At 42.5% G+C, this 72,089-nt stretch overlaps 2 protein-coding genes and 2 long non-coding RNA genes across 4 annotated transcripts; 2 read left to right on the forward strand and 2 right to left on the reverse strand.

Moving 5' to 3' along the window:
• Positions 1 to 21,778: 21,778 nt before the first annotated feature.
• On the reverse strand, positions 21,779 to 26,321 carry LOC146567789 (uncharacterized). The gene is made up of 4 exons (XR_014893718.1): positions 24,898 to 26,321; positions 24,392 to 24,547; positions 23,847 to 23,939; positions 21,779 to 23,557 (listed from the first exon to the last, which is right to left on the reverse strand). It is a non-coding gene; the product is annotated as an uncharacterized LOC146567789 (long non-coding RNA).
• A 10,655-nt stretch (positions 26,322 to 36,976) lies between these two features.
• On the forward strand, positions 36,977 to 43,498 carry LOC146567790 (uncharacterized). Its single transcript, XM_085285700.1, has 14 exons — positions 36,977 to 37,114; positions 37,646 to 37,851; positions 37,999 to 38,142; positions 38,993 to 39,131; positions 39,211 to 39,874; positions 40,218 to 40,359; positions 40,484 to 40,627; positions 40,710 to 40,772; positions 41,013 to 41,071; positions 41,377 to 41,567; positions 41,654 to 42,054; positions 42,328 to 42,427; positions 42,611 to 42,806; positions 42,899 to 43,498. Exons 1-14 carry the CDS (start codon positions 36,992 to 36,994, stop codon positions 43,039 to 43,041), a joined length of 2,715 nt encoding a protein of 904 aa, XP_085141826.1. The 5' UTR covers positions 36,977 to 36,991; the 3' UTR covers positions 43,042 to 43,498.
• Positions 43,499 to 44,601: 1,103 nt separating this feature from the next.
• Positions 44,602 to 57,700, forward strand: LOC146567791 (ribonuclease inhibitor-like). The gene is made up of 7 exons (XM_085285783.1): positions 44,602 to 44,658; positions 48,699 to 48,879; positions 53,268 to 53,441; positions 54,077 to 54,253; positions 54,939 to 55,106; positions 55,926 to 56,099; positions 57,099 to 57,700. Exons 2-7 carry the CDS (start codon positions 48,758 to 48,760, stop codon positions 57,103 to 57,105), a joined length of 822 nt encoding a protein of 273 aa, XP_085141909.1. The 5' UTR covers positions 44,602 to 44,658; positions 48,699 to 48,757; the 3' UTR covers positions 57,106 to 57,700.
• A 9,083-nt stretch (positions 57,701 to 66,783) lies between these two features.
• On the reverse strand, positions 66,784 to 68,402 carry LOC146567792 (uncharacterized). The gene is made up of 3 exons (XR_014893720.1): positions 68,203 to 68,402; positions 67,884 to 67,979; positions 66,784 to 67,435 (listed from the first exon to the last, which is right to left on the reverse strand). It is a non-coding gene; the product is annotated as an uncharacterized LOC146567792 (long non-coding RNA).
• Positions 68,403 to 72,089: the final 3,687 nt, after the last annotated feature.

Consider the following 72,089-nt stretch of genomic DNA (forward strand, 5'->3'; position numbering starts at 1 on the left):
ATGCTAACCTATTACTAGCAGGGACTCTGTGTATATGTCCTTCACTGTCCACTTTTAAATCACGTCTTAAAACCCATTTCTATTCTTTGGCCTTTATCCTCAGTGAGACTTACAGGGAGTGCAGAATTATTAGGCAAGTTGTATTTTTGAGGAATAATTTTATTATTGAACAACAACCATGTTCTCAATGAACCCAAAAAACTCATTAATATCAAAGCTGAATGTTTGTGGAAGTAGTTTTTAGTTTGTTTTTAGTTTTAGCTATTTTAGGGGGATATCTGTGTGTGCAGGTGACTATTACTGTGCATAATTATTAGGCAACTTAACAAAAAACAAATATATACCCCCTCCCTTTCCAAACGCCTTCGATGCTTGTGCCCTACCGGGGAAGATGGCAATTGACTGGACCAGCGCAGACATGCTGCAGGACCGGATGCGCTGTCTACACCGGCTCTCTCTTACCCTTTACCCGCCCCTGTTGCTTGTCTTGTGTTTCTATGGTGTATTGATAGTCATGTGCTTTTTGTGCTGAGGTGTTTTTTCTGTTATCAAACTGTTCTCCCACTAGGAGCTCAGTCTGAGTGGAGTTTTTTTTCTCCTCCTCTTACCTCATGTTATGTATTTTCGTTGTTTTTTTCCTATCAGCCTACCTTTCTGACATGTCTCCCCAATATGATGTTTGTGTAAAGTTGGTCAGAAGGTTCCTTTGTAAGTGCGCATTCGCCATTAGAGTGCTGCCTGCTGTAACCCTAATTTCCTTCGGGATTAATAAAGTATTCTGATTCTGATTCTGATTTCAATTATTTATTTTTACCAGTGACACCAATATAACATCTCCACATTCACAAATATACATTTCTGACATTCAAAAACAAAACAAAAACAAATCAGCGACCAATATAGCCACCTTTCTTTGCAAGGACACTCAGAAGCCTGCCATCCATGGATTCTGTCAGTGTTTTGATCTGTTCACCATCAACATTGCGTGCAGCAGCAACCACAGCCTCCCAGACACTGTTCAGAGAGGTGTACTGTTGTCCCTCCTTGTAAATCTCACATTTGATGATGGACCACAGGTTCTCAATGGGGTTCAGATCAGGTGAACAAGGAGGCCATGTCATTAGTTTTTCTTCTTTTATACCCTTTCTTGCCAGCCACGCTGTGGAGTACTTGGACGCGTGTGATGGAGCATTGTCCTGCATGAAAATCATGTTTTTCTTGAAGGATGCAGACTTCTTCCTGTACCACTGCTTGAAGAAGGTGTCTTCCAGAAACTGGCAGTAGGACTGGGAGTTGAGCTTGACTCCATCCTCAACCCGAAAAGGTCCCACAAGCTCATCTTTGATGATACCAGCCCAAACCAGTACTCCACCTCCACCTTGCTGGCGTCTGAGTGGGACTGGAGCTCTCTGCCCTTTACCAATCCAGCCACGGGCCCATCCATCTGGCCCATCAAGACTCCCTCTCATTTCATCAGTCCATAAAACCTTAGAAAAACCAGTCTTGAGATATTTCTTGGCCCAGTCTTGACGTTTCAGCTTGTGTGTCTTGTTCAGTGGTGGTCGTCTTTCAGCCTTTCTTACCTTGGCCATGTCTCTGAGTATTGCACACCTTGTGCTTTTGGGCACTCCAGTGATGTTGCAGCTCTGAAATATGGCCAAACTGGTGGCAAGTGGCATCTTGGCAGCTGCACGCTTGACTTTTCTCAGTTCATGGGCAGTTATTTTGCGCCTTGGTTTTTCCACACGCTTCTTGCGACCCTGTTGACTATTTTGAATGAAACGCTCGATTGTTCGATGATCACGCTTCAGAAGCTTTGCAATTTTGAGACTGCTGCATCCCTCTGCAAGATATCTCACTATTTTTGACTTTTCTGAGCCTGTCAAGTCCTTCTTTCGACCCATTTTGCCAAAGGAAAGGACGTTGCCTAATAATTATGCACACCTGATATAGGGTGTTGATGTCATTAGACCACACCCCTTCTCATTACAGAGATGCACATCACCTAATATGCTTAATTGGTAGTAGGCTTTCGAGCCTATACAGCTTGGAGTAAGACAACATGCATGAAGAGGATGATGTGGACAAAATACTCATTTGCCTAATAATTCTGCACTCCCTGTAGTTTCTCTTTTAATTGAATTAGTTATTTAATAAATTATTTTACTTTTCTTTTATTTGGTTTTTATTTATATCTCATGTAATTTTATTTTATAGTTCCAGTGTGCAGCACTTTGTGTCAGCTGTGGTTGTTTTAAAGTGCTTTATAAATAAAGGTGAAGATGATGATGTAAGGAGGCTCTGTCACCTGCCTCTCAATGTTCATTGACGGTTGAATTGCGTCTGTTGTTGCTCGCTGTTTGGTCGGCTTTATGTGAACAGGTGCTTTGATGTGGTATGTATGTGGTGCCTGTTGCACAGAAGTTGTGGATGTTTTGCTTAATCTGACTTGGTTGTCTACTTAAAGGCCTTTTGCTGTGGCATCTCCTGTTGCTGTTGGGCTGGGAAACTTACCACTCCCTTCCTGGCATGCACAATACAATAGAAGAGGTATGTATCGCGTTGTTCGCAGTATTGTTAGCTTTGGGCCTAAACTATTCTGACGTGGGCTCTTTGCAGGGTAGAAATCACTGGCATGTGATGCTGGGTCGGGAAAAGCTCATCTCATGTCTAAGTAGAGCAGCCTAGCAGGCCAGCTATGTATAAGCTGCCCTTGTCCTATTTGCCGCTCTGCAGGATACAATGCTGCTTTGCTTTTGTTTTATTTCTTTTCATGTTATTTTTTGTTTGTTCCTCGTTGTGGTGTTTTATTTGATAGATTGATGTTTATTTGATGAAGCACTGTTTAATGTTTGTAATTTTTTTTGTTCTGAATGGTTGCTTGATTAGTTGGTAAAGGATATTGTTTGTGTAGAATTTAAAGTATAAGTTAATCCTTTTTTGTGCGTGTACAACACTTCTGAGTTCATCCCCTTTGCTTTTGTTTGTGTCCAGCACGAGAGCTGACGGTGGTGGAGGGTCTTTTGGGTGACTGTTCCTCTGTGTGTGGTTGTTTCCAGGTTCTCTTTACAATTGCATGTGTTGCCTCCCTAAGATGATGACCAGAGGGGCAACTGGTTTCCTGTTCAACAACGTGTGGCGCTGTGATAAAGAATAGGAAAAGGGACACACGTTGAGCTGATGTCAGTTTCACAACAGGAAGGTTTATTCTTCACAACAGCTTAGAACAGCTTCAGGTATTACCATACTAACTGCAAAGAAATGGCCTTGTGTTTCAGTCCAGTTCACCATACATGGCCACAGTTCCCTGAGCTAGAGACTGTATAAATCTCTCAATACAACTTTGACAAAACATAAACAAAATATTGCTTAAATCCATTGATAATATCAGATCTACAATGTATCACAATAAACACATTTGTTTTACAAAGATAAACAAAACACAATAGTGTACTCTGTACTTCATTTTTAACTACATTTACAAACATCATGTCTTTGACATAAAACAAACATATTCACTGTTCTTATACAACCTACAACTATCTAGAGTGCAATGCTCCTTTAACAGCGTTCACTACTACTGTGCAGCCAGCAGTGATCAAACAGTTTCCTTATAACACTCTATAAATGTCTTTGTATTAAACCACAAACTTGTTCTTGTAACCACAACATCAACCAGAAGAATAAAACATAGTATGAAGCCCATTTATCAGAGTGCATAATACATTAAGAGTTCACAGTCCAGAAGTCTCCCACAGGTCAGATTAGCTTCCCCACACACACTCAGTATTCCACATTAGCCAAGTCCGCTAGCATTAGCATCACTTAGCCTGCAGCCTTAACCCACAATTCAGACACAACTCAGAATGAATCCATTTCTTTAGCGAGTTGCGCTCATTACCCACATAAACAACATGGTCCGTTTGTAAGGTCTGCAGTATACATTCATTAAAATGCATTTACTAACCTGTGATAAAGAATAGGAAAAGGGACACACGTTGAGCTGATGTCAGTGTCACAACAGGAAGGTTTATTCTTCCTCTGTGCCCCAAAACGCTACTCGATACCACTGCGCGTAATGCGCCCTCTAGCGGCTAGATGTAGAATAGCATTTTAAATGACAGGTACAAAAATACAATCACAACAAAACACAACAACAACTGGGCTGTTTTCCCCAGTTTAATTCTGATACTAGATTTTACTAGAAAGCTATTTTAAACTCTCTACACTCTCCCCCACTTAAAAGAATGTCTCCTGACATTTGTTTCTTCATGTGTGGACCCATCAGTGTATGAGTGTGCAGTCATTGTGGTAGTACGGCTGAGAATAGATGGGGTGAAAGAATGATGGGACGCTGTGTGTCCACATCCAGGGTTGGCTAGCTGAAAGGGTGTTCATATCTGCCCTCCAGTGACAGTATGATGGCTGACCCAGTGCATTGTACGTGAGTCTTTCTGCTGGTCTCCCCCTCCTCTGTGATCTCCTTACAAAGTCATTTTCTCTATTTTCTCCATCCATTTCCTCCATGTCTTTTTCTGCTAACTCCTCGGTCTCCACAACATCTTGTTCTCCCCCATATTCTGGCCTGTCAAGAGGACAGAACTCTCTTGCTGCTGCACGTAGCTTGGGCTGACTTTGAGAATCCTGCTTTGGAATGACAGTTTCCTGTTGCTGAGGGTGCTCCTGTTGAATAGCAGGTCCTTGTTGTTGAGTGTTCACGAGTCTGTAGCATGGAATCTTCCTCCGGAGGTCATGGTGGTAGGTATAACTATCTTCCTCATCCGAGCTACTGGTCGCCGTTTCGTTGACATCTCTTTCAGGTTGTCTTTGCCTTTTTGCTTTTGTCTTTTCTTCCACAGGAAGTTCTTCCTCAAAAGGTAAGTCGTTTACTGGTAGTAGGAGGTTTCTATGAAGAACCCGCATGGCTTTACTACCTCTCTCTGGCTGTACCTTATAGACGGGTCCATCTCCCAATCTCTCCACCACGCGATGTACTACCTTCTCCCAATAGGCGCGCAGTTTTCCTGGCCCTCCTCTCTCTGACAAACTTTTCACCAGTACTCTGTCACCTGGCTGGAGAGTGATACCTCTTACATGTCTGTCATACTGCTTTTTGCTTTTGGCTGAGGACTGTCGGCTATTATTTGCAGCTATTTGGTAAGTGACTCGCATCCTCTCGGCCCACTTTTGGACAAACGTTTGGTGGTTTTGTGCCTCAGTGTCTTTCCCTTGGTGAAAAAGTAGGTCAACTGGTAGCCGTGGAGCCCTGCCATACAAGAGAAAAAATGGAGAGTACCTGTTGCGTCATGTCTTGTGCAATTATAGGCATGCACGATCTGCGGCAGGTGATCTTTCCATTCACTCTTTTTCTCTTCTTGTAGGGTGCGCAGCATTTGGAGAAGTGTGCGATTTAATCGCTCCACTGGATTGCACTGAGGATGATAAGGAGTGGTGCGTGAGTGTGCAATTCCTGATAGTTGTTGCAGTCTTTGGAACAGGCTGTTTTCAAACTCACGTCCTTGGTCGTGATGCAACTTCTCTGGATACCCAAAGCGAGGAATAAAGTCCTGAAATATCTTTTCAGCAGCTGTCTTTCCTGATTTGTTTCTCGTTGGGTATGCCTGCGCAAAGCGCGTGAAGTGATCAACGAGGACAAGGATATACTCATATCCTCCTTTGCTTGGCTCCAAGTGCAAATAGTCAATAGAGACCAACTCAAAAGGTGCACTGGTGGTGAGGGATCCCATTGGAGCTCTCTGCTGGATGTTGGGGTGCTTCTGTTTAATACACTGGCATTTTTTTGTCACGTATTCTTCCACATCTTGCTGCATGTACGGCCAATAGAACCGTTCTCGGGCCAGATGGATCACCTTTTCAGAACCTACATGCCCCATGTCGTCATGTAAGCTTTTCAGTACCACTGATTTGAGCTGTTCAGGGAGGACAAGTTGTCGGTTTTGGTTTGTTTTTCGGTACAGTAGTCCATTTTCTACTTCTAACTTGCTCCACTCATAGAGCAGTCTCCTTGTCTGTTTAGACATTGTTTTTTTTTTCTTTTTCATTTGGAGTCCAAGCTCTCAGTTTCAAAGACATAACTTCTTTAATAGCTGGATCTGCTTTTTGTGCAGCTCTAATATCTCTGGGAATGATGCCTGAAACGCTATTGTGTGGTACAGCATTTCCATCATCACCATTTAGTTGCAATGCAGCCACCCAGGGAACATCATCGTTTTGTACCATTTTTGTCCCCTGCCACACAGCAGAGACCACCTCCGGTGACACTGTCTCTGTATGGTCACTCATCTGCTGCTGCAGGTTCACGGGATACCTGGACAACATATCGGCATCAGCGTTCCTCTTTCCTGGTCTATACTTAATGTCAAAATGGAAATCCGCCAACTCCCCAACCCATCTGTGACCCACAGCATTTAGTCTTGCTGAACTCAGGATGTAGGTCAAGGGGTTATTATCGGTATAGACTGTGAAAGTTGGTGCATAATACAGGTAATCCCGGAACTTGTCGCAAATAGCCCATTTAAGTGCCAGGAACTCAAGTTTGCCCGAGTGCAGATGATAGTTCCTCTCTGCAGGTGTTAAGGTCCTGGAGCCGTACCCAATAACACGCAGTTTGTTGTGTTGGCGTTGGTATAATACAGCTCCCAGACCTTCATTTGAGGCGTCCGTGTGTAACACAAATGGAAGATCAAAATCTGGGTAGGCCAGGATGGGGGGGTTTGTCAACATGTCCACCAACCTGGACACCACGTTCTGATGTTCAGTAGTCCAAGTGACAGGTGAGCGAGAGGGAAGTTGCCCCTTGTTCCCTTTGGTCGCTGGACTTTTTCCCTTAACAGTCTGAGGCTTGATGGCATGACCTGTCTCAGCTGGGCTTTGGAGAATTTCAAACAAGGGCCTTGCCAGTCGTGAAAAGTCTTGGAAAAAGGATCGGTAGTAGCTGAGAAATCCAAGCAATGTCCTCTCCAACTGTGCGAGGCTTCTTGTCTTTCAGGGCTAGAACTGCTTCCAAATCCTTTGGATCAATCTGAATCCCTTCTCCTGACACCACTCGCCCGATGTACCAAATTTGTCTCTTAAAGAGCTCACATTTGGCTGGGCGAAGCTTAATGCCGTGTTGTCGCATCCGGTGGAACACTTGTCTTAGATGGTCTACATGTTCGTCAAACGTTTTGGAATAGCAAAGGACATCATCCAAATACGGTACGCAACACTCGTCTCTGATGCCATCTAACACTCCCTCCATGCACCTCTGAAAGGCAGCTGGTGCATTTGTCAGTCCAAAGGGTATTCGTACCCATTCGTAGAGTCCCCAGGGTGTGCTAAAGGCAGTTAGATGTCTTGACTCCTCACTCACAAACCCTTGATGGTACGCACTCCCTTGGTCCAAGATGGAGAACCATGAATTGCCTCCTAGGCTGTCCAACAAATCCTGGATCCGTGGGAGTGGATGGCGATCTGGGACGGTTTTGTGGTTAAGCTCACGGAAGTCAACACACAGGCGAAGACTGTTGTCTTTTTTTCGCACACACACTGTCACGGCGGGGTGCGCCGATGTGCGTGGAAACAGGACCCAAAAGCAGATGACGACGAGGAGTAGTAAGGTTTCAACAGAAAGGTGATGCTTTATTAAGATGATGGCAGGGATAAACCAGGAAACCAAAACAAACTGGCAAAACACTAAGAAACAAAACACTAAAGGTACTAAGATCAAAAACTATAACTATGACTGTGGTGAAAACAAGCAAAGACAGAAACTAAGACTAAGGTCAAAATAACCAACGACCCGACAATGGCATGAAGAAAACAAAAGGCTTAAATACAGACATGAGGTGATCAGGGGAAGTGGAGACATATGGGGAAACAGCTGACAGACATAAACCTAATGACAGGACCAGGAGAGGAAAGCTAAATACAATTAACAAAGAACACATGACATTGTCAGAATAAAACAGGAAATACTAAAACTAAACATGACAACACAACTTAACAGACCTAATACGTGATGAATAAATACCAAACCCCAAAACATAGAAAACCCAGGAACAATAACCAATAACTGCCTAAACTAAAGGCAAAATAGGAAATGACACAAAAACTAATAACATATCAAAAAACAAGAAAAATACAAAGAAAACTCAGAGTGCTGGGTCGGAGACCCAGCCTGTGACAGAGCCCACCCCTTAAGGGCGGATTCCAGACGCCCGAAAACACCCAGAAAACCAACACAAAAACAAAACCACAACAACCCACCCAGGGCGGGCGGAGGGGGACCAGGAAGGAGGGCCAGAAACAAAACAAAAAAACAAAAAACAAAACACCAGAAGCACACAGGCCAAAAACAACAAGGGCACAAGAGTCCGAGACCCAGCTTCAGGAGGGCGACCATGAACCCGGCAGAACAGGAGCGAATGGCGAAGCGGTTCAGGCGGCCGCCAGGAGGTCGACAGCAAAACACAAGAAAGTTCAAAAGTTCAGGAGGCCGACCAGGAGGCCAACGGTCCAGCAGTCCAAAATCCAAGAGTTCCGGGGGCCGACCCGGAGGTCGAGAGCACAGCAGGCCAGAGATCAAAAGTTCAGGAGGCCGACCAGGAGGCCAACGGTCCAGCAGTCCAAAATCCAAGAGTTCCGGGGGCCGACCCGGAGGTCGAGAGCACAGCAGGCCAGAGATCAAAAGTTCAGGGGGCCGACCCGGAGGCCAACGGTCCAGTAGTCCATAGTCCATGAGCTCAGGGGGCCGACCTGGAGGTCGAGAGCACAGCAGGTCACAGGTCAAAGATACAGTGGGCCGACCCAGACGGCAATGATGTCCAGCAGACGGCCCAGAAAGCGGCCGGCGATCCCGAGGGACAAAACGAGGCTTGGGCGACAGCAACACAACCGCAGAACCAGGCGAGGCCGACACAGAAACAGAGGCCGAAGCTGGACCAGGCGGAGACGAAGCAGGAACAAAAGCCGAGGCTGGAACTGACGACAGCGAAACAGGAGTCGAGGCCGAAGCCGGACCAGGCGAAACACAGGCTGAAGCCGGACCAGACGAACCAGAAGCAGAAGCCGAGGCTGGACCAGGTGACAGCGAAGCAGGAGCAGGACCAGGCGAGGCAGAAGCAGAGGCCGGACCAGTCGAGGCAGAAGCAGAGGCCGGACCAGTCGAGGCAGAAGCAGAGGCCGGACCAGGCGAGGCAGCAACAGAGGCCGGACCAGGCGAGGCAGAAGCAGAGGCCGGACCAGGCAAGGCAGCAACAGAGGCCGGACCAGGCGAGGCAGCAACAGAGGCCGGACCAGGCGAGGCAGAAGCAGAGGCCGGACCAGGCGAGGCAGCGACAGAGGCCGGACTAGGTGAGGCAAAAGCAGAGGCCGGACCAGGCGAGGCAGCAGCAGAGGCCGGACCAGGTGACGGCGAAGCAGGAGCAGGACCAGGCGAGGCAGAAGCAGAGGCCGGAACAGGCAAGGCAGCAGCAGAGGCTGGACCAGGAGAGACAGCAGCAGAGGCTGGACCAGGCGAGGCAGCAGCAGAGGCTGGACCAGGCGAGGCAGAAACAGAGACTGGAACAGGCAAGGCAGTAGCAGAGGTTGGACCAGGCGAAGCAGAAGCCGAGGCTGGACCAGGCGAGGCCGAAGCAGAGGCTGGACCAGGCGAAGCAGAAGCAGAGGCTGGACCAGGCGAAGCAGAAGCTGAGGCTGAAGCTGAACCAGGCGAAGCACAGGCTGAAGCTGGACCAGGCGAAGCAGAAGCTGAGGCTGAAGCTGGACCAGGCGAAGCACAGGCTGAAGCTGGACCAGGCGAAGCAGAAGCCGAGACTGAAGCTGAACCAGGCGAAGCAGAAGCTGAGGCTGAAGCTGGACCAGGCGAAGCAGAAGCAGAAGCCGAGGCTGAGGCTGAACCAGGTGAAGCACAGGCTGAAGCTGAACCAGGCAAAGCACAGGTTGAAGCTGAACCAGGCGAAGCAGAAGCCGAGGCTGAAACTGAACCAGGCGAAACAGAAGCTGAGACTGAAACTGAACCAGCCGAAACAGAAGCTGAGGCTGAAGTTGGACCAGGCGAAGCACAGGCTGAAGCTGAACCAGGCGAAGCTGAGGCTGAGGCTGGAACAGGCAAAACAGAAGCTGAGGCTGAGGCTGGAACAGGCGAAGCAGAAGCAGAACCAGGTGACAGTGAGGCAGCCGCAGGTGGTGGCTGGACGGGCTCCTCGGGCCCCCCAGCTGACGTGGCAGGAGGCTGTGTAAGTTGCAGCAACACACAGTCCATAGTGGGTGAAATGAGTTTGTATGAGTTCTCAGACTGAGGTGTGGCAGAACCAGGCGAGGCGTCGTCCTCAGGCTGAGGCGCAGAAGCAGCAAGCGGTAGCGCAGCATGTGGTGGTCCTGCAGGCGGCGGCACGAGAGCCGCAGGTGGTGGCGCTGCAGCCACAGGTGGTGAAGCAGAAGATGGCCAGACGGGCTCCTTGGGCCCGCCAGCTGACGAGGTGTGAAACTGGACGGGCTCCTCAGGCCCTCCAGCTGACGAGGCATGAGGCTGACCAGGCTCCTCGGGCCCTCCAGCTGACGTGGCGTGAGGCTGGACGGGCTCCTCGGGCCCACCAGCTGACGAGGCGTGAGGCTGGACGGGCTCCTCGGGCCCTCCAGCTGGCGAGGCGTAAGGCTGGACGGGCTCCTCGGGCCCTCCAGCTGACAAGGCATGAGGCTGAACGGGCTCCTCGGGCCCTCCAGCTGACGAAGCGTGAGGCTGGACGGGCTCCTCGGGCCCTCCAGCTGACGAGACGTAAGGCTGGACGGGCTCCTCGGGCCCTCCAGCTGACGAGGCGTGAGGCTGAACGGGCTCCTCGGGCCCTCCAGCTGGCGAGACGTAAAGCTGGACGGGCTCCTCGGGCCCTCCAGCTGACGAGGCATGAGGCTGAACGGGCTCCTCGGGCCCTCCAGCTGACAAAGCGTGAGGCTGGACGGGCTCCTCGGGCCCTCCAGCTGACGAGACGTAAGGCTGGACGGGCTCCTCGGGCCCTCCAGCTGACGAGGCGTGAGGCTGAACGGGCTCCTCGGGCCCTCCAGCTGACGAGGCGTGAGGCTGGACGGGCTCCTCGGGCCCTTCAGCTGACGAGGCGTGAGGCTGGACGGGCTCCTCGGGCCCTCCAGCTGATGAAACATGAAGCTGGCTGGGTTCTCCCGAACCTCCAGCAGACGAGACGTGAGGCCGGACGGGCTCCCCGGGCCCTCCAGCTGACACTGAAATAGGCTGCACAAGCTGCACCTCCGTCTCCGGCTCCAACACGGCCTGGTTAGCAGTCCCACAGCAGCTTAGCTGAGCCTGATGGCTAGCATTTCCAGTGAAAACAGTCTCATCATAGCCGGGCTCATAACCCGGAAAGGCAGTGTCCGTTCCAATTATCTCCGGAGAAAAAACATGAGGAGCCAAGATATAGTCACTCACTTTTGTTCGTGGTGTGGAGCGCCGATGGCGCGCACGCCGCTTTTTCTTGAGAGTGGAAGACAGCGGTGCAATAGGTGGAAGTCCCTGGTAACTCCGAGGTCCCCCGAGAGCCAGTCGAGTACCCCGGAAAAAGGGCTCGTGCTCCGGAATGAGCCATGGCTTCCACCGGAGCTCCTCCTCCAATAGAGCGCAGTATATCGACTGACGCTCGTCGTGATCTAAATCAATGGTGTCCAGCGCTTCCTCGCGCTGGACCGTGGCAGGAGTATGGCGAGACTGTGATAAGGGCGTGGAAACTGGTGAGCTGAGAGGTGGTGACGCTGCGGCGAATCTCAGCGAACCGACACGAACACACTCGGGTTCCGGAGGCAGCAATGGAGATGACTGATTGTGGGGTTGTTGTGACTGGTAGGTGCTGGAAGCCATTTCCTGATTCGACAGTTCCTGGGCCCGCAGCATCTCTTTTACCCTTGTAAAAGCATCCACTATAGCCGGTGAGTCCGGGAGCTGAAGGAGGCGGGGATCCCTCTCCATAATAGCTTCAGCAACGTTGACCATCACACGCTTGCTCTTCAAATCGGGCGCTGTAAAGATGCGGTCGAGGATTGCTTGGATCCGAGCCGTCTCCTCCAGACACTCGGTGAGAGCTGAATCCGCTGGGTCCATGACTGTCGGGTCGTTCTGTCACGGCGGGGTGCGCCGATGTGCGTGGAAACAGGACCCAAAAGCAGATGACGACGAGGAGTAGTAAGGTTTCAACAGAAAGGTGATGCTTTATTAAGATGACGGCAGGGATAAACCAGGAAACCAAAACAAACTGGCAAAACACTAAGAAACAAAACACTAAAGGTACTAAGATCAAAAACTATAACTATGACTGTGGTGAAAACAAGCAAAGACAGAAACTAAGACTAAGGTCAAAATAACCAACGACCCGACAATGGCATGAAGAAAACAAAAGGCTTAAATACAGACATGAGGTGATCAGGGGAAGTGGAGACATATGGGGAAACAGCTGACAGACATAAACCTAATGACAGGACCAGGAGAGGAAAGCCAAATACAATTAACAAAGAACACATGACATTGTCAGAATAAAACAGGAAATACTAAAACTAAACATGACAACACAACTTAACAGACCTAATACGTGATGAATAAATACCAAACCCCAAAACATAGAAAACCCAGGAACAATAACCAATAACTGCCTAAACTAAAGGCAAAATAGGAAATGACACAAAAACTAATAACATATCAAAAAACAAGAAAAATACAAAGAAAACTCAGAGTGCTGGGTCGGAGACCCAGCCTGTGACACACACTACAGGTGAGGAATGGGCAGAAACAGACTTCCTAATCCACCCCCTGTTTAGGAGATTTTGGATATACTCCTTCACCTCCTTAAACAGTGGCCGTGGAATGGAATTGTAGCTTTTTTGAACTGGAGTGTCATCAATTGTATTGATTTTGAGCTGTAAGCCAGGGACACACCCAATGTCTCCTTCTTCACGAGCAAACACGTCTGATTCCTCATAAAGCATTTGCCGTACCGTGCTCTGGTCAGGCTCCCGCAGGTGATCTAAATCCACATTTGGATGCCATCTTTCCTCCACACTGCAAGCCTGACGATTTTCCTTCCCATTACTTTGTTTTTCACTGGTCGGACTTGTTTGGGTAGCGCACAGAAGGGTGTCATTGTGTGGTTCTCCAGACCCCTGCATAGTTGGATGGATGTTTACAGGTGTGCCTTCAATAATTTCTTCAATGAATCCTAAGACTGCTTTTGGAGGTAAAAAAACATCATGCCTTGTTGAATTCTGGATTGGTATTCTCACTATTTTTGAGGCACCAGCCGGCACTTCAACGAGCGCAGGAAATAACTCCAACCCATCTGGCAAGTGACAGTCTACATTCGGCTCAAACAACATGACTCCTCCTCCAGGAAAAGCTCTCATGCGGCATTTCACCTGACAGATCTGACTGCGGGGGATCGTGAGTCCCTTCTTTCCAACTCTTAATACTGGACATCCTGACTCTTCCAGAGGTTGCTTTGTGTGAACCACCGAAACAAGACTTTCAGCATTACTCTTCTGAATTCTCAGGGCTTCTGAAAGGAGACTCACTAAGTTGCCGTCATCTCTTTGATCACCATTCCCTGCAATCATCTCTTGTATCACATTAAAGCCTAGTAGCGGGCTGCTCAACCCTCCTCGACTTACTAGCATGGGAACATGAATAGCAACTGAGCCATGTCTGCTACTTGTGATCTCAAGACAAACTTCTATCCACCCTTCAAACGGCACATCTGTCCCATTAGCTGCAGTGACTTTGAGTGGGTGATCTGAGAGTAGGCTTTCCAGTGGCCTAATTGTCACATTTGGCAAGGCTTTTTGCACCCAAGACTTCTCCACAATGCTTACTTGGGCCCCACTATCCAACAACATTTGAAGTTTGACCCCATCTAGATAACAAGTTACCATACACCTGCCCCCAATCAGCTGGGCAACACGCTCCCTTTTGGACACTTGACATGATTTGGAGGTCTTGGTTGAAAATGGAATTTTCTCTTTGGGGTGCAGCTTCTCTGGGATTGGGGACTCTGCATTCTCCAAGGTCACTGGTGGTCCCTCCCCAGCAACCTCACCCGGTTTCCCGACAGAGTTACCTTTTGTAAGCAGCCAATAGCTCTGTGTCCCTCTTTTCCACATCGGAAGCAGTGTGAGCAGGTGTCATTTCCTTGGGATACACATTGGTGACATTTCCCTTTAACTTCAGGCTTGGCTGACTGTTTTATGTGTGGCAAAGGGTTGTAGGTGTTTTCTGTTGCCACATTCACTACCGGTGTGATGGCTTTCTCCAAACTTTTGGCCAAAGATGACACTTGGGCTGTTAACTCCTGTATAGCACTGCGATTGGCCTGCACCTCTGCCTGTACTTGAATGGCATTCTGTTTGTCACTGTCCAGCTGGGCTGTATTGATACTGATTGCTTTTTGTTTGCATACCTGTCCCAACCTGGTTTTCCTCTCAGTGTCCTCCCTCAGTGATCTTGTGATCACGTCGAGTATAAAGTCATCAGTCACATTCATGTCTGAAATATGTGGTTGAAGATCTCGTCTGATGTGTGAGCATTTTTCGTTCATCCCCTGGTAAAGCGAATGAAGAAACACTCCCTGCACCAGTTTGCTATCATACTGGAAGTCTGTACCTTGTTTAGAAGCAAACATTATACGCTGCTTGACCCCCATTAGTCTATACATGAACTGTTGTGGGTTTTCTTTGTCATGTTGCTTTGCGTTACTTAGTTCCTGGAACAATTCAGTACTGCTCTTATCCCTAAGGTGTGCTTTAAGGAACCTTTTTAACTCAGCAAGGGTCAGGGTGTCTTTGGTCATGAGCATGTCTTTAAAGGTACCAGGCTTAATTATCTTGAGCACCGTTCTTAAGACCTCAGCTTCTGAGAACCCCTCAGCCAGACCTTCATCAATTTGTTTACATAGACAGTTAAAACTCAAATCAGAAGCTGAGTCTGAGATTTGACCACCATGTATCTTAAATTCTCTATGTGGTAACAATGCAGCAACATCTGTCAGTTTTACTAAACCAGTTACAGGATCAGCAATCACTGATGTTGGGATACTCTTTTTCACTACTGATGCTACTACTGCTGGTTCAGTCTCTGATACAGAAACAGCATCCCCTTCATCAGATGCTTGACCAAAAGCAGTTACCTGGGGTGCTTGCAGGTCATCAATGAGGTCACGAAATGCAAGCAGACGAGACATGCCCTGATCTTCGAGGCTCTTCAGTCGTTTACTTCTCAGAAAGTCAACAATAAAGTCAAAGAGCTGATGTCAGTTTCACAACAGGAAGGTTTATTCTTCCTCTGTGCCCCAAAACGCTACTCGATACCACTGCGCGTAATGCGCCCTCTAGCGGCTGGATGTAGAATAGCATTTTAAATGACAGGTACAAAAATACAATCACAACAAAACACAACAACAACTGGGCTGTTTTCCCCAGTTTAATTCTGATACTAGATTTGACTAGAAAGCTATTTTCAACTCTCTACACATGCATGTTCATAAGTGTCTGAGGTCATCTATTTATCTTAAGTAATATAAATGCTGCAGCATCGTGTCTGTGAAGGTTCTCAGTCATCCAGGTCATCATAGTCTAAGGAGCTTGCAAAGAAAAGCGTCTGGACTTCTTTAAGTTGCTTGAAGATGTTTCACCTCTCATCCGAGAAGCTTCTTCAGTTCTAAGGTCAAATGGTGGAGAGTCCCAGATATAAGCCTAGTGGGAGTGACCCCCCACAGAGGGACAAAAGGACCCCCTGATGATCCTCTACCTAATCACATGAGCCAAGGCAAAATGCGTGTGGGTCACAATCACGCCATCGGCCAGAGGGGCCGATGGCAGCCTGGCTTCTGTCAGTCTGCCCCAGGGCAGCTGTGGCTACAACTGTAGCTGCCTCCACCAGTGTGTGAGTGTGAGAGTGAATGAATAGTGGCATTGTAAAGTGCTTTGGGTGCCTTGAAAAGCGCTATATAAATCTAATTATTATTATTATTATTATTATTATTATTATTATTATTATTATTATTATCAGCCAGGGATTCAGGTGCGCTCCTTGTGAAACATTAGCCCCACCCTATCATGTGATTTCCTGAGGTCAGATGGACCATTGTGTGAGTGGGCGTTAAGGCGTCTGGGAAGGGATCTCAAAACTGGATTATAGATGGCAGACAGTTGGTGTCATAAGCATTCCTCGCTTATGGACTGGACATACACACACCCACAACCACCTACACACACAATGGACAACTGTACCCTCAAACACACAATAATAACATGGACTGAACCAGCACTCACAACCACTAGCACTTTATATACCTCTGTAGAAATTATCCACATATCTCACTTATCTTAACTGCACTACTGTATAGCTCTGTGTAAATAATCATTCTGTACATACGATAGTTTTTAATTCTACAACTGTTTACAACTTGCATAGTTCCCATTTCTGTATAGCTGTATATCTCAGATTCTGTAAAGTTATTTATTTCATATTCTGTATAGTTTTTCATATTTATATCCTGTTCATATCCTGTACATAGCTTGTACTCACTACAGCCTGTACATACTTATAGTTATAGCATTTTCACAACATACTTCATACTGTGTACACTATAACATACCATAATAGACCCATTTCTGTAATATACTTACATATCTATATTATTGCTAAGGTGAGCCAAGGCATGAAAATGCGTGTGGGTCACACACAACAGGACCCTCTCCACACGCTCCCTGTTGATGTAGAGGGGGCCAAGTCAGTGCTGTGTCTCCTGAAGTCAACAATGAGCTCTTTGGTTTTCTTAGTGTTCAGTGCCAGGTTGTTCTCTGAACACCAGGCTGCCAGCTTCAGGACCTCCTCCTTCCTGTAGGCTGCCTCGTCTCCCTTTGAGATGAGTCCGACTACCGTGGTGTCATCAGCAACTTGATGATGAGATTGTTGTTGTGGGTTAAACTGCAGTCGTGGGTGTAGAGAGAATACAGGAGAGGGCTCAGCGCACAGCCCTGTGGGGTTCTCAGTGTGCGAGTGGAGGAGAGATGAGGGCGGAGCCTTACAGTCTGGGGCCGGTTTGTGACAATTTCCTTTATCCAGGCACATGTGGGGGGATGGAGGCCAAGAGTGACCAGTTTGGTGATGAGGATGTCCGGGATGATTGTATTAAAGGCTGAGCTGTAGTCCACGAAGAGCATTCGGATGTAGCTCTGCTGCTGCTCTAGGTGACTCAGCACAGCGTGGAGGGCTGTGGCGATGGCGTCTTCTGTGGATCTGTTTGCGCAGTATGCGAACTGGTGGGGGTCGAACGCTCTCTGGTGGGGGACTAGTCTCTCGAAGCATTTCATGATTGCCAGCGTGAGGGCCACAGGGTGGTAATCATTCAGCTGGGTCCAAGCTCCAACAAAATAACAGCCACTTATAAATTTACAAAACACTTTACAAATATTAATGAGGTCATTTACATTTTCCCACTGTAACATTTCACAGTTCCCAACAATGCATTGTGATACTGTAAACAAAAAGCAGCCAGTAAAACACAGTTTCCTTCACACAAAATCAGTAACACAGAAAAGTAGCAGCTAAAGGTCTGCAAGGCCCGCACACAGTCCTACAGTCTGCCCTTCTCTGGGCTTTGTCATCCTCCTGCCCTGCAAAAATAAACAAAAAACCCCACAGACATCCACCCTTTCTCACTGTTTGTGTGGATCAGGCATTAGAAGTGATTAATCCTAAAATAGTTACCGTCTTCTCAATTTCAAGTCAGTCACACTTAGTCCACATCATCAGTCCAGTCACAGTCCAGTCACATGCATTCATACCAATCACTGGTGATAGTGGAAAACTGCGCACTAATTTAAGTATCCACTGACAGCAATTTTACGTCATTCCAAAAATAAAAACAATTCTTACTGCTTTTGAAATGGATTGAATCGCTACAATCCTTTTAAACACAGGACTTAGCATCTAATATGGTCAGCATCCAAAACCCATCTAATCTAGAGAAGCTCACCTCTCACCTCTCAATTAAATGTTTTATAACATCTCACTATTTACTGTGTTAACAACTAAATTTATTGTCTGATCACTGGTTGGTCAAACTGGTCTCTTTTACAAAAGTTAAACTCTTTTCCTGCAATTTGGAGAGTTAATTGGCAGCAGAGGATACACTCAGCATTTGATAACAGGTGTCTGTTAAATTTACACAATTTTAACATTGATGAGAGATAACAAGCTGATCTTCATTGCATGTGTGTGTGTTAGTAGGCAGGTTTAATGCATGTGTGTGCAGTGGAGCTGCAGATTCAGCAGGGCATGTCCTTAAAGCTGCCTTTCCTTCACATTTCTCTGTTTATGTGTGTTTGTGTGCATTTTATTTTTACCTTTGTTGCGATCTTACGGACTCTTTCTCAAATCTCCACAAGACAGTCGGCCACAGTTTTCCAATGTAATTTTCATGTGCTCTCACATTATCAACAACAGCCTTCATTTCTCCTCCATGCTCCCACTTCTCACAGCTTCTGTCTCTCATTTGTACATGCTGCTGAACACTTTACGGTTTAAGGTTTAGGGCAGCGTTGCTGTCTGTTCACCTTGTTGACTCTTGAAGTCGACGCCGTTGCTCTCGAACAGCATTTTGTCTTCAGGGAGAGATTGATTGTCCTCGAAGCTTGTTCTTCATTGTGAGGTCTACATGAAGGTGAAGCTGTGAAATATTCAGCCAAAACACAGCTGGTGTGGTTCCAATTATGTTAAACTATCATTTTGTTGTGTGCTTGTGGAGGACGTTGATCCAGTTCCGTAGCCACCTGTACAAACACACTAAGACATATATTTGATATCATTTTCATCACTGCTCATTAACACTTTCCCTCTCTTATTCTTCTACATTGTAACACATCTCTTTCCATCACTCTTTGTTATACACACACCCACAGCACTTCTTACCAGAGGTGTGCACTCGAGTCCTTAATTTTATGACTTTAGACTTGACTTGAAAAAATGTTGTAAGACTTGTGACTCGACTTGGACTTTTACACCAATGACTTGGGACTTGAATTGGACTTGAACCTGTTTACATGAAAAGACTTGATATTTTACCCAAATCTAAAATTTAACGTACATATTTTATAAAAAGTGCGGACCATTAATTCATTTTATTCATTCATTCTTACCTCCATGTGTATGTGAGCGTGAGCTGTAGCACAGCCAATCAAATTAACCAGATTTTAAAAACAAAAAACAAAAACGCTCAAACCAAAAATGCTGCCAAGAGTAATTTCTTTCGGTACATAAACTATGAAGTAGTCAACAAAAAACGTGCAAGAAGAGAATCACAGACGGAGATGGAACAACTTCCAACTTTGTCCGACATTTGAAGTTGCATAAAGAACCGTAGGTGGTGCTTTTTTTTTGCTACAATGACATAGCTGACTTAGCTAACTTCACCTTATTAGCAAATGTTCTCCGGGCTACGTTGATTAAACTGTTTGGCTTTAACGTGTATTATATTATTGTCAGGCTATTTTAAATCCGGTCCTGGCCCACCTTGGTGTGTAACTGAGTAGTCATGCTATACATGGCCTTTTTCTTCTGTCATTTATGTCCATACATCACATAAAATACTTTGATCTCATCTTATTAGCTGTTGTTTATTTGCAAAGGTCAGTTATTCTTAACGGGGATGCTAAACATTGCTTAATGGATCCAGTGTGTGCGTCTGATGCCCCAAAGCTGACTCAGAACCGTAACACCATCCACAGCTGCAGTATGGAACAGATGTGGGTGTGTCCTCATCTCCCAGAGGAGTCCAAATCGCCATCAAACAGCCCTACAGACACAAAAACATGTGAAAATATAAACAACCTCAGCAGACCTCTGTGAAAATCATTTACAGTATATATCACAGAATTCAAGGCCTTTATAATCACAGAATATACAGAGTACTGAAGTACTGAATCAAATTCAGCTTTTGTTTTTCATGATGTATATCGTATTAATAATTAAATTTCATTATCTGTGTCTTTACCACACATTTGCCACACAGGTGTAGATACTGTGGGTTCAGTGAATGCTGAAATTGCACCGTTGCCAGTTCACAAAATGTAACACTGAACACTCCTTAACTGAAAATAAATTGTGTAATCTCTAATTATCCAGCCAGAGGCAAAGGCTTTATCACGTTGACCTGAACTTCCTGAAGTAAGTCATAGAACAAAGCAGATGAAAGAAGCACAGCATCGTCTCAGTCTCTTGGAATGAGGCACTCCCCATATCGTCGACTAATTACAGTTCCATTATTCAATAAAGAAAGTGGAAAATTATACATTATACAGGCATTGTTTTACATGAAACTGCCTTCAACGTGACACCAATTCAGATCTTTATAAAGAGGAATGTAGGTCGTTATGTGATTTTTTTTCTTACAGCCTGACCTTACTCTTAAATCTCATCTTACATCTTACACTGTGGTTCCTGCTTCCTCCTTTTTTTAAAATGAATCCTTCTTTTTATCTTTTCATCTATCTTAATTTTAAATTATATTTCTAAGCATAAGAAAACATGTATTATTAGATGAACGATAGACTCTTTCACTTTCCCTCTCTGGTGCTTAAGCAGAAGCACTCGGCCTCACCCAGCCTAACAGATGTTGAGATTTCTTGTGGCTTTCAAAACACACACTAAATCACTGTTAAAGCCACAGCGGTATGTAAGCAGATACTTCCTTGTTGACACATCTGACAGTGATGAAGTGAACACTTAGAACAACAGTGTTACCTGATGCTTTGTATTTAAAGGCTGAAAGAGCTCAGCAGACTTCAAATCTCCGTGATGAATGCACTGAAAAGAAACAAAGATCTTTTGTCAACATAAAGACTTGTTCTTCATTTTCTCACAGGTTCAATGAAGCATCTAGTTTGTCTTGAATTTACCTTTAAACTCTGACCCAGACTCAAGAAATGAACAAAGAGAAAATGTGACTGTATTTCATAGATAAAATATATGTTAGAATTGTAAAAAAGCTAAAGAAAATTTGTTTTCATAGTCTTCACTACTTTCCAGAAAGGTACGCCATGCAGTGATAAACACAGATTTAACCAATAGCAAAGTTCATGCATAATCCTCAGCATTTTTTTCTGTATAGTACAAATAACACACCAGTACAGTGTGTACAGTTTTGCAGTACTTTACTTTGAAGTTTTTGATTTGAGGACAGTTCTCCTTCAAAATAACAACTTTTCACTTCAGAAATCATTCAGAGCTTCACAGACTGTCCTGTTTTCAAAGGTTGTTCTGCATGAAATCTAAACAATGAAAGCTATGACGTGTTTTTATTATGAAGCGATTCAGACGTCATACACAATTTTCAAGTCTTTTTCTTTCAGCTGTTCCCTTCACTCAAAAAAATGAAACGTTGACTTTAATTAAAATTATTTTGTCAACAGGTTCCACGAAATTGAATTATGTTAGTTTAAAGCAAAAATCTTTAGTTCATCTAATTTAAAAAAACTACTTAAGATTAACAAGACATATTTAAGACTAACTAAATCAAGTTATGTTGTATGAACATAGATGATATATTTTCAGGTTAGATAGTTTAGATTAGTTACTTCAACACATTTCTTATTTGTGGCAGTAAAATGTTAAATTTAAGTTAGATTAATTCAAATATTATATTTTCAGCCACCTTGTGCTTTATTAATTAGTTTTACATAAATCTATTTTGTCAACAGGTTCCACACAAATGAATTAAGTACATCCAACTTATTTTTTAAAATTTCTTTTATTGCCAACACATTCAGTGAGCATTTGTGTAAACCCAGTCCAAAATAAAACACAACAGCTCATTAGGGTTAGTAATTAACAGTATGTAGACAGATGCAACATCAAGACTTTAAATTAAATGTCTTTATCTACCAGAAATAGAAGAGAGAAAAAAAAACGCATTGAAGATCACATAACACATTGATAAGATGACACTTGAGTTATGCACATGTGATGCTAGTAAGGTCTGTGAGTGTTTTTTTCTTTTAGTGTCTAAAATGGATAGCAAAGTTGCTATTTGCAATGATTGCTTAGGGTCAGTCCAGTAACACAATGCCAATGAAGTGCTTTCCTTTAACAATGCAAAGTGAAGTGTCCACCTCAACAGCCACAATTTAAAAAAAAAAAAATGTAACAACAACAACAACAACAACAACAACAATAATAATAATAATAATAATAAATAGTCCACTGATATTAGCAATCAAAGAAAATTACATCACCATCCCAAATAAAACTTTAACAAAACATGCCAACATTATGGTCTAACAATAGCGTTCAGTTTTTTTGCAACAGCACAGCAGTAACCATTTAACACTCGCCACTGTCAACATTTATTTTACCAGTGTTGGGGAAAAAACTTCAGATGGAAACATTTTAACATGGAAACAATTGTTCGTCTTTAAAAGTCCACAAAATATACATTCATCCTGCATTCCCAACTTGGATGATCTGATATCCTCGTGTTGGTGTTGTTCCCAGACCATCATGAAAATGTTGTCACATTGTTGTGACGTTATTCTTTTGCGCGCCAAGCCATTCGTGCATTTATGAAATTTCAATGTTGCAAGGACAATATCAATTCTGCTTACTGTTTATTAAAGGGTTACGGTCAGGGTCAGGGTCAGTTGATCGGCGGACAGAGGCGGTTTCACGCAGCTTAAGTACAGTTTTTTGTTTTACGCCGGTTTTTCCCGAAGTCGCAAAAGTATGACGTCACAACATTCTGATTGGTCACTTGCAATGTTGATCCTGGAACAACATTTAGTATGATGATCTGGGAACAACACCAACACGGGGATATCAGATCAACCTCCTAACTTACCCTTATTTTTAGTATGTATTGCAATTACCTTTACAATGCACACAATGTAACACAAACTGAATATGAACATATTTCCACCTCATAACAATATGCCTTGAACGCTAATATACACACCACCCTTCAACATTTCTGGTGCAGTATCATCTCTCAATTAAATCCTTTAAATCTCAATACTTTTGATTGTCTCTTACTAGCCCCCCACAACAGTAAAATCTCTCAAATTGTAGTAGTTTACAAACTTTTCAAAATGTTCTAAATTTCTCTTAAATGTAATTTTCCCGTTATCTGTCATTTACAAATTACCATTTTATTCCCATTCAGCCTCCGAAAAACTTCTGTCCATCTGACAGAACATTCATCATCCAAATTAAAGGTTGGCTTATTCATTCAGTGTATTCTTGAGCAACTGTACCTTGGTCAAGAGTATGCTGACATACAGATGAAGGAAGAGCTTCTGAAGTACTTCAAAGAAAGCTTTCAGTCTTGAGGTTAACTGAGATTCAGTGCATATATCCCACCCATTAAGAGTGCACATGCAGAGGCCAGGTCTTCCAGGTCATGCAGGACACACTAGATGGTTATACCCACATCGGCTGGAGGAGTGCTGGCATCAGCTCTTTCGATGGTAAAGATAGCAAGGGTAATTTGTTCCAGCTCCCTCTGAACAGCTGTAGCTTAGACACAAAAACATAGAAAAATGGCATCCAGTTTTAAAAAAAGAAAGAAAAAGGGCCAAAGCTACCCTTTAATGACGTAAACACAATATTAGGAACATGCACCCCAGTGCGCCACTATTTCAGACTACAGATTCAACGATAAATATAAATAGTTTGGGTATACAAGAAGATTTCCCAAAACATTTAAACAGGTTCCATGCAAATTACAACAACAACAACATGCAACAACATTAGTTATTCAAAATTTGGTTTAATACAGATAAAAAACTAAACTAAAATTACCAACCAATTATTCTTTGAAGAGGATGTTTGGGTCTTCATTCAGGTAAAAAGGTAGTGCCCTGAGGACACACTCCCTCCCCTTTTCAATACTTTCCTTCTGTAGAGAGTGGCAGAGATACAGGAAGAGAAAACAGATATACTTTAGGATGACAGAAACTCACATTATACGCAAAATGAATGACATATCCACTGCACAGATAGACATGTACACAAGACCAACTAATCATCACATGGACATGAATAGTTAACCTGTTGGGCAGGGTTTCCACCACATTATATATGTCCATAATGGAGGTAAAGACAAACTAATACATCATCTTTTTTGCATTCAAAACATAACATAAAAACATTCACTTCTGGTTTAACCTAAATCAAGGGATCAGATTTTACATATGTTTAGGTAATTTAAATTTTCCAACGTTTTGAGTACCAAACTTTGTCTTGCTTAATATAAATGTAAGTGCACTGTGCAGCTACCATACACTAGCTGTTTAAATTTGAAAATGATCTTATTAGCCATAATATTTTGCTACCAACAGAATAACGCACCTGTGTGGCTGGGGCCAAAGTTTGTCTAATTTTCTTCCCTGCAACGCCTCCTTTTTTCTTGAAGACTTTTATGAGCTGGTCAGTGTATTGGTCAAGTTGTGTAAAAAGCCTTGGAACATGTGCAGCAGTAGTAATCCTCACATATTCTGCTTCCACCTGAAAATATGTCAACAAACACAACATACTGTACTGTAAATATACATACTATATGTACACATATACAAACTAAAACTAATGTAGTAAGACCTCATTAAAGCTATAATTTTAACACAAACATTTACACAAAATGCTAATGGAGCCATTACAGCTTTTATTGTTATTTATCAAGTTCCAAAAAATACTGATCACAGCTGATCTGAAAAGAATTTCATGCCTCAGGCCCTTGAACTGCAACCTTTACCATGGTTCAGATGTGGAGACGAAATAACAGGGGCATGGGATGGGTCACAAAAGAAAACTTAACTTATAAAACAGTTTTGTTTTTAAAAGTATAACAGTTCACATACCACATACAAGCTCAGCAGTACCACATACACCACATCAGTATAGGAGGGAGCAGGTAAAGGCAGGATCTGAGATTTATAAAGTAAAACAAGAAATTCATTACTTAATTTCAAGAAGCAAATTATTGTTTGAATTACAACTAAATAAAATACTACTCAGAAGAAAAGCAAGAGATTGACACTGCCATGTGCTAACTTTCTATAGAAGCAATTATCACCAGGTCTGTCGACCTCCATTGTCTGTCCACTCATATGTCTTGAATAATTTTATTAAAAAAAGTAAGTGTGTACTTTCACAAACTGTAATTTATAACTACATTGATATGTATAACTCCGCTAGGAAACATGCTGTATTTACAGACCATTTTTACATAATACAGATTACTGATAGAGCAGAACAATGGTGTCAGCAGAGCAGTTTGCAGTAACAGAGAGAGAATAATTTGAGCTGCTCTGAGCAGAACGCTGATTTTTACTAAAGTGAACCGACTGTGTTTTTGTAAATAAATGAAAGCGCCCTCTTAGTAGATCACCCTGTCATTGCAACATCACGATAATTTCCCCTGGTTAATAAATTGATATCATAGCCTATAAAATCCATCTTATTTAGGTAAAATTTCCTCCATCCATTACCCGTTTCCAGCTGTCAACATTGATTCATGATAATCCTGAAGACTGCAATACAACAGTGAACCTTATAGATTTAATTATACAAACAAAAGCAAACTTCAATAACTGATGCAGATCATAATCTTTACATAAATCTGTGCTCTTCATGCAGCGACAACACTGATTCTCCTTTCTTTAGGATTTAGAATTTATTATGGCAGCCATGCAGGTACTTCCACATCATGTCTCTCAGCGAAATGGAATATAGGAGCACGCTCTTTATCTCCCCAGAGTCCTTAGTCATGTCTGTTCCCTTCACATGTTTTTCCTTTTTCTGTAGTTCCTACCTCCCTGTGTTTCCCCCACGAGCTTCTATGTTTTATGGATTCTGTTTTCCCTTAAAAACAAGATCGCTTCATTGGACATCTGTCTGCACATGAGTCTGCATTCACTGTCCAACTGGACACAGTTTAAGATCTGTAACCTCCAGACTTTGATATCACATCATTTGAAGACCTGGGGCATAAATTCTGTCTGAATAGAAAACATTTACAAATATCAATTGTAAAAATGTAAAGTTTTGTAAAAGCATTGTAAAGTACAGGAAGATTTAGGACATCATATGGCATTCATACAAGCTTTAAGTGATTGTAGTGATAAAACCTAACAGTTCTCTTCTGTTAAGATTCTGTCAGAATATGTTTGCATCTGAATATACTGAATGAATCTTAATACGATTCTTTGTTGTAAACATATACTGTTAATGTGAATTTAAGTACTGTGAGACTTCAAAACTGTCTTTAAAGGACTGTTTTTTCAGGTGTAACCTTACATTTAATGAATAATAATAATTCAATTAAATTCAATTTTATTTACACAGCGCCAAATCACAACCACAGTTGCCTCAAGGTGCTTTGTATTGTACAGTAGACCGTACAATAATAGATACAGAGAAAAACCCAACAATCATATGACCCCCTATGAGCAAGCACTTTGGCGACAGTGGGAAGGAAAAACTCCCTTTTAACAGGAAGAAACCTCCAGCAGAACCAGGCTCAGGGAGGGGCGGGGCCATCTGCTGTGATTGGTTGAGGTGAGAGAAGGAAGACAGGATAAAGACATGCTGTGGAAGAGAGACAGAGGTTAATAACAGATATGATTCAATGCAGAGAGGTCTGTTAACACTCAAATAATTCATTGGTTGAACATAATTTTATCCTCCCACTTATATTCCATCTAAGCAAATCATGTCATATTAATCCATCTTGATTTTGTTGCTTCAACATGATATATGTTTGTAAGTATAACATAATATTCACATTAACATTCAATTAATTTGACTTTTATTCAGTTAACATGTTTGTACCAATTCATGTTATATTGTTTGAACACTTTGGCACATCAAAAGTCAGTCTTGTTACATGAACTAGTAAATATTTGTTTGTTACACCAATGTTAATCTTGTTGAATTAACAAATGTAATGTATGTCTGTGGTACTCACACCAATTGTGTTTCAGTTAGTGTTTGTATTGCTCATGGAAACATTACTTTTAACTCAATTAATGAAACGTACATAAACGATAACTTGCAAAACCAACTCTTTTATTTTGCTTGGACATTCTTAAAACAGTTGGCAGGATCTCAGCTCAGCCCAGCTTTCTCCCCTTCAACCGTCTCATACTAACCTTATTAGCTACCTTCATAGGAAGTTAAAAAAAAAAAAATGCGCCCACATTTGGAGTGGCTCAAAGCTAATAGATCACTGAGCTCACTAGCTGAGTAAATAACGGGTACATTTAGAATCATTCTTTAACAGAAGCGCATGTAGGAGACCACAGAACAATCAAGACATGCTGACTGAAAGAAAAATAGTCTGTAGAATAGTTTGCCAACAAAGAATAATATCCCCAAAGCAACTCTGGTAAAATGTAGTAAAATATGCATTGCAAGCAAAAGCATGAATTTTAACACAATTTAACATTCAGCATTACTATGTTTCTTGCATACATCCATTAGTGCTCCATGTAATCAGGCTGTATCCATTAATGGTAACTTTAGTCTGTTTAACGTGTGGAGAAAACATTTAATAAGTTTGAGAACAACTGCTCCACTCAAACAATTCGGGAAAACCTGTGGGTACATTTCCTTTGTAACAATTGCCCATCTTGCACAAATCAGTGTTTAAACTGCAAGTGTATGAGACTTTAACTTATGAACTAACAATCTTTGTCTAATGTCCACTGAGCAAACCACAAAGTCCTTATGAACATTTTATAACTTACAATTTTGAACCCTAACCCTAAACACAAATTTGCATTGCAGAAATATGGAAAAATATCTGGCTTCCCTGAATCTGAAACCTCTGCCCATCCAGCTTCATGATAATCTTTTGCAAGACTTCAAAAATGCATTTGAGCTCCGGTGGGTAGCTTAGGTTCAGGCAGTATATCAGTCCAAATAAAAGAGCACAAGCAATTGCAATGCTCCTCAAACCAGTGAGAATCTCCACACCTCCAATCCTGACACCGATGTTCTCTGGGTCATCTCCAGGCTCCGCACCCTCCTGCTGTAGGACATACACTCCCATCACAGTTTGTTCCATGGCTTCAGCGTGGCCTCAGTGTTCTGTGATGTGAAATATAATGAGTCTAGATATGCAAAAAAAAGAAAGGAAAAAAATGCTGATATGTTTAAATTTGACATTTAACAAAACAATAATGACAATATTTAGCTTTTAGGCAGCAGTTCGAAAAAGGAATACTTTGTTTGGAAAGACCAAAAGGCAAGTACTCATCTATCTCAACAAAATCAGACACAAAATGAGGCAACCAAACAGGTTTGTCTCTTTATTTTGATCAAGATTAGCCATGCGACTTCATCAACTAATATAAGACTGACGCTTATATAATTTGTATAACTGTCACGGGGTGCCGAGGCAGGCCGTGTGGATTAATAACGGACCCAAGATGCAGACTGCTTAAGTGGAGGGTGAGCTTTATTAACAACAGGTGAAGTACAACAAAAAAGGGTGGCGAGAAACAGAACGGTAAAAACTCTAAACTGAGAAAACTAAAACTAAACACAAAGCCAGAACACGAACGAGGGTACCTTGCAGGGAGAATGCCCAGGAAGCCGGAGGAATAAACACAGAATGACAGAGGGGAATAACGCAGACGAACCAGCAACTAACAGAGGCAGACACGAGGTTAAAATACACAGAAGGATAACGAGGGGATGAGACACAAAAGGAGGGCACAGCTGGGAGTAATCCGACCTGATGAGACAGGGGAAAAGTAAACTGAACACACTGAGAACAGACACGGACCTTCAAAGTAAAATAGGAAACACATACACGTAATGACATAACACACCAACTTAACACAGACTGGGGGACACAGAACATAAGAACATGAACCATGAAACAGAAGAGTACAAACACCCAAGGTACCCAAAACCACAGAATACCAATGAACTAAACATAAACACGGAGTCACAGACTCCGGACCATGACAATAACAATATGAAAACAACTTAGGACTTTTGCCTACCATATGTATAGATATTTTTGCTCATAAAATTGGCATGTTATGGGCATAAAAAGTTCTTAAACACAGGTCTAACCATTTTAGCACACACCTTGGAGATGGTCCCCATGATGTGTCTCATTTTTCTTCCAGCCCTCCACCTTTGCCTCTAAAGATCTCCATCATCTAGCTCAGAAAAGAATGTGGATAGCAGCGGTACTGTCAATATGTGCAGGAGTTCCTTGTCAATCTGAAAAACATGAACATGATGCCAAAAACCAAAGAAAAAAACAGATTAATAATAACAACAACAATACTACTACTACTGCTAATAATAATAATAATAATAATAATAATAATAATAAGTCAAACATATGAAACTTACTGTTATTGTTGAGGAGGTGTAAGAATCTCAGAGCATGGGAATGTGGCTTTATTTTGCGACATATTTCTGAGGAGAGAAATTATTTAATTAAAATAAAATTATTACTCTTGATGAATTTGTGTTAATATCTACATACTGTGAAATGTGAAGACTGTTAGTCAGCCTTAATGAAGAGCACCAGAGAGCAGAGAAACTAGGACCCGAACAAAGATCCACCTGAATCATTCTGAATTCAAAACAAAAAGAAAATGCACATGCAATTATTGTGACAGTTTGGCTCCACACACTCCCTGATATATAAAGCTCCTCTAAGTTACCACACTACATGGGTAAAACATTTAACAAATAGTATTTATCTCTCACACTCCTAACCTAAATAAATATATGAAGAGATATGTGAGCAACTTACCTTACTGTCAAGTATACCAAAGGAGGAACTCCACGTGCGCTCGTTAGCGTCTCAACGGACTCATCTGGTGGGCGTGGAGCATGCGCAATGCATGACACTATCATAGTCGTTGGTTTGATGGACCTCATTCTCATTGGACTGCCATGAATGAATTTAACTCATCAGAATTTTCTTTGACTCATATTCAACAAAAAACAATGAATCATTTAATACCCATAAAAATGATTTCTTCATGCAATGTAAACATATTACTGCTTTGCTAATCAAACACATGCCCTAGTTGATTTTTTTTTTGAGTGCACATAGTGAGTGAGGAAGGTGACTGGAAAGGAAAAACTCAATGCATCATGGGAATCCACGGCAGCCTACGTCTATTGCAGCATAACTAAGGGAGGATTCAGGGTCACCTGGTCCAGCCCTAACTATATGCTTTAGCAAAAAGGAAAGTTTGAAGCCTGATCTTAAAAGTAGAGATAGTGTCTGTCTCCTGAATCCAAACTGGAAGCTGGTTCCACAGAAGAGGGGCCTGAAAACTGAAGGCTCTGCCTCCCATTCTACTTTTAAATACTCTAGGAACAACAAGTAGGCCTGCAGAGCGAGAGCGAAGTGCTCTAATAGGCTGATATGGTACTACAAGGTCATTAAGATAAGATGGGGTCTGATTATTTAAGACCTTGTATGTGAGGAGCAGGATTTTGAATTCAATTCTGGATTTAACAGGAAGCCAAAACAGGAGAAATCTGCTCTCTCTTTCTAGTCCCTGTCAGGACTCTTGCTGCAGCATTTTGGATTAGCTGAAGGCTTTTCAGGGAGTTTTTAGGACTTCCTGATAATAATGAATTACAGTCGTCCAGCCTGGAAGTAATAAATGCATGAACTAGTTTTTCAGCGTCACTCTGAGACAGGATATTTCTCTCCCTTAGAGATAGGGTGAGAGTTTCTGCCATCCGGGAGGGGCTCAGAGTAGAGCCGCTGCTGCTCCACATCGAAAGGAGCCAGCTGAGGTGGTTCAGGCACAAGGATGCCCCCTGGGCGCCTCCTGGGTGAGGTGTTCCAGGCATGTCCCACCGGGAGGAGGCCCCGGGGCAGACCCAGGACACGCTGGAGAGATTATATCTCTCGGCTGGCCTGGGAACGCCTTGGTGTTCCCCCGGATAAGCTGGAGGAGGTGGCTGGGGAGAGGGAGGTCTGGGCCTCTCTGCTTAGGCTGCTGCCCCCGCGACCCGACCCTGGATAAAGCAGAAGAAGACGGATGGATGGATGGAATGATAAAAAAGGAAACATCACAAAAAACACTTAAGGTCATGAAAATTTATTGTTTATTGAAAAGTATGGGTATTGGTACCAGCGATACTGGCCCGTATTTACTTGGTATTGGATCGATGCCAAAATATGCAGTATCGCACTCCGCTACTGTTTGTGGTTCAAGCTGCAGCTGGAACATTTGGCTTGACTTGGAGGAGAGGAAAACGAGGACTGAAATGCACACTTGTGGGGAGAATGAGAGAAGTCCAGGCCTTTGTAGCAGAGGTCAAGGGCACCTGAAGGGGAGGTGCATGAGTTCACCATTTATAGCAACTTCTTGGAAAAACATACGATATTCTAGTGAGACAAAGAGAGGATCAAAAAGCGAAATACCTCTGCTTTGTTTGCACAGCACCATTGTGCAATGAAGCGGTGCCAAAAAGAGCCGTGCTGTTTTTCTGAATGCCATTTGACTGAAGAAACAAAACTATTAAATGTCTGACAACTGATATCACAATAAAAAAAATCTAAAAACTGAAATAAAATCCCCACGGAGAACTTACAAACATAGAAAGGCGCTGCAGAGACTGAAATGCTGTGAGGCAGAGCTAATTACTGAGCCAGGATTCTACACCTATTATTATTACATCCACATGACTGTGAGTTAGTCACCTTCACAAAGCACAGTGTTTTATCCTGAGGTCATTGTCCATCTGGACTCGCTGATTCTTTATTCTGTTGTGTATCTATGTGAAAGACACAAAAATTCAGAGACCAAACTCTAAATGTAAAACATTTAATTTAAAATTGTAAAACAAAAGAGCAAACAGTTTAACAGTTTTTAAGAACCCATGAAAATGCAAATCAGAATAACTCTGACTATTATCCTCACACTGCAATAATGTGAGTTTGATACACATGAAATCCTGTCATCTAAAAATATAAGAATATGTACTGTGACACAATAAAAAAAAAGCTGTATCAACACCGGCCAGTGCTCAGGCAGGCTTCATATCCCTGTATGTGATGGTACAGTTAGTATACGACCTAGGCAGAGGAACAGGAAGTAGCTCAGACTGGAAGGAAAACCAGATCCGGTGTGACCTTTGCTGTGGGTGGCACTTGAACATGCTGTGTGGAACTGAGACGGTCCAACGGTTATAAGAATTTGCTGGCAAACCATGAATGATGAATAATGAAGTGGGTGAAGTAAGAGAATGGATGGAGACATGGAGCAGGTAAAAGTGAGAAGCCTAGACAGCTCCCGCATGAAGGCAGTAGACAGGACAAGCTGAGAAAATTAAACTGGGCAGAGCCTCTGTTCGCATTCAATTTTGGTCCCAGCATTAAAGGTTATTAATGTATTAATGTACTAACTTAAACCAAACATTAAAACACTTTCTAAGGCATCTTAAATATTAATTATTAAATATTCCACCAGGTGTTTCTTTTATTTGCTAATTTTATCATTTCTTTTTACATTAAGACCCTGTTCCCTCTTTGTTTAGAAGCTGGGCTGTGCGCCACACTGTATTTTGATCATCTGATTTTAAACCGTTCTACATGTATGCATATGATTGAAAAATGAAACTAAAACTATGCAGTGCAACTGCAAACAAAAAGCAAAATACCTCTGCTTTGTTTGCACAGAGCATTGTGTGATCGAAAGAGTTGCAAAAAAAGAGCCGTGTTGTTTACCTGAAGGCCATTTGACTGATCAAACCAAATTATTAAATGTCTGAGAACGCACATGTCTTTAGCTTTACATTTTCAAGCACATGGAGAACATCCAAACTACACAGAAGGCCTCTGCAGCGCTAATAACTGAGCCAAAATACTGCACCTATTACTATTGAATTATGTAGTGTCAGTTTAATTCTGGGGTTATTGTTCTTTGTTCTCTCGTTTATTTATGTAAAAGAAACCAAAGAATGAGACAAAACTCTAAATTAAAATGAAAAAAAGAGCGAACCCACTCTGGACATGCTCTGAAAAGGAAAATGTAAATCAGAATAGCTGATTTATTATCCTCACACTCCAGTGATGTGAGTCTGTAATGTAAAAATACATGTATTTGTGCTGCACTAAAACCTGGTGTGATGTGAGAAAATTCTGAAAGTGAACTTTTCAACTTTTTCTTGAAAGAAGTGTTACGAATGAAATGCAGGCTTGCAGTTATATGTGTGATTTGACAGAATCTAAATATAATTCTTTGTTGTAAACATGTACTGTTTATGTGAATTTAAGTACGTGAATTTGCTACCCCCCCAAAAACCCATCTCCATAGAGACTGTGTCAGCTTCCAAAAAGACAAAAAACAAACTAAAAACCAGCAACAAACAACTTAAACATAAACAATCACAAAGAAAGAACAATACAGTATCCACATCTGAACCAAAGAGTAAAACAGTGAAATGTGGATTATTAAATATTAGGTCTCTCTCCTCCAAGTCTCTGTTAGTACATGACTTAATAATTGATCAACAAATTGATTTACTCTGCCTTACAGAAACCTGGTTGCAGCAGGATGATTATGTTAGTTTAAATGAATCAACACCCCCGAGTCATTCTAACTACCAGAAATCTCGAAGCACAGGCCGAGGGGGAGGTGTGGCAGCAATTTTTCACACCAGCCTATTAATCAACCAAAGACCCAGACAGACTTTTAATTCATTTGAAAGCCTGATGCTTAACATTGTCCACCCCAGCTGTGAAACTCAGAAACCAGTCTTACTTGTTATCATCTATCGTCCACCTGGGCCTTACACAGAGTTTCTGTCTGATTTCTCAGACTTTTTATCTGATTTAGTTCTGAGCTCAGATAAAATAATTATTGTGGGTGATTTTAACATCCATGTAGATGCTAAAAATGACAGCCTCAACATGGCATTTAATCTGTTATTAGACTCAATTGGTTTCTCTCAAAATGTAAAAGAACCCACCCACCACTTTAATCACACTCTAGATCTTGTTTTAACATATGGCATAGAAACTGAACATTTAACAGTGTTTCCTGAAAACCCTCTCCTGTCTGATCATTTCCTGATAACATTTACATTTACAATAATTGATTACACAGCGGTGGAGAGTGGACTTTATCACAGTAGATGTCTTTCTGAAAGCGCTGTAACTAAGTTTAAGAATATAATCCACCCACTGTTATCATCTTCAATGCCCTGTACCAACACAGAGCAGAGCAGCTATCTGAACGCTACTCCAACAGAGGTCGATCATCTTGTTAATAATTTTACCTCCTCACTACGTACGACTCTGGATACTGTAGCTCCTGTGAAAACTAAGGTCTCTAATCAGAAGTACCTGACTCCGTGGTATAATTCTCAAACACGTAGCCTAAAGCAGATGACTCGTAATCTGGAGAGGAAATGGCGTGTCACAAATTTAGAGGATCATCATTTAGCCTGGAGAAATAGTTTGCTGCTTTATAAGAAAGCCCTCCGCAAAGCCAGAACATCTTACTATTCATCACTGATTGAAGAAAATAAGAACAACCCCAGGTTTCTCTTCAGCTCTGTAGCCAGGCTGACAAACAGTCAGAGCTCTTTTGAGCCAACCATCCCTTTAACGTTAACTAGTAATGACTTCATGAACTTCTTCACCAATAAAATTTTTATCATTAGAGAAAAAATTACCAGTAATCATCCCACAGATGTAATATTATCTACAGCTACTCTTAGTACCACTGATGTTAAGTTAGACTCTTTTTCTCCAATTGATCTTTCTGAGTTAACTTCTATAATTACTTCCTCCAAACCATCAACGTGTCTTTTAGACCCCATTCCTACAAAACTGCTCAAAGAAGTCCTGCCATTAATTAATTCTTCGATCTTAAATATGATCAACTATCTCTAATGATCAGCTATGTACCACAGGCCTTCAAGCTGGCTGTAGTTAAACCTTTACTCAAAAAGCATCTCTAGACCCAGCAGTCTTAGCTAATTATAGGCCAATCTCCAACCTTCCTTTCATATCAAACATCCTTGAAAGAGTAGTTGTCAAACAGCTAACAGATCATCTGCAGAGGTTTATTTGAAGAGTTTCAGTCAGGTTTCAGAGCTCATCACAGCACAGAAACAGCTTTAGTGAAGGTTACAAATGATCTTCTTATGACCTCTGACAGTGGACTCATCTCTGTGCTTGTCCTGCTAGACCTCAGTGCAGCATTCGATACTGTCGACCATAATATCCTATTAGAGCGATTAGAACATGCTGTAGGTATTACAGGTACTGCGCTGCAGTGGTTTGTATCATATCTATCTAATAGACTCCAGTTTGTGCATGTAAATGGAGAGTCCTCTTCACACACTGAGGTTAATTATGGAGTTCCACAGGGTTCAGTGCTAGGACCAATTCTGTTTACATTATACATGCTTCCCTTAGGCAGCATCATTAGAAGACATAGCATACATTTTCACTGCTATGCAGATGACACCCAGCTCTATCTGTCCATGAAGCCAGATAACACACACCAATGAGTTAAACTGCAGGAATGTCCTAAAGACATAAAGACCTGGATGGCCGCTAACTTTCTGCTTCTTAATTCAGATCAAACTGAGGTTATTGTACTCGGCCCTGAAAATCTTAGAAATATGGTATCTAAGCAGATTCTTACTCTGGATGGCATTACCTTGGCCTCCAGTAACGCTGTGAGGAACCTTGGAGTCATTTTTGACCAGGACATGTCCTTCAATGCACATATTAAACAAATATGTAAGACTGCTTTCTTCCATTTGTGCAACATCTCTAAAGTTAGAAATATCCTGTCTCAGAGTGACGCTGAAAAACTAGTTCATGCATTTATTACTTCCAGGCTGGACGACTGTAATTCATTATTATCAGGAAGTCCTAAAAACTCCCTGAAAAGCCTTCAGCTGATCCAAAATGCTGCAGCAAGAGTCCTGACAGGGACTAGAAAGAGAGAGCAGATTTCTCCTGTACCATATCACCCTATTAGAGCACGTCGCTCTCGCTCTGCAGGCCTACTTGTTGTTCCTAGAGTATTTAAAAGTAGAATGGGAGGCAGAGCCTTCAGTTTTCAGGCCCCTCTTCTGTGGAACCAGCTTCCAGTTTGGATTCAGGAGACAGACACTATCTCTACTTTCAAGATTAGGCTTCAAACTTTCCTTTTTGCTAAAGCATATAGTTAGGGCTGGACCAGGTGACCCTGAATCCTCCCTTAGTTATGCTGCAATAGACGTAGGCTGCCGGGGGATTCCCATGATGCATTGAGTTTTTCCTTTCCAGTCACCTTTCTCACTCACTATGTATTAACAGACCTCTCTGCATTGAATCATATCTGTTATTAACCTCTGTCTCTCTTCCACAGCATGTCTTTATCCTGTCTTCCTTCTCTCACCCCAACCGGTCGCAGCAGATGGCCCCGCCCCTCCCTGAGCCTGGTTCTGCTGGAGGTTTCTTCCTGTTAAAAGGGAGTTTTTCCTTCCCACTGTCGCCAAAGTGCTGCTCATAGGGGGTCATATGATTGTTGGGTTTTTCTCTGTATCTATGAGGCGACTTTTGTTGTGATTTGGCGCTATATAAATAAAATTGAATTGAATTGAATTGAAGTACTGTCAGATTTTAAAACTGTCTTTAAAAGAATCAAAGTAGAAACTATCACGTGGATTAAACTGGTTTTCAGGCGTAACCCTGTGTTTACAGGATAACAATAACACGGTCTGTGTGCCAGGAATCAGATAAGTTAGGTTTCATTTACTCATTTACAGTATATATTTTTTTTTAAACAGGTGTGTTTTCCTGCTCAGACCAGTTTTGCAGCTCCTATTGTTCTCTCACATAGCGTGCATGCCACTAGACTTGGCAGGACTGTGCCCTGCTTCGTATATAAAGATGCTGCAGGTGGATGTGAGCAGCATCTCTGGAGACAGAGGTGGGTTTGGAGGATCATGGCGTCCACACTGATGCTCCTGCTTCAGCTGCTCCTGGTCTCACTGGTGTCTGCTTCTCATTACTTTGGGGGAACCACGACCTACACCTACAAAGGAAGAAACCCTGATGGCTCTTTTAATGTGAGATATACAACGTTTAACTGTACTTAATGTTAATGACAGATAATAAGTGAAGCTGTTGTCCCGACTGTGGCAGGTCTGATTATTCTGATAGAATAAACTTTCACTTTTCAGCCTTTTCCTTGAATTCCTTAATTTTTGCTTCTTAACTTATGCATGCATTTTTAAACACTTTGTCTTTTATTAAAGTTTAAACAAATACTAAACTTTATTTTTTTAAACTATTGAGAACAACTAATAAATGTTCATCAATGAAAATATTATGAAAAACACAATAATAATAATAATTATGATGATGATGAAGATGATTATTATTGTGTTTCACTTTCTTCACCTCTAAATCCAGAGTGCCTTGACTAATCAATGGCTGCAGACGTGGCTTCCATGACCTACATTTGTTATTGATTGTGTTAAAATTGTGATCACATGATCAAACGCAGATACAGAACCTTCTTCATACTGATAACGTGGAGTAAAACTGAAATAACTGGTGAGAATCTGACTGAGTTGATTATATGATATTTGCTATAGGTTCAAATTCGGGACAGAGACACCTATGATGGATGTTACGACACCCTCGGCTGGTATTGTTCCAGTGGATACTGTGGCTACACCTCCACAAGTCAGAGAGGCACACTGGACAGCAGCACCAGTGCTCCACTCTATAACAGACAATGGTGTGAAGCTGAAACCGTCACCACGCGGGTCGTCCCGAGCAACAGACCTTTTGAAATGCGGTGAGCATTTTTCATTTAAAGTATGAAGATGTTGTTGATGTGCTTTATTATGTGTGACTATTGGTTACAGTTACTGAGTTGAAGTCATCTTATTCATTATATAACTTCCTGTTTAGTGACTTACTTCGTTATTTCCAAACAAACCAGGGCAGCCAGCTGCTGCTGGATTCCCACACGTACCTCTTACTGGGGCCATTCATGGTACTTGAACACTCTTGTGGATTTGGGAGAAAGATCCGACACTGGAAAACCAAACAGAGCACCAGAAGTTGCCATCCTACCTTTCCTCAGGTAAGCTTCCTGAAACTGATTTAAACTATTAGCCTCTGAACTGAAATCTGAATTTCAAAATGTCAGCAAAACCTGCTTCTCTCAAAAAGGGAAACAACACGCTCATTTGTTTTTATCAACCAGCAGTCAAATTAAAACATTATACTTACTGACCAAGCATCATTTAAGCAGCCAGGACTTATTTGGTAATTTTGGCTGTGAAATCTACAAGTGAATGCTTTTGCCCCCTTTTCAGAACAACCTTATCATTTTACATTATTGTATCGTTATGACAACGGAACAACAGTATAAAAAATTAAAAACGAACTTTGTTTTTTCAGATTTATAGTTAACTGTAAATGCATATTTAACAAAATGTAACACAACATCGATTTTCAATATCAACAATGCTAAATATGATATTTAGCATAGCACGTTTTGCACACATTTAAAATATGTGCAAAACGTTTTTGAGCCGGGCCACTCAGTTTTGTAAATCTCCAGGCCTTATTGGGGGCGTTGCTGCTTCTCCACACCCACCTCTCTGCTCGTGCGTCATCAATTTTTACTTGTGATTGGACTGAAACCGTTGCATTTTCCCTCTAGCGTAAACGACGTCGGAGTTACAGTCATTTAAAAAGCACTTGTAAAGGGTTAATTTAATTTACAGTGAGAACTCTACCAGTTGCTGTATAATTACTTCTTTCATTTAGATTTATTTTTAAGTCTATTTTTCCTTCAGCTCTGTCATTAAACATATTTTTCTTTTTACCTTTTTGATCAATTTTCTATACAAGATAATCATGCCAGTGCTTGACTCATGTTACTGTGTAAGACACTGACAGAGACTTTGTTAATGTGTTTATTAAAGAGTTCCTGAAAACTGCCCACGGACATACAAGCTGATGTCCTTTGATCCTGATGGAGACAAAGTCAGATGCAGATATGGAAATCCAGGAAGTGCAGAGTGCTACGGCTGCACCCAACATTCAGGCTTCCACTTAGACCAGGTTAGCTGATGTTCTAATGCACTGTACAATAACTCACTTGTGGTTTTTCCCTTTTAACTCCAAAATGTCCCACTGTCAGGACTCCTGCACGTTACATTACCAATACACTAATGCTGACCCGTTAGTGAATGCATTTGAGTTGGTGGTGGAGGATTTCCCACAAGGACACATCAGTCTGAGATACTCCGATGGATCCCAGTCCTCCAGGTCTCCTCTGTCCGCTCCTACTACAACTACAGCTGCACCATGGTGGTGGTGGGGGTCAACGACAGCTGCCCCCACTACCACATCATGGTGGTGGTGGACAACTACAGCCGCTCCTACTACAACTACAGCTGCACCATGGTGGTGGTGGGGGTCAACGACAGCTGCCCCCACTACCACATCATGGTGGTGGTGGACAACTACAGCTGCCCCCACTACAACTACAACAGCCGCTCCTACTACAACTACAGCTGCACCCACTACAACTACAGCTGTGCCCACTACAACTACAGCTGCCCCCACTACAACTACAGCTGCCCCCACTACAACTACAGCTGCACCCACTACAACTACAGCTGTGCCCACTACAACTACAGCTGCCCCCACTACAACTACAGCTGCCCCCACTACAACTACAGCCGCTCCCACTACAACTACAACAGCCCGCACTACCACACCATGGTGGTGGACTACGGGCAGACCGCTGCAGGCGACCTCTCTTCCCCTCAGTAAACTACCGTTGCAGTTCTCTTTCCTTGGTAAGGCCCATTGTTGTCTCAGTGTTTGATGATGTGATGATGCAGCACACTCCGCTCTGCTCCGTTCTCAGCATGTTGCTGCTTTCATGACTCTGCACATGAAGACAGTGGTAACTGTGGTAGAAACAGCTGATTGCAGCAGACCTATTTACTCATGTGACCCACAGTTTATCTTAAAAACTTAATATTAGTTTTACCTGTTTGCACTGAATTCTTCAGCAGCCCAAGAACCAAACTCCACTTCACGTGTTTGTTTAAAGCCTTAAACTTTTGCTATGCAGACAGCTGCTCCTTCCTGTTTGGTAATGGATGCTTATTTGTTACTACTCTAACTGTACTCCAGTGGATCCACCTGCTCCTTCATGCCAGGAGGGACTATACTTGCCCCAGTTTGTGCACCCAACACCTGCACACGGACAGCGCATTCATGCAGAGGTCAACAAAGAGGTGGAGATCAGAATCAAAGCACAGGCTTCATATGCAGCGTGAGTGAGACAAAGCTTGATTAAGGAGGCCTGATGGCAGCGAAGCATTATTATCACTTCAGCAGGAAAGCTCAGCTCAGCATTAATGAGCTAATCCTTGTTTCCTTCTGTGGTTTTCTTACAGAATACAAGATATCATCATGAGCGGGCCAATGAATATGACCAAGCACAGAACCACACATAATGAGTTTGTGCTTCGGTGGACGCCGTTCTCCAGCGATCTGGGAGATTATTTCCCAGTGTGCTTTGCTGTTGAATCGGCGACAGGGTTAGCCTCGGTTTCAATCCTTTAAACACAGAAATAGTTTGGGAGAGCAAAGTCATGATTGGACTCTTTGTGGGTTTTTCAGGTCAGCAGTGACCAGTTTTCCAGGCAATACCCACTCTCATAACCACGGCACCCCGACTTCACAGTAAGTGACTTTTTGTTGTTTTTAGTGCTTTAAAAAAATGGATTTTCTGTCTAGGTGTGAGAAGTTTAAATAAATGTGCTTTTGGAATAAATAATGCCACTATGAGCAAATTATAAAATGAAGCTCTCCTCATTTGACCTTAAGCTTTACAATTTCAAGAGTATTTGAAGAAATAATAAAAAGGAAAATTATTTAAGTCACACATTAAGTCAACTTATCATTGTTCTAATGTCTCTTCAGGTCCGGCGTCTATCAGTCCGAGATGAGGTGTGTCATCTTGAAAGTTGGAACAGAGGAAAGTGAGTCTAAAATCATCTTTGATACCAAAATGTGTGCATTTTATTTTATGTGACATATTTTCTATTTTCTTCACTGAATTCGTTTTATAGTTTTATAACTTTTTGACAATTGGAGTTGGAGGATTTTGACATATTTCTGGCAACATTAAAATAAACTGAAATTGTAAATCTTTAAATCTGTTGTGTTGGATTGCATTAGGTTTAGCTTAATGAAGAGTCCTTTGAATGGGTATCATAAGGTAAATTCTAAGTCTGTATGTTTTTTTACATCATAACATATTTTATATGTTTTTAACTTGTTTCAGTTAAAACCAACGTGATCTGCACTGAGTCTGAAATGAGAGTAGAGGTGGAGAAATCGTCCCTCCGTGGACTCCGTGAGGATCACCTGCGTCTCAGTGAGCCCAGCAACACCCTCTGCAGCCTGGAGAGATACTCCAACAGCACTCACATCATCGGCGTCATCCCTCTCAATGCTTGTGGCACTCAGATCGAGGTAACCAGAGCTCCTTTGTATCTATTCTGTTGTTGTTGGTTTAGATACCAGAACGAGGACTGACAGAGTGATGTTTGACTCTGCAGGAAGACGAGGAACATCTCATTTTCAAGAATGAAATCACCACAGTGGATGACAGCGGAGCTCTGATCACCAGGAAACATAACCTGGAAGTAGAGTTCTACTGTCAGTACCCCAAAAAGGGGAACGTGTCACTGGGCTTCACAGCACACAGGACGATGGTGGAAGTGTTTGATAAAGGCTTCGGCACGTTCACCTACCAGTTTGAGTTTTACCCCAACAACCAGTTCAGAAGCATCATTGATCCCAGTTCGTACCCTCTGGAGTACGACGTAGGGCAGAAGATTTACATGGAGATAGATGCGTCCTCCATAGTCAACGACACCGAGATGTTTGTGGAGTCCTGCAGAGCCTCGCCGTACGACAACCCCAATTCCCAGCCAACCTACTCCATCATTGAAGACGGGTACGCATGTGCTGATGGAAGTGAAGTGTATATTATTTAGGGCACATCAGTTACCTCAACATTTGATCATTTGGCCAAGTTTGATACAAAAACCCACCATTGGATCAATATATAAAAGAAAAGAAGGAAAACCAGAGTTTTACCAAAGTTTTCTCTTTTCTTTGATTCTGAAATGCTGTAGAAACCCTGTGATGTCTCTGCTTCTGTAGCAGCTTTGATTGTAAGACATGGAGTTACAGCAGCTGTGTCGTCTTTGTGCTCGGCTCTGATTAGGTGCCCCGTGGACCCAACTGTGATGATCCATGAGACCGACAACAAGAGACAGTTTAGATTCTGCATCGAGGCCTTCAAGTTCATCGGTTTGCACGATCAGGTAAAGAACTGTAGATATCTAGAAGCTCCAATTTCTAAAAGCACTAATAAATATGCCCAATTTGTGTTTTCTCCTTGGCTGGGACGGAGAAGCAAAGGTTTGACTGCAGCTCTGCTCTTGTTCCACTAGAGGGGGCAACTGTACGTCTGCTGATATACTGACAGTGTGTCCTGTTTCACTCAGGTATACATCAGCTGTTCAGTAATGATGTGTGAAGCAGGGAATCCCAACAGCAGGTGCTCACAGGGATGCATCAACTCAAACCATCACCACCACTCCCACCGCCGAAAGAGGGACTCTGCCATCCAGACTGCAGCGCACTTCGTTTCCCAGGGTCCTCTGCGTTTGAAGAGGTCAGCAGACACCAGCATGAGTGCAGGTATGGAAACACAAAGTGCTTCTTAACATTAGCTTCTTTGTTTGACTTTCACTAAAGTGTGAACAATGCTGAGGTTCTATTGTGGTCTTCAGGGAACAACCTGAACCTGAACCTGAACCTGGTCTTCATCGCTGGATGTCTTCTTGCTGCTGTTGCCATGATCTGTGGAGTGCTCCTGTACAGGGCCAAAATGTCAAAGGTCAAATACCAGCGTTTGGCCTCGAGTGAAAATTAAGACAGCAGTGTAATCAGAATACCAGTTCCTGCATTACTTTTCAATGAACCTCATTTTGCTGTCAGAGTTTCGGTGTTTGTGTATCTGCTCATGTTTAAATCAATCATGAATTTAATTCTTTATAATTCAGCTTCATTTGTGTAGCGTGAACTCACAACAACAGTCACCTCAATTAGCTTTATGATGTAGGGCACAGTCCCAGCTGTTACAGCTGTGTTTGTGTTTGCCAGCTTTAAGAGAAAACAGACATAAAACAGACTTTGAAAGATGAATCTTTGGCTTGTTGTTCAGTCGTGCAGCTTTACAGCAGCTTTTCTTTTTATATGTTAGAGTGTGATTCACAGAAAGTGTTACTGTTGATGTGTGCTCCTCTATAATCATTTCTATGCACATTTGAGTAAATTTGAGACCAACATTAAAGCGGTTATTATGAACTTTTCTTCAATAAAAATCATTAAAGGCGCTCTCACGTGTTAGTGCTTTTCTTTCATTCTCTGCTGTGCTTTCAAATGCCTGAGAAGCTCCTTTCCTCAGTTAAAGTGTTGCATCAGCCACTGCATTTCATTAGCCTGTATGTTCACACGTGAATCGGCAATAAAGTGCTAATCAGTGCTCTTCATCAGCTGGTTACCAGGCAACCTGAAATGCTCAAGAAGCCGTTTTTTGTGGCTCCCGCCCTGACATGTAAAATGAGGAAAACACTGCATGTGTGTTAAAAAGTATAGTGTGCTGCGTTTATGAAATCAATGGGCTGCTGCAGAGAAAACTACAATTTTCTGCGTGCAATAAAAACAAAAAGTTGAAGGTTGCGTTCAAATAAAACACATTTCTATTTGAGCCCTGCTGGTATTTATGAAGGAAACAGCCAAACTTAAATCGTGCAGCGTGCCGTCATCATGCTGTCGCAGGCGTGCAGTCGGCCTGAAGAAAAAAGAGAGTATTTCACTGAATGATGTAAAACATAAATGTGCTGAATGACAACCAACTGAAACATTTATTGTGCCTGGTTAATGTCAGCGTTGTTCCTGAACCTCAGCGCACATCGGTCAGACACCACCTTCATCTTTATTCTGGAAATCGATTTCAACCTTTAACTTTCTGTGTTTTGAGAGTTTCTCTCCTCATATTTGCCATCAAACGTTCAGTTTTCTTCAGGAACATTTTTTATTTCTTGGATTTGTCCTTGTTCAACCGAGGAAAAGCTCACAATCCTAATCTTCAAATTTTGAATGACATTTAAAACAAAACAAAACTGAAGAACTGAGATGAAAATGAATTGGAACAGCCGTTAGTCTCGGGGAGCAGCGGCAAGAAGGAGCCACACAGAAAGCTCGCTCCAGACAAAGACCTGCAGGTGAAGAGCTCACCTGTGAAACGTCACAGTGTCTCCCGCCCCGCGTGACTCCTGAACAGCTGCTGTCCGTGCAGATCGTTCAATAACCCAAGCGACTGTTTTCATAAACTGTACACGCTGAATATCAGTGACACACACACACACAGACACACACTCCTGATTTACTGAGTTTGGAGAAGGGAGGGGCGATTCTGATCACGTGATTACACAAGCACAGGAAGGCGGAAGGAGCAGAGTTGGTGGTGCGCTGGAGGTGGAGGCGGGTGAGTGTTGGCACAGCGTGGTTGTAGCTTTGCTGTCGGAGTGTGTGCGTGTCTGTGGACTGCAGAGGGGAGAAGGACAGTCACGGTGAACTCTGTGATCAGTGACTCAAAGCCAGCTCAAAGAAAACTGTCTGCGCTGTTTCACTTCCGGGTTCGTCATCCATGCGACGCTGTAGGCGCTGCTGTTAAATGTGCGTTTAACGGAACCGCTGTGAATAACACGTTGGCTGTAACGTGTGAAACATGTGTCAGGTGTGTCCCTCATCCTGAACCACTAACAGTGTCCGGCTAGGGTTGCCAACCGTCCCTTAAAAGACGGAATCGTCCCGTATTTAGAAACACAAGTACACGTCCCGTATTGAGCTAATAAGGGACGCACTTTGTCCCGTAATACAGTGAGAATCAAAAGTAGTCTATAAATGTTTATGGAATTAACGCTTTGTTTGAAAACATCATTCCCAGCCCCTCTCCTGCTTTGTGACCAATGAGCTGACAGCACACTTATGACAATTCAGATTACCGCTCATCTCATTGGTCGAGGAAAGGTCGCTTACAGAGAAAATACCGGAAGACAACAGATGACCACAACAAGAAGCATGGCCAACAGGGAAACAAACGCCGACACTGCGGTGCAAGTCTCGGACGACAGTAAACCTAAAGCTGGACAGACACTGTGCGATTTTTTCAGTCACGTTATTCAGCTCCTGCTCAAACTGCACGATTGACTCGCAGGGGTTAGAAGTTGGTAGGTCATGATGCAGGTCTCACACTATACGGCCCGATGCTCTGATGCGACCTGAGTGCTCACACTGTGCCTCCATAAAATGAAGGTTATAACAGAAAATCTGTCGCTCTCTCTGTCTTTCACTCACACAGACACACCACCACCATCAACTTTGCTAAATTGCTAATGAAAAACATGATCAGGCAGCTGTGATTGAGCAGCATGTAGATCCAACTATTTTCATGGTTGTTGTGGTCGTGATAATTTTGTGAGGCCACATCGAAAAGGCTCGGATGAGCTTTCCAAAGTTCTACAAGTTGTGCCTCCATCACTTGTGTCCAGATCACACGCTGCACTACCGTGCTGCTCCGTCTTTTTCACCGATGTTTACGTGTTTGCGCATGAGCAGTGTGAGCGGCTGTGGTGACACCCTCACGAGCGATTGATGATCGGGAGCTGGTCGTGAGGTGTTAATCGCTTCTCGTTACCCCACGTATACTACACGATGCACGATGAAGGCCAAAATCGGGCCGATCACCAAATCGGTCGCACGACTCAAAAATAGTCTCAAAATGGGCCAAAGATCGCACAGTGTGAGCCCAGCGTTAGAGCAGCAATGTTTGTTCGCTCAGAGAAAGGAAAAAAAGGCTGCAAAAGTACAGGGAGGAAGGGGAAAAACACCTGGCTGGGAAAGTGCACGATAACACCTTTAAAGCGCACTGCACTGTGTGCCGGCGCACTTTTTCCATAGGCATGCTTCTAATGGTGGCACATGAAGAACATGAGGGGCGTGAAAGCTCGGGGAACCCTTAACCAATTTCTTGTCCACCAGGTCACGGCAGAAGCAGATATGGTATGTAAACACTGTTTGTTTTTTTAAACCCTCTGGTTAAGGTTAATATGGGCATGTGCAGTGAATATCAGCTCTATGTGGCCAGAAGTGTGATAATATAATTTATTTTGTGTAATAAACAACTGCAAGGATAGATGATTACAACAAATAGATGACTAATACATAAAAGTAATACATAGATGAATAATGATGATGAGTTATGATGCGTAATCATGGGAACAAGCGGGTTTACAAACAGGAGCAGCTGATTAGCTTTAGAAAAGCTGAAATAATACCTCAACTGAAGCCAATTTGTACTAAATGCACTAAATGTGCACAGTTACAAGAATGATTTTGTTCTATTGCTTTCTATTAATTTATATAATTTTAAGTTAAGTAGGACAGAGTTCTTTTAAAGAAAGATTTACTTATATTCTCAAAAGTTAAGCATGACAGGCTTCTGTTTAAGAAAGAGACCTGTTTTATTGTGTTAATGTTGTCATTTTGAGCTAAAAATAAATGGCTAAATGATCATTTGTTTCCCATACGGTCATATCACAAAGAATATGCATCTGCTTAAATCAAATTCAAGTCAAATGGTTAAAAAATAATTTCACACACAAAAAAAAGAGCTACCACACTGGGAAGGGTGAAGACAACTGGGTCGCCCGGCCCTGGCCACGAGGTGTCCCTTATTTATTTTTCAGGGAGTTGGCAACCCTACTTCGATAAATCCTGCAGTTTGAAAGTGTCTTTGACATGAAACATGTCGTCTGTGACAGGAGCAGGAAGGACAACAACACTGCACTTTTAGAAAGACTTTTAAACTAGTATACAGACTACGGTTGGGCGACGTTACTCAGTCCAGAAACCGACGACAGGTGATCTGTTCGCGCAGGTGACTTTTTGATGGGCGGGACGATGCAATCATGCACGGACTGATTTGCGCGTTTAGAAAATCCCTCAGAACCAGCCAATAACTGCCTCCCTGAGCCTGGTCCTGGTGGATGTTTCTTCCTGTTTTTCTCTCCCACATTTCATTGTTTCTTTGGTCTGAAGGATCCAGATTGTTTGACTGATGAAGCGTCAACATCAATGATAACTGACACAGGTCACGTTAACAGCCAGTTTTCATCATGCCAAAGCTGATATGTTCCACAGGCTGTTAAAGCTGCAGCTGAACACTGAACAAAAACTGTTTCTAATCAGCTTGTTTCTTTGTGTGAAGCTGATTTGAATATAAAAACTCAGCTCACACAGTTCAGTTTGCATCCGTTCGGTCTGTCTGTGAGGAAATATGAGGACCTGATCTCATGTCACTTCATTACAGCCTCAGTAATGCAGAATGACCTGTTTGTAGTCCATCTGCAGGTGTGTGTAGTTTGGCTGCAGCGCGCCCACAGTGTCCTCCTTCCACCCTGCACAAACAGACGGGTTTCAGACTTTATTTGGAGGAACAAGTTTTTAAATTGAGTCCTTTTTTAAAATGGTCTGAGGTTATTAATAAATTCATTATTAAGGCTTTAAGTCTCTTAATAATTCATTTATTATGCAATAATTGGAGTATTTAAAAAAATGTTCAGATAGTTGTGACTTTGTCTTCATAAATTTCCCTTTGAACTGACAGCAGCTTATTAGCTTACAGACGTGATTTCTCCCCAGTGTAATGAGTCTGTTGTTTGTCATGTGAACATTCTTGATAAATTAAAAAGCAGAAGTTTCTGATAGTGTTGGAGCTCTGCTGTTAACACAGCTGTCTGTAATTTAATCCTCAGGGATATATTGGGCTCTTGTTACTGTTTAAATCCAGGACTTTCTCTGTGCTCTAACAAACCGTTTGGTGAATAATCTCGAGACGTTTCTAAAGAAAATCAAACTGGGATGTAAAATGTGTCAGGTCGAAGCTGAAGCTGCTGTTTTCTTCTCAGACTTGTCTGTGTTCACTCTAGGATGGAGCTGTGTGTTTGTCCCTGTAGAAGTCACCTCCATCCTACATGGACACAGCGTCAGTGTGCCGTGGGACAGGAAGCTGTAATGCTTAAATGGAGCCACTTTAAAGTTGTGCAGCCATCTCCTTAGAAATAACCGGCAATTTGCACAATTTCCTGCAGCATTAATCTCGTAGTATGTGCAGATTTGGATTTTGCGGTTATATTTTATAGTTTTTAATAGATTTTTATCACCATTTTATTACTGTCTGATAATCTCTCTGACTGGAGCAAGCAGATCTCACAGGGGTCACAGAAGAAGAGTCACATGACCTGTGACATGACGCTCATGTGAGTGCACTTGGGGTTTTAGGTTTTGTTTAGCTAACACAAAAAGAGCTTGGCTGTGTTGAACATTCTGGTCCTCCATAACTCCGAAGACAACTCTGTGAAGATTAAGACGTCACACAGAAAATCCTTTAAATGAATCGTGAGTCTCGTGTGTTCATCTGGTGAAAGTGCTTCCCTTTGATCTTTTGCTGTTCCTGTTCAGCAGATTAAAGCTGAACATCATCCCTGAGGCTGAAGCCGTCAGTGCTTCTCAACAGCAGAACTATGGACTACATGATGGACGAGGCGGAGGAGATCGTGGATGAGTTTGACATCGAGGACTACAACATAGCAGAGCAGGGACGACACAGAGTGATTGCACTTGTGAAGAGCTGCAAAAAGGCTCGGTGGGTCCAGATGTGCTAACAGTATTCACCTTAGTAGTTTCAGTTTCTTTTTTTCTTTTTTTTTGTCTGTCCCGTTTGGATCTTTAGCCGTCAGAATTGGTGTCTGACGGCCAAGAAAGATGCCAAGTGGATTTATTTTACCAAGTAGATCATCATGGCCTTGCCATATGGGTCCATTTGATTGACCATTATTATTATTATGTATTTATTTGATTTGATTTTTTGGTCATTACAGACGGGACAGACATGACTGGGGGATAGGACAGGGAGACAAAATGAAAGAAAGAGAGGGAGAGAAAAAAACATGTTCTGCCCGGTGGTGTAGGGTCCTAATTACTCCAAGTTTGTGTTCCAGAGGGTGATGGGAGTCAAAGAGGAGGTACTGGTCCGTATGTGTGGGCTTCCGGTAAACTTCGATGTTGAGGTTGCCGTTCTCTTCAATGTGCACAGCGCAGTCCAGGAAACTGCGCTGCGCTACACCACCGGGCAGAACATGTTCCCTCTAAGCCTGAAGGAAAAAGAAGGAACACACACATGTAAAGGAAGCACTCAAAACGTGCGGCTATCCTAAATGGGCGTTCTTAAAGTCAGCAAAGAGGCACAGAAAAGAAGACCAGACACCAGCGAGGGAGGATAAGAAGGACAGACGCAACAACATTGTCATCCCCTATGTAGCCGGTGTATCAGAGAAACTCAGGAGAGTTTTCTCCAAGCACGACATCCCAGTGCATTTCAGACCCACCAACACGCTCAGACACAAACTGGTTCACCCGAAAGACAAAACGCCAAAACACAGACTTAACAATGTGGTGTATGCTGTACAGTGCAGCGAGGAATGCCCAGACCTCTACATTGGAGAGACCAAACAACCACTTCACAAGCGCATGGCACAACACAGAAGAGCCACCTCCACAGGACAAGACTCAGCAGTCCATCTGCATCTTAAGGATAAAGGTCACTCTTTGAGGATGCCAATGTTCACATTTTGGACAGAGAGGACAGATGGTTTGAAAGAGGAGTGAAAGAAGCATCTATGTCCACTGTGAGCGACCATCTTTGAACAGAGGCGGGGCTTATGACACCAACTCTCTGCCATCTATAATCCAGTTTTGAGATCCTTCCCCAGACGCCTTAACGCCCACTCACATCCTGGGCCATCTGACCTCAGGAATTCGCATGATAAGGTGGGGCCAGGTTTCACAATGAACACACCCGAAACTCTGGCTGATTGGGACCCACACCCAGTTTCACACCTTGGCTCAGGCGATTAGAGGATCATCAGGGGGTCCTTTTGTCCCTCTGTGGGGGGAAACTCCCACTAGGTTTATATCTGGGACTCTCCACCATTTGACCTTAGAACTGAAGAAGCTTCTCAGATGAGAGGTGAAACGTCTTCAAGCAACTTAAAGAAGTCCAGACGCTTTTCTTTGCAAGCTCCTTTGACTACGATGACCTGGATGACTGAGAACCTTCACAGACACTTTGAGGTAGCAGCCAAGAAAGGTGTAGTTTGTGTATATTAATAATGGATTGCATTTACATAGCGCTTTTCTAGAGACTCAAAGCGCTTTACAATTCCACTATTCCTTCATTCACACACTGGTGGAGGCAGCCACAGCTGCCCTGGGACAGGCTGATAGAAACGAGGCTGCCATATCGCGCCATCGGCCCCTCTGGCCAACACCAGCAGGCGGTAGGGTAAAGTGTCTTGCCCAGGGACAGACAGAGCTGGGGATCGAACTGGCAACCTTCCAGTTACAAGATGAGCTTCCCAACCCCCTGAACCACAGTCAGGGGGTTGGGAAGGGGGTAATATAAAATGAATCCACACTCATAAGTCATTGTGACCAGGACTGCACAGAGCTCCTCTGGTTATCACCCGTTTTTATTGCTCTGGTTGTTTGAAGATTTTAATGATTCGAAGAAAAAAGGAAAATCAGTTGACTGGTTTAATCATACATGAATGTAACACAGCTACTGCGTTTGTACAGAGGTGTAGAGCAGCTGCCTTCACCTTTTGGCTTATTTTATTTGAGTCTCACAGGTGGTGTCACAGAGAGTGTAGAGAACTCCATGAACTGCCCCAGCCAAAAAAACTCTAGACTCTCTTCTCCACCTTGTGGTACAGACTGGTACTACAGACTGTAGAATCAGAAATCAGAATCAGAAAGGGGTTTATTGCCAAATGTTGAGCAGGTTTACAACATTAGGAAATTGCTGCGGTGCTTCAGTGCAAACATAGTGTCATAAATAGCACTTAAATAGACATGAAAAAATAAAAGTAGGAATAAGAATTAAAAGTGCTACGTAGAAAGATATGTGCATGATATATACATGAGATATATACATGAGAATAAGAATTAAGAGTGCTACGTAGAAAGATATATACATGATATATACATGAGTGCAGGTGGTGATCAGTGCCAAACATGGAATGATGCAGTGAACACAGCATAGGGTCATGTGTTAGTGGTGGGAACAGTCATATGGTTATTGTTCATGTGTCCGACAGCAGAGGGGAAGAAACTGTTCTTATGGCGAGAGGTTCTGGTGCGAATGGACCGGAGCCTCCTGCCTGAGGGGAGCAGGTCAAACAGACTGTGTCCAGGGTGAGAAGGGTCAGCTGAGATCCGAGCTGCACGCCCCAGTGTCCTGGAGGTGTACAGGTCCTGCAAAGATGGGAGTCTGCAGCCAATCACCTTCTCAGCAGAGCGCACAACACGCTGCAGTCTCTGTTTGTCCCTGACAGTGGCTCCAGCGTACCACACGGTGATGGAGGAGGTGAGGATGGACTCGATGATTGCAGTGTAGAACTGCATCATCGTCCGTGTTGGCAGGTTGAATTTCTTCAGCTGCCTCAGGAAGTACATCCTCTGCTGGGCTTTCTTGATGACGGAGGTGATGGTGGGCTCCCACTTCAGGTCCTGGGTGATGGTGGTACCCAGGAAGCGGAATGAGTCCACAGAGGTGATGGGGGTGTCAGTCAGGATGATGGGGGGGAGTGGAGCTGTGTGCTTCCTGAAGTCCACAATAATCTCCACTGTCTTCTGGGCATTCAGCACCAGGTTGTTGTGGCTGCACCAGGACACCAGACGTTCAACCTCCCTCCTGTAGGCAGACTCATCCCCGTCCGAGATGAGTCCGATAACGGTGGTGTCATCTGCAAACTTGATTAGCTTGACAGACTGGTGGGTGGAGGTGCAGCAGTTGGTGTACAGGGAGAAGAGCAGAGGAGAAAGAACACAGCCCTGAGGGGAGCCGGTGCTGATGGTCCGGGAGTCCGAGACATTCTTTCCCAGCCTCACGTGCTGCTTCCTGTCCGTCAGGAAGTCAGTGATCCACCGGCAGATGGGGTCAGGCACATTCATCTGGGAAAGCTTGCCTCGGAGATGGTCTGGAAGGATGGTGTTGAAGGCAGAGCTGAAGTCCACAAACAGGATCCTGGCGTAGGTTCCTGGGGAGTCCAGATGCTGCAGGATGAAGTGTAGGGCCATGTTGATGGCGTCATCTACAGACCTGTTGGCTCTGTATGCAAACTGCAGGGGGTCCAGGAGGGGGGCCGTGAGGGTCTTGAGATAGGAGAGAACCAGGCGCTCAAATGACTTCATGACCACAGATGTCAGATGTAGCTGATTAAATTCACTTCATGGATGATTTGGATCACGTTATGTTAGAGTTTGTCGATCTTTCATAAACTGCTAAAAACACTGCTTTTTTTCTTTGAATTCGGGGACATCACTGACTTTAAAGCATGAACTAACACGCCGCTGTGAGTCCTCCCTAAAACTGTAAGTGATGTCACATTAATGTATCCGTGCGTCAGCCTCACACTGGAACTTCACTGAAAGCTTCTGGATTTATGCTCACTGAACAATTCCTCAAACCCATGTCGAGTAAAATCTGATGCTGTAGTGTGTAACACTATTTTTCATTTTCAAGACCTGGGTGGCTCCCAAATTATTACATTTTTAGAATAATTTCTGCTCCATCATCATCAAAAAATGTTATGGGCCAAAGTTTGAATGTACAGTATATAACGATTGCTGTTAATTTTAGCTTCATATGTCACATACCTTAATTAAATATGTGTTTTTGTTCTTTAAATAAAGGCATTTTTATGTAAAATCTGTGGCAATGGTTGATTAGCTCAGAAATTATGAAACATAAATTAAACAAAAAAATGTTGCAGTTCGTTTTCTTTTCTTTTTTTTTTAACAATCAAAATAAACAAAGATCTATAATTTTGGGGCTGATAGATCAAAAATGTCTGCATATTGGGTCAATAAAATGTAAAAAAAAAAAATTGAATCTCTCTTGTAAAGAAAAATGAAGAAAATGCTTTTTTCATGTAACTTTCTTGAAACCTTTCATATTTTCTCTGATCACAGACTGATCGGTTGTGGGCTCTCAGATACTGACTGTGAAGTCGTGGCCTCAGCTCTGATGTCCAACCCCTCCCATCTGACAGAGCTGGACATGAGTCTGAACAAACTGCAGGATTCAGCAGTGAAGCTTCTGTGTGCTGGACTGGAGAGTCCAAACTGTCAGCTGGAGACTCTGAGGTGGGTTCACTGACAGCAGCTGTTGTTGTTTTTCTATATTTCAGATCTGTGGTGTTTGATACTTTCTGGAGGAGACGTCTCTGATATGACCTCCTCTGGTAAATGGTTAACATGTCAGAGGTACACATAGAGCAACATCAAGCACATCATCGGATGTAACTGAAAGGAATTATTGAAATGTTCAAATATTTTCTAAAACACACAGGAGTCAGGTGAAGCCTCACTGGTATTACATAAACTCTTGATGATTATTCATGACGAGGAAAGACAACGCCACTGTACTCTGTAAAGTCTGTGTAAAGCAGTAATAAATGCTTGTCCTGAGTTTGTCAAACAACATTTAAATTATTATAAAATGACCACATGAATAAAATGACCTTTCCAAATAATCCAGAGAATTTGACCACCAAATATCTGCAAAGGGTCAGGCAAGTCCTGAGGAGTCCGCTGAATGGGAAGAACAAGATCTGGGCTATCAACACCTGGGGAGGAAATAAGAGTAAAAAAAAAAAAGTAAAAGCACAGAGGGTGTCTGTGTCCTGAATCCACTCCACTAAGTCTGACAGCTCAGCACACAGAGAAGAACTGATGTGTTCACAATTATGACTTTATCTCCATTTTTATTTTTTATTTAGATTGGAGCGCTGCTGGTTGTCAGATATCAGGGTATCTGATATGGGTTCAGCTCTGAAGTCCAACCCATCCCACCTTAAACATCTGGACCTGAGTCACAACATGAACCTGCAGGATTCAGGATTGAAGCAGCTGTGTGGTTTTCTGCAGGGTTCACTGTGTATACTGGAGACGCTGATGTAAGTCATCGTGCTTGATTTGTTCTGACATGAATATGATGTGAAAGTTGTCCTGACAATGAAGACGTAAAGCTGATATTATACTGATCCACAATGAGGATCTTCATGTTAAAGTTTGTTTTATTCTAAGGTTTAAACCAGGGGTGTTAAACATAAGGCCCAGGGGCCAGAATCAGCCTGGCAAAGACTCCAGTCCCACCCACTGGTCGTCTTTGGAGTGCATGAACCATAAATGTTGGACTTTTAAAAGTATTTTCATACGTTTACTGACAAGATACACAAAGTAAAAAAGGAAGCAACAAACACTGAGACCGGGACCAAGACTTGTAAACTGTACAGAACTAAACAGGGAACATGGAGACAGGACACAGAGAGACGGGGTCATGACTGACTTCCACTCTGGGGACGAGAGCCAGAACCATGCTGAACTCAAGACTAAATAATAGAGAGCTTGAACATAAAATTCCACATGAGACATAGAATGAGTCCAGAACAAAACACTGGGTCGAAGACCCAGGCTCATGACGTAGAAAGATGGAGGCCTTTTATTTATCAGTTTTATTTTGGGCTCATATTGAATCGACATCGTAACGACCGTCTTCAGCTCTGAACAGATTATGAAACACTGAATGATTTCAGGCAAAAACACTGTCTAATAAACCTGCATCTTTTATTCTTCATTCAGATTGGATGACTGCAGTTTGTCAGATATCAGTTCTCTCGCCATCGCTCTGAAGTCCAACCCCTCCCATCTTAAAGATCTGGGTCTGAGCTGGAACAGTCTACAGGATTCAGGAGTGAGAAAGCTGTGTGGTTTCCTAGAGAGGCCAGACTGTAAGCTGGAGTCTTTGAGGTCAGTCACCATGTTGTTCTTGTAGTGATATGAATATGATGTAAAAGCTGTGCTGACAGTAAACAGAAAGCTTTTAATAAAATGATGTGCAGTGAGGATTAGGCCAATGACTGTAGCAGAGCAACGTTCTCATTTCTGGATAATACACAGTAAATTTAACTCGTCCATCCTGATACGCTTGTTTTCTTCGGAAACATGTTTGTGTCCCCTCCCTCATGGACATGTTTCAGTGATTTACTAATCCAAGGCTGGTTATTGTGGAAAATAATTCCTGTTTTCAATGTAATCCCCATTTTCCCCAGAAAGAAGTAGAAATACACGACACACCTTGTGATTTAACGGTTGATGGTTTTTGTGACTGCACTTGGGGACACATTCAAAGTTTTAGTGATTTTCCTTAAAGAAATGATGGACTGTTGTTTTATTTTTACTTAGCTGATTGGTTCTAATATGAATTCTAACAGTTGTCAAATAGGGCTAACAGCTATGTACCAACCTGACTTCTGCACAACACAATTGATGGTCCCAAGCAATAAATGAGAAGGTGTGTCCAAACCTTTGACTGAAGTGTGGATGATCTAAGTGAGAACATGAGCCTTTAAAAAGTCCCAGTGGGAGCAGTCAAAGCAGTCCCTAAGTCCCAGTATAGAGTCTTTAGTCCAGACTGGAACAACTGTGTGCCCAGTTTGAGCTCTCTTCAGTCCTGTGACCTGACAGACCCAGAGGGGCCATCACATCACATTTAGAAGCTCCCCTAATGGAGCCACAACACATGTCCAACACTTAGTCTGTCTTGTTGGACTTTCATTCTTTATACAGATTGGAGGGCTGTGGTTTGTCAGAGATCAGCTGTGATTATCTGGCAGCAGCGCTGAAGTCCAACTCTTCTGCTATGAGAGAGCTGATCTTACGGGGAAACGATCTGCAGGAATCGGACATGAAGCGGCTGTTCGAGCTGGTGGAGAGTCCAGACTGCAGACTGGAGAAACTGAGGTCAGTAGAGTGATGGAGTGAGTGGGTGGTGCTGTCAGCAGTATTGTACTAAACACAGTCAGTATGAAACAAAGATCCAGTGTTTCCTGTAAAGCTGCAGCTTCTCAGTGAAGCTGTGAGAGGAGAACGGTGACAGGCTTCGGGATTGGACAGAGAAATTGATAACAGCCAATCAGAAGCTGACATGTTCAGTGTCCTCTGTATTTATTAGTCACACCCTCTAGCAGATCATTACATGAAGGAACCTTTTAAAAAAACAAGCGCGTCCATGCTCACAGGTGTACACACGGGTGATCACACCCACAAACTACACCCTTTTTGGCTCCTACCTCAAAGCACACTGTGTTCTGTTGATCTTATGTGCTGCACAATAATGTTTAACATTTAGTATTTACTGTCATATTCCCATATATCATTGTGATGTTGTTTATTCTATTACTCTTGTTCTCTTCTGCTTGTTTTCTTTTTTCTTTCTCAGCAGGTGATCCAGGTGATTGATATATGCATTTTTTTTTCTCTGCCCGTTCTGTTGGTTTTTGTCTTTTGCCCTTCTCCCCCGTCCCTCTTCTTAGCTGTTTCTCTTTCCCTCTTTCTTTCCCCCAGTCAAGTCTGTCCCGTATTCAGTAAGTGAAAATAAAATGAACAATAAAAGGTGAATCAAATGGACCATTACGGCAAGGCTGGGATGGTCAGTTTGGTAAAGTAAATCCGTTGGGCATCTTTCTTTGCCTTTAGACAACAATTCTGATGCAAAAGAGCCAAACGGGACAGGCAAAAAAAAAAAAAAGAAAGAAAATGGATGTTCTTCAACAACTCTGTGGTTTAGTGGAACAGCATGAAATCGTTCAGGTCTCTCAGCAGTTTATTTCTACTGTGAGCTGGATTGAAATCAAAGACAGAATTAATGATAAAAGACTGCAGGTGTGTGAGCTTCATGAGAGCTTACAGTCTCTGGAAACACTCGTTTATCTCCTCTGCTCTTCCTTCTTCTCTCTGCAGGTGGTGATGATGGTAAACAGGACGGTGTGTGTGCTGAGAGGAGCAGCTGTGTCCTGATGATCCAGAGAGGTTGAAGCAGCAGCAGCTTGTGTGTAGAGACGCTCTGACTGGGCCATGTTACTGGGAGGTGGAGAGGAGAGCTTCATCCAGCAGTGACTGACAGAGGAATGAAGTGCAGATGACTGTCAGTGCTGCAGAGTGAACTGCTCTGAGAACAGCTCCACTGTCAGACACAATGTAGAGTCCAGCATCATCCCTGTGTGTCCCTCTGGATCTGACACGTTGCACCGGATTGTTGGGAAAAAATATTTTGTGATGTAAAAAATGTTTCACGTGGAAATGTTCAGTGATTGTTTCGTGGTTAAACATAAACACATATACAGATAGATGCCTCTGCACTCCCGGCTGTCTAGTTTCTGTTCAGTACAGTTAACTCTACTGGAACTCTACTGCTCCTCATATTCCAGTCAGAGTCCTGTTGTCTGTTAGCGGATATAAAGAGAGTGGTCAAGGTGCAAGAGACATTTGTTTGTATTTTCTATTTCTATACTTTTGCCCTGTGTGGATTACACAACATCTAAATAAATTCCATCCTGTGCTGACCCAGTTATTAATTTTACAGTCATTAAAGCTCATGTCTGATCATTCAGCCTTGGAAAACAGCATCCAAGCCCATGATAACTGAACAGGTGCAACAGTGTAAAGTTTGGTAATCTCTTCATTGTGTTTACAATTTTTTTCTAGTTAGTTTCAAGCTGTTTAATTTTAAATAACCTTCTGAGAGTGATGAGCCTGCGGTCTGCTGCGTGTCACTGATGAAGCTGTGCCTCATCCTCTCTGCCTCAGGGTCTGCTAATGTTAACAGAGGATCTCAGGAACCGCTTGTTTGTTTAGAGGAATGAAAAAAAACATTCAACTTCAGTGAGAGATTGATGTTCCAGTTGGGACAAAGACAAGAGGCTTCCACCAAATCTGCAAACTTTTACAATTAGAAGCTTTAAATGTTAGGATGCAAGCGAACATCAGCACACAGTCAGTGAAACGGCTGGAGGAGTCACCATGGAAACTAAAGTGTGCAGACGTTTCATATTGAAACAGTACCGCCACGTCCTGCAGACTAAAGCTGCAACTTACATGATCATATGAGCAAAGTCAGCTGTTTTAGAAAGGAGAAAATTATATATGCGAGTAGCTTTGTTTATCATGCATGTATGTAATTATCGATGTGACAGAGCCTGCTTTTCATGTCTCTGGACTTCTGCAGCACTCGAGTCATGTGAGTAACACCTGCTTTATCGAGGCGGTGCACGTTTGTAACTAAACGAGACTCCCGTTCAAAGAAACGTGTGTGATGCAGGAACTTTCACGTTAGTTGTTTAAAATAATAATTCTGAGCAGTTTATACAAATTCAAAGAAGCCAAATTTCAGCCATGGAAAAAGTACCAATTAAAACTGAAGTTTTAATATGAACTTGTGAAAATGCAATAATCTCTCGTATGTGGTATTTTCATGGTCTGATTTTATCTTTCAGTTTAAATTAAATTCTTATATTTACCCTTTTAAATCTTACTTTTTCAGTTTAAATGTTGGGGGCTTGCTTTCACTTGGTGAGTGTTGAAAAAAATAATATTAAAATAAAAAATACTACTAATCTGTTACTTTGTGATTTTTACCCGCAGATTAGAACTGTCAGTGGGAAGCTAACAGCAGTGATGAAGTGTTTATTGAGCTGTTTTGTCCGTCCGTGACTCTTATCACAACATTTTACATGTCTGCAGAGGGAGCTTGAAGTCTTTGTGGTGGGATTGGATCGTCAGCCTCTAAGAAACTGTCCCCACAGCAGCTGTGGACTCCACCTGTCCCACTGATGTTCCACACCTGCCACAGCTGCTAGTGTTGTTTCGCAGGTATACATGTTTTTGACTGATATCATTACTGCCAACTCCAACGTTAGTATCCAACAAAGCTGGGACACTAGAGAACATCTGGTCATGCTTTGCCTCTCCTGAAGTACCAGCAGGGGGCGATCGTCCTTTAAAGCCAGCAGCTCTAGAGCGGCTCTTCCTCAACCTCCTCCGACCACAGGTACAACAGGTACAACATGCCCAGGACCCACTACAGTTTGCATACAAGGCGGGTGTCGGAGTGGAGGATGCCATCCTGTACCTCCTACACAGAGCCCACTCACACCTGGATGGGGGAAAAGGCACGGTCAGGATCCTGTTTCTTGACTTTTCCAGTGCCTTTAATACCATCCGGCCCTGTATGCTTCAGGAAAAACTGAACAGGATGGAGGTGGACCCCTGCCTGGTGGCTTGGATCTCCGACTACCTCACCGACAGACCACAGTACGTCAGGCTGAAGGACATCACGTCTGACACAGTGGTCAGCAGCACAGGAGCACCACAGGGAACTGTGCTGTCCCCTCTTCTCTTCACCCTGTACACCTCTGACTTCTGCTACAACTCTGAATTATGCCACATTCAGAAGTTTGCAGATGACACGGCCATCATGGGGTGTATCTGGGATGATCAGGAAGAGGAGTACAGAAGTCTGGTGAGGAACTTTGTCGCATGGAGTCACACAAACCACCTGCAACTCAACACCTCAAAGACTAAGGAACTGGTTGTGGACTTCGGGAGGTCCAGAGAAGGTCCACTGCCGGCTCAGATAGAGGGGGAGGAGGTGGAGGTGGTCAACAAGTACAAGTACCTCGGGCTGTGGGTGGACAATAAACTGGACTGGTCATGCAACACAGAGCACCTGTATAAAAAAGCCCAAAGCCGACTGTACTTCCTCAGGAGGCTGAGGTCTTTTAACATCTGCAGGAAGCTCCTGAGGATGTTTTACCAGTCGGTGGTTGCTGGAGTACTTTTCTATGCTGTGGTGTGCTGGGGGAGCAGCACAGCAAAGAAGGACTCATCCAGGCTGGAGAAACTGATCAGGAAGGCTAGCTCTGTGGTCGGCATGAAGCTGGACACTCTGGTGACAGTGGCAGAGAAAAGGACATTAAAGAAACTGATGGACATTATGGACAATGCTGGGCATCCTCTGCACACGGCCATTAACAACCAGAAGAGTCTGTTCAGTGACAGGTTGCTTCTCCCAAAGACAAGAACTAACAGACTTAAAAACTCCTTTGTCCCACACGCCATCAGACTGTTTAACTCCTCTCTGGAGGGGAGAGGGAGGGGAGACAGGAGGACAAAGGAGGGGGGAACAACTAAGCTGTAGTGCCTCTTCACCTCACTGTACAATACCTTGTGCAATACTTTTGTAAATAGTCAACAGTGCAATAGACTCAATACTTGAAATGTGCAATTCACTTGTATTTTTATTTTTTATTCCTATTTATTCTATTTATCCCCTTCGTATATTTTATTTATATTTGTCTCTGTATTTATATATATATGTGTGTGTGTGTGTGTGTGTGTGTGTGTGTGTGTGTGTGTGTGTGTGTGTGTGTGTGTGTGTGTATATATATATATAACAGTTCTGTAACTGTAACTTTGGTCGTTGCTGTGCTTTTTTTGGAAGTCGAATTTCCCAGAGGAACCCACCCGAGGGATTAATAAAGTTCTATCTTATCTTATCTTATCTTAGCTCTGATCCACAGCGGTTTATGAAGACTGCAGCGCCATCAACAGAATCTATTCATCACACCAAACTGCATAATTGTAATATTTATTTCCTGCATATTGGTGATGTTGTTGGGCATCAATGCAGTTAAAACAGAGCACGAATAAATAAAACGTCCTTGAACAGTCCTGTCATTCTAATAGCATCCTGATAAATTTCAGCACTGCTTATGACGTGTCACAAAACATCTGACAGACCAAAAGAGTTCAGAAGCTACAACTGCATCCACCAACCACAACTAAAAACCAGTAATAAACACCATTAAACTGAGGCCTGCGATAATAAGGCGCTGTGCTGTCACAGAATCGAGTCCTCTCGCTGCTCAGACATTCAACAGCTTCAGAAACATGACGTCTCTGTGCTGACAAAAAACTACAGAAGTTTAGTTCCCGCTGTTACAGAGAAGCTCTCTGTTAGGTTTTCTCCAAACCTTTTAAGGCAAAGCGGTTACAGCTGTCACCTGAACGCTGCTTTTTCATGGTGTGCGGTTTCTGCCCGCGAGGGTTCACCCCGGGGTTACACAGCAGCATCGATTTCCTGCAGAGAGGAAGGTAAGAAGACTCGCAAGTTCGAGTCCGTTAGTTTGGAGAGAACAGAGGGAAGAGGCTGAGGCTGGTGAGTGTTCACGCAACGTGCTGCTTGTTTTTCTGTGTTTGTCTCCGTGTTTGACTGCGGAGACGCGAACAGCCGCTGTGCACCTGCTCTATGGCGAGAACATCCTCCCACAGAGCCCGCGGGCTGTGGAGTCATCCCTGCCAGCACAGACTTTACACCGAACGAAGGTTCCCGTGTTACAGGTTTTTATCGTTGATGAAGAAAGAGCGCAGAGCGCGTCAGAGCTGCTTGGGCCTGATTTATTCAGCAGTACGCGCACAAAGCTCCCAAACTCGGAGACTTTTCCTTCGTTTCCTCTGCTCCTCTCGCTCATCTTCTCTGGAACATCACGTTGATCTGAGATGATATGTTTAGCACGTGTGACAGTGACGTCTCTCACTGGATGTCCCCCACAGACATCCGGTGTCCAGTTTGTTCGCGCTGCTGTGAGCTCGTAAAGATGCGCGTGACACATGCTGTGCGTCCTTAAACACATCAGCGAGTGAGCTTCAGGTGAGCTTCAGGTGAGCTTCAGGTGCACAGGGCTCGTTTTCTGACCCGTTCATCTGAACCCGGCGGCTCGCGCTCCTTTCTCAGCACATCAGTCGTCTGTGTTTCCGCTGTCTTGCTCGACAGCTGCCGTTTCCTGAGAAAACAGGTCATCCGAGCTGCGGTTGTTCTCTGGCGTTTATTAGATGCAGCAGCAGTGAAACACCTGCGCGCTCAGCAGCTCTCAGACACTCAGGGACAGTCAAACATTCGGAGACTGGAACTGGGTCTAAAACTGACGATGAATGAGATGGATGAGAAGCCCTTAGAGCTGAGACTTTTTCAGAGAAATACTTTAAGAATTTATCACAAAGAGCAGGGGAGGCATCCCTATAAGTGATAGTGCTAGGGTTTATCACAGAGTTAAAAGTATTAAAAAGGTTGGGTGTGGCTATTAGTCATAATAATGATAGACTAAAGGCAGATTTGGCAGCTTTAACAGGGCTCTAGACGAACTTTTTGCCATGGGCGTACCGCCGTTAGGCGTACCGGCACAAAAGTTAGGCGCACACAAATTTTCTAATAATTGATATAATATAATGTGTTTTTCTGGATACACTGTGCTTTTTCAGCATTCAAAGATTGATGGCACCGTGTCAGAGCACTGGCTATGACTTTCAGAAGGATCAGGCCTTAACAGAAAAGTTAGCAATAGTTCTTTTCCTATTACAGCTACATCCACTTCTGTCGGGCCTAGGCTGCTCACTAGGGCTGGGTATCATCACTGATTTCTATAATCCACTCGATTCCGGTTTTCAAAGTCCCGATTCGATTCAACTTAGCCTCAGACAGTCAGAAATATTATAACTCTGATCATTTATCAGCACTGACTTCATCAGAATTGTGAACATCACAGCAGATGCCTTTGTGTGAAAGTAACTGAGAATAAAACACAGAAAAACATGAAGGAGATTTTCCTGGTCTGGCTTTTTATAGCAGATAACCTTAAAAATATTCTACAATCTTCTGCATATAAAGTTTAAATTTCTTCAGTATTGAACAACAGAAAAAAACAGGCTTTCTTGTCCGAGGACATTTAAGTGAAAAAGAAAAAGACAGCAGCCACAGCGCTGTAAACAACGGTAGACTGGTGGGTAATAAGCCAATGAATAATACAGAAAACAGAGATTGGAGACGGAAACTGTTCTTGAAGTACAGAGAGAGAGAGAGCTAGCTGTGCATGAAGTGTGATTTTAATAGTCGTGGAAGCAAAACAGCAAAATTCATGACGACATTGATCAAATGTGAAGCGCAGTTTGCTGCTTCTTTTGCTGCTGGCTCGGTGGATTTTGGTTGGAGAGACAAAACCTGCAGCTCAGAATCAGCGCAAAAAGACGTAAACACAGCGCGGACCGGACGCATCAGGATCGCTGAGCTCCGACAGCGTGTCCGTCTGCGGGCCGTCGGGTGAGAAAGCCGAGAAAGACAAAGCTGATTCTGATGCGTCGGTCTGTGTTTACGTCTTTGTGTGGAGTCCGTGTACCTGCTCTCATCTGCTGTTTGGTTGTTGTTGAAATGGTTTTGTGAGCTTTAATCTGAGAATCTGGCGTTTCTGGCAAAACACAGTTATACTTAAAAGTCGATTCAGGATTTAATGAATTGATATCGCTTTATTCAAGCTACTCGCCTCCCACTTCCACCTGCACTTTCAACTGGACCACGGCCAATCAGAGAGGTCCCGCCCCTGACTATCTCTGATTGGTTTAGTCCACCATAGGGGCAAAATGTGTGTCTGTTGTTGACCACAGGGAAGGTTGCAGATTTTTTTATTTTTTTTTTGCTACCCGAACAGTTGGTTATGGAAGCCCGTTTCCGCCACTAAAAAAAAAAAAAAAGCTAGTATCCATAACTCGAAATTTCGAGTTATTTTCTCGAAATTTCGAGTTATTTTCTCGAAATTTCGAGTTAGCTCTGCCAATCAAAAATATACGTGAATGAGGTCGCTTTCTTGTTACCCGGAAGCATATGGTGCAGGACCGCGCACTCAAAAACGGATCCCAACAAATTAAAGTATGTTTGCTGATAGTAACACCATGTGATTCAGCTAATAACACAGGGATTTCATCATTTGTGAAGCCAGGCTGAAAACACTCAACAATCTGTGCATTCACGACTGGATGTAATACCGGTAGCTTAGCTGTAGCATTTGTAGCTGAGGGCTTCAGCTTCCGGGTAACATGGAAATGACGTCATTCACGTAGATTACTGATTGGCAGCGCTAACTCGAAATTTCGAGTTGCTTTTCTCAAAATTTTGAGTTAATATGTCGAAATTTCGAGATAATAACTCGAAATTTCGAGAAAAAAACTCAAAATTTCGAGAAAATAACTCGAAATTTTGAGTTATGGATCCTTTTTTTTTTTTTTTTAGTGGCGGAAACGGGCTTCCATAGTTGGTCGCACAGGTGCAACCAAATATTTTTTTTTAGTCGCACCATTGGTCGCACTCTAGAGCCCTGATTTAACTTTTGATACTTAGATAAACAATTATGAAGGATGTCCAGAGAGACGTGGATTTTGTCTTTCTTCTGTTTTCTCTCAGCGCGACGACATTCACGCCTAAGGGCGCGAGTAGTATCATTTAGCCAGGGTTGTGAGGATTTGGCACGTTTAACCCTCAGAGGGAAAAGAGCAAGCTCGTCCGCTGATAAACCCCCGTTACAGCTAGCATCAGAGAGGGGAGAGTCAAGGAAACCATCAGTGAAGGGAGCGATTGACTGGGAGTTAATCGTGCGCGTTTGCCACACAGGACCATCACTGTTCAATTCCACATTACTCACTACACTGTAAACCCGAATAAGTTACCAGAACTCAAAAAAATTGAGGCAATTGATTGCCTCAATTTTTTTGAGTTGATCAACTCAAAAGTCAAATTTTTCCAGAACATAAAAGTTTGGATTACATGGTACTTGTATCTTTTGAGAACAGTCAACTCAAATATTTGCAGTTAATATGACTTAAAGTTTCAAGTTTACAAATTCAAAGAAATAAGTTCACAGAACTTATAAAACATAAGTACACAACCACAACATTTTTATGTTAACAAAACTCAAATGTTTATTAGTTTGTGTTGTCATTATTTTAAGTACACGTTAGTCAAATATGTTGACTACTTGATACTTAAAAACATGTGACCCAAAACTTAAAATTTTTGAGGCAATTGATTCATCATGGTCACTAAATGCAACGCACAGTAATAGCAGGTTTTGTAATAAGGTAAATCGCGCTAACATAATATGCAATGCTAATTGATTAGTTACCTGCAGTATTAACGGGAGAGGACGTGGAAACGCTACCGCTGCTGCTGGGTTGAGCTTCGCTAGTCCGGAGCGGATCAAAAACACGACATTCGTTGAAAGCAATCGCGTGTTTTTTGAGCAAATGCTTTTGCATGTTCGTAGTGTTTCCTCCCTCTGATGAAATCTCTACTTTGCAAGTATTGCACGTTGCCCTGTTGTCATCCTTTCTCATAAGTTGTAACCAAACTTTTGAGCGTTTGCGCCGCTCAGGCGCCGTGTTTCCTACTGGGTAAAAGACGCTACTCAACGTGATGACGTCATTCGGGGCGACTGGAATCGATAAGGGAATCGTTTTTAAAAGTGGCAAACGATTCCAAGGAATTGAAACAGTGGGAACCGGTTCTCAACAAGAACCGGTTTTCGATACCCATCCCTATTGAACAGTATCTTGCCTGCTCCCTTTTAGCACTATGTTGAAATTAAATACATTTAAAAAAATAAAAAATTAAATGAATTAAAAATAATTAACAAAAACATTTATAAATTAAAATAAGTAGACCAAAATTTGTTTAGTCAGGAAAACTGTCAGAGTAATGAAAAATAATGCCAAATAATAATTAATAATATCAAAATGTGCTGTTGGCTCTCTGGCTAATATCTGAATAAGGCAACAGGGCAGCAATTTGAGTGAATTACAATGCTATTTGTTTTACATTAACCAGTATCAAACAGTGAAATTTAGGTCATCTTGCGCAGCCCACAATGTTTTGGAAATAGTATTACGAAAAACATTAAAACATACAAAACATTAGTGTTGCTTTGCATTATGTTAATGAGAACAAAGGCACGTTGTATAGTTTGGACCTATTGGCTGAACACCTGTAGAGTAATTCAATAACGTTTTGAGGCATTATTTAGATAAAAGGAGAGAACTTTGAACTAGCCTTTTATAATGCTTCACCCTGCATCCTTCTTTCAGATGAGTTCCTACATAGACAAGTCATTCTTGAGGGTCTGTAACCTGGGTGACAGTTTACCACTTTCTAGACCAAGTAAAATCTTTTGAGTAAATTCTAAAGGTCAGGGCTTTGGGGTAGCTGAGGTGCATAGATCAGTCCAAACATTACCAGGAAGGCTTCACCAAATCTGGGGAGACTGAACACGGCATCACTTTCAATGACGACAGAGATTTTCACAGGTTGGTAGTAGGGCTGCCACAAACGATTATTTTGATAGTCGACTAGTCACCGATTATTTTTGCGATTAGTCGACTAATCAGATCATCATCCATTGGACATAAAACGTACAGCTTATTGCACCAGCAGCATCTGCTCTTATATAACTATCATTAGCTTACAGCTTTAAGTGTTTAAGGTCTGTGCTAACTAAAAATAAAGACAAGATGATAGTTTATTCAATTTGAATGAAATCTGCAGATTGTTTCGGTGAAGTTTAATAAACTCCTTGCTATCTAAACTATAACAGGACACCGGAGTAAATTCTGGAGCATCTCACACTTCTGATAATCAGCTGTCTGCTTGATGTTTATTCAGCTGTGTAAAAACTATAAATTTAATCTCAGCCAAACTGATTTACTCAGGAACAAATAAAATACAAAAAAAGCCAAACAATAACATTTTAAGTTATCTAAGTGACTCATATATCATGTTTAACCTGAGTAGCGAAAGACGGCGGTGGGTTTGAAAACGATTTGCCGGGAGTCCGGTGTTCTCACGGCTCTAGTTAGCCTAGCCCCCGGCTCGCTATCGAGCTAGTGGGTAACAGATGTCTCCGAAAACGTCGGAGCGCTTTTGAAAATATGTGGTGTCCTGATAAACTGAGCAGATATTTGAGGTTTACACAGCTACATTCTCGCCTGAAAATATGTTAAACGTTTATTTTGTGACCCAGAAAGAATAATAAGAGTAACATTAAAACTAACTAGCTGCCGCCATTGTTGGAAACTGAGCTGGGCTGCGCTATGAATTCTGGGACACAGCTTCTTCTTCTTCTTCGGGGTTTAACGGCAGCTGACATCCTTGTACATGCAGTGCTGCCATCTTCTGTTTCAGTCCGTTATTACACTCTTAAATCCTGCTACTTATTCCTGCGTCTTTTGGGATCTTACAAAGCTTCAAATGATGCGTCGACTATTAAATCAGTCGTCGACGGTTTTGATAGTCGACGTAATCGTGACTAGTCGACTAATCGTGGCAGCCCTAGTTGGTAGTGAACTGGACTTGTCGTGTCATGGTCACTGATGACAGTGAAGAGGGCCACTTCAACACCATCAAGCTCCAACTCATCAGATTCGTCCTGAATTAATGAAAAAGAGATACTAATCACAATCTAACCCAAGAAATACAACAGACGACATATAATTTCTCATTTTACCAACTCCCATTGAGATCCAATACCTCTTTTACAAGGGAGACCTGAGTCTCACTGTAAGAGGTGAAAAACAGAAGATCCATGTTCTGCACACATAAATCAGCTAATTCACCAGAGAATCAAGTGGTGTGAGATAGACTGAAACTAAGCTAAAGGAAATACACAGGAAAATGTTTTACTAAACATCTTATCACTTTCAACAAAACACCAATTCAGTTCATTCGTAGTGAGGAGACAGAAAAGGCCATACATGGAAACCGTATGGGTAGACTAAACAAAGGTAAGTCCAAACAGTGCATCAAAATACATGTTTGTACTTTCATGCACTGTTTATATAGACAGTAGTATCTGTTAGATACTTAAGGACACTCACAGTGCAGGTTCTGAAAAATCCAGAGACATCCTCACGCAGATAGACAGGAAGGGCGTGGAGAACGGTAGTGCGCTTGGTGTGGATATCATGGATTTCCTATTTCCAGATAAAAACAGAATTGTATATACTGGTGAGTTTACTGAACAACAACAACAACAGTCAAATCAGAACATATGTCCACAAATAACCTGTTCACAGTCAGACAAATAGCAAACACAAAGTGGAGTAATAGCAAAATTCAAAAAGCTCATTTAAATCATTGAACCTGTCCAATGTTCCACTGGTTCAACCTATGAAATGTGTAACAATCTATTATTACCTGGTAATTGTGAATTCTTAGACTTTCAGCCAGGGCATCTGCTGTCTTCCCAGTTTTTGATGCCTTCTGTCTGAATAAGGTCATCAGTCGAGGAAGATGGCGGTCAAGTTCAGCGTAGAATGTATTGGGCAGGTTCTGATTTGTAATCCGCTGAAACTCTGCATACAACTACAGCAGAAGGACAATACAGTTCAATTTGAAGAATCTCGCACATCTTTATAAAGCAGCAAAAAGTTGCCACATGAGTAAGAATTACAATTTTCATTTTAAAGAGAGCTGATCCATATTACCTCAGACTCCATTTTTAGAGCAGGCCAGAGGTCCAAGAGCTCCTTCACTCCTTCACAACCCTAACCCTGCACATATAGTTTAAAATATAGCGTTTCTAACAAGCAAACGGCTTGAAAGCACTCTCACTGCAGACAGGCATCTCCGCTGTGTAACTGCAGGGACAACGGGCTTGTTTGGACCCAACTATTCTGAGTCATGAGAGGGGGTTTAAAAATTTAGAGAGATTAAAACACTTTGTTTCATACTAGGCGACCGGGCGCCACCTCTAGAACAAGTAGTATCTAACTTTTTAAACAGCCTGCCACCCTCATTACAACAACTTAATGCTAGCTCTGCAAGCGCAAAGTTTCCTTCGGGGAGAGCAGCAAAGCACATAAAAAACACGGACCCGACATTTCTGCTATTCTTTTCGACACGCACCCAAAATACAACTAAATATTCGTATTTTAACAATAAACTAATATCAACATTGAAAACTTAATGTAAGTCCAGTGATGCTAGTTGCTGCCGTTAGGTCCAACTTTCTCCAGTCGTCCGTGTTGCCTCTTTGGTGCTGTTCCCGCCCATATACCTTCACTTCTTCTGTGTTTCGTATTAATGCTCATTAGCGCCGCCTTCCGCTTCGGAGGGTGAATCAGAGATTAACTCAGAATAAAAATTGATTCCTGCAGCTGCTCAACACTTACGGAAAAAATTAAAAATATATATGTAGGATACATTGATAAAACAATGAATATTAAAATAAATACATTTTGTCTTCCACTAATGCATTTAAGACAATTTGATTTTACTTATTTGGTGAAACACTTTGAGATTTTATTGTATTTTAGCATGTGCTACATAAATTAAGTTTATTATTAAATCCTACCTACTTGAAACAACAAAAATAACAGGACTTTACCATTCTTATATGTCCTAACTTATCTGTGTTATGTTGTGCTTAAGTTATGATTTTAAGTGATGCTTACTTAATATAGAAATAGTTCAATTCAATCAAATATTATTAGTTTCATTTACTCAAAAAGAAGAACATGTTACACGAACTTGACATATTTAAGTTAACAGAACTTTTAAAGACTTTGAGTATACACTACTTAATCTATTTAATTACTTTGAACATTCGGGTTTACAGTGTACAGTATTAAACAAAACTGGGAAGTGATCTGAAATCTCAGAATCCTCAATGTCCGTGATGCAAATGTCCAGACCATAAGATCACGTATATGACCTTTTGTCTGAGTTGGTTTACACACAAGCCCTGCACCTCTGCCAGTGGTGGTATTATAAGACACCTCAATAGTTTTGATCTGCAGCCCACGACCCCCACGACCCCCACACAGGTTCAGCTCTCTCACCTCATTTTTAACCTACTGGACGTCAGGTCTTCTTAGACAACATTAACATCAAATCACTCGATCTGATCGTCTCTATCTAACTAATGTTTTCCACATTTATGATTTAATACAGGATTTAAACTTTAAAATCATATTTTCTTCTTTCCTGTAAAAGTGAAAACTCCATCACATGTGAACATTCAGTCACATATGATTACACTTCCTGTTTCATTTAGTGTATGTAACTCTCCTTCCATTAGATTTCATCAGCACATTTTCCCTATTAATCCAGTTATTTACAAGTACTTTGTTTTTCTCTTTAAAGCTCTCTTGATCACAGTTTACTCAAAACTGTTTATTTTTATTAAACGATAGATTTTATAAGTCAGACATTCAGAGATCAGTAGCTCCTGTGTGTTGCTCACTGCCTCCATCCAACAGTACATGACAAGTGTGACCCGCGGTTCATTTACACCAAACATTCAAAGTGACTTAGTGCTAACTGCTATAATGAATGTCATATACAGACTAAACAACAAAATAAACCAACATAAAATGTATTTACTGTCATATAAACATATTATGTATATATATAAATATATATGATGTCACTGGATCACGACAGGAAAACATAAGAAAATAAGAGATTTGATTTGTTACAATATGGAATATATTTACTAAATGAGGAAAATCACTGCGATGCTGCAATCAAAGGTGATCTACTTTCATTTATACACAAAGATGCAGTTCAGTAAGAGCCTGTGTGAGCTCAGGTGTCCTGCATGAGTTTCTCTTTGAAAACGGAGGCTCTCCAGATAAAGGAAAGGTGCATGAATTAAAACCAATGTCCTTTTAATATATGAAATAACTCTGGTGACAGAAATCATCCAGCACTGAGAAAAAGGCTTCTGAACACTGAGACCTGCATTATCAGTTTCGGGGCTTTTGCAACATTCACAGCAGCTCAGGTGAAAAAATACAGTCACCACCCAGACAGGATGTGAACTTTAACACTTAAATACTCCAAGACAAGGCCGTGGGTGGCAATGTGTGGTTTGTTTAGAGCGCACTTCCAACTCAGTTCTCTGAAAAATACACGCTGTTTATTTCTTGTAAAAATATAAAACAAAAGTTAACCAAATATTTTCTTAGAACTAGACTCTCAGATGGAAATATTCACACATTTCATCAGACCAGCTTTAACATCACAAGTTCTTTTAACATCTTATATTTGCAAATGAAAACACAGCCACATAGAAGATATTTGTCTTTATTCATGTTGCTGCAGCCAAGTTGTAATTATTCTCTGATTTTATGGTCAAACTATGAGATTTTCCAAATGTGTGTGGAGTGACATGACCTTTCTCTGATGATCTAAATGTCGTGACCAAGAATCATTCAGGATGAACAACGTGAACAGTCTGCCTCATAGTTCTCACAGGTGAGCGTCAGAATTACAGACACATTCTCATGTCTGTGGTCTCTGGCTAACTTTTCATGCTCTCCATAAATGCAGGAATCTGCAGGTTTTATTAAAACTGTCACATCTCAACACTCAGTGCCAAAAACAGGGCTGATCCCTGTTTCATTTGATAACTGCTTCATGTTAACAAATCCCGTTTTTTAAACCGTGATGTAGAACATGATCTCTCTCACTCTCTCGTTCTCTAAATAAAACCCAGCAAACTGGCAATCACTTCTGAAAGATGGGAGTAGTTCACTCTTTATCAGCTGCAAGACTGTGTAGCGCTCGGATGTTTGCCCCAACCCCCAGCCTGCAGGCGTCTGACCTTTAACCCTTGCTGCAATGTGTCCCTCTGAGGGCCTAGTGCAGTAGTAGTAGTAATAGTAGTAGTATTGTGCGACACACATGCACACAGGCTTAAAGAGACGTCACTCTTATGGCTTGAAAATTGTGAAAATTTTTCAGATACTCACATCACAGTCCTGCTGCGAATTAGAAACACTGAAAGGTCAAAGGTCATTATTAAAAGAGTTTACACTTGAGTTTCAGCCTAGACACAGACTTGAAAGTGAATCAGAGATATATTTGGGGGAAAAAACAGAAAAATAAATAATTAGAAAGAATAGTGCACAAATAGAAAAGCCCAAAAACCAAACCTGTACAAGAGTGATTACTACTAATCTACAAATGGCTGCAATATGCAGAAAATACACTTAGACAATTTTGCATTGATGCAATACTTAAATTAAGGCCGTCTGCACTTCAGTTAACTCTCTTTTTTCTAAAAAAAAAAAAAA

This window comes from Mchenga conophoros, linkage group LG9 (assembly GCF_057382185.1).
Source record: "Mchenga conophoros isolate Kocher_MC1m ecotype Shallow Benthic linkage group LG9, M_conophoros_male_GT1.1, whole genome shotgun sequence".
Lineage (NCBI taxonomy): Eukaryota > Metazoa > Chordata > Actinopteri > Cichliformes > Cichlidae > Mchenga > Mchenga conophoros.

Excerpts from the sequence above, each read along its gene's own strand:
- LOC146567790 (XM_085285700.1), top strand. The coding sequence starts at position 36,992 with ATGGCGTCCACACTGATGCTCCTGCTTCAGCTGCTCCTGGTCTCACTG. Across the intron at positions 40,360-40,483 it reads GCACAGGCTTCATATGCAGC|AATACAAGATATCATCATGA; the intron begins GTGAGTGAGACA and ends GTTTTCTTACAG. Across the intron at positions 40,773-41,012 it reads CACGGCACCCCGACTTCACA|GTCCGGCGTCTATCAGTCCG; the intron begins GTAAGTGACTTT and ends ATGTCTCTTCAG.
- LOC146567791 (XM_085285783.1), top strand. The coding sequence starts at position 48,758 with ATGGACTACATGATGGACGAGGCGGAGGAGATCGTGGATGAGTTTGAC. Across the intron at positions 53,442-54,076 it reads TGTCAGCTGGAGACTCTGAG|ATTGGAGCGCTGCTGGTTGT; the intron begins GTGGGTTCACTG and ends TTTTTTATTTAG. Across the intron at positions 55,107-55,925 it reads TGTAAGCTGGAGTCTTTGAG|ATTGGAGGGCTGTGGTTTGT; the intron begins GTCAGTCACCAT and ends TTCTTTATACAG.